Genomic DNA, 60,948 nt, shown 5'->3' with positions numbered 1-60,948 from the left:
TTTTTGCAGGATGCACTCATTTGATCCATTTTTGATGGATTCTGCTTGCATTTTTTATTGGAAGTCTAAGATCCAAACGTGCTTCAATACGTAAAGTTCTGTACTTCTGGGTTATATGGTAATCCTAGCTTGTTAGTCTGTTTTGCATCGATGATTAATGTTCTTCTATGTCAACACCAAGGGAAAGATCAACTTTTGTCTCAACCAAATAGAAAACAACGAAACCATATACGGCTAGCACATATATCTGTATCACCAACATAGTCTAGAGATAACGTAAGCGAAAATAATAAACTAGCTGCCTCCATGCTGCAACCTTGACTCCCTCTATGTAGCTCCCAATTTGTCCGGCAAACAAGCAAAAAGAACTAAAGGCAAATCTTCCATGCAACCAAAATTTGGACGGCATTGGTGTCAATCCACGTGGCTAATGAGAAACCACCATTCAATGCCACATAAATTTTTGTGCTGATTGAATAGCAAGTTAAAATTACAAAACATTCGCACTAAAAATTATTTGTAGCCTGGGTGTGAGTCTCACTTGTTTTCATGTTTCTGTTTATTAACCTTAAGTTCTTGATTTATAAAATTTCTAACTTACCCCCTCTTCTTTATTAGTTTTGACAATAACTCCTGAATCTATTTGTTAAACCTAGTACCTCAGATATTTCACTTGGTTGAGTTTCAGAGATACTTCTCTTCGACCTTGTACAAAAGAATGATCTACAAAAGACTGATCCTCTTGTTACTCTCTAGTTAGCTAAAGGAAATTTAAATTTTTTTTTTTTTTTTTTTTGGGTGGTCTTCACAATGTCAAATGCCTAGAAAATTTTTATTGTACATTCATTTCAATAATCACTTCATGTGTCATGTTTACTGATTTTGTGATAATAAACATTTATTGTGGCATTTATATTAAGTCCCACAAATGTTAAACAGTTATTTGGTTCTGATCACCTCGCTTCTCTGTTCTAGATTTGTTATCGCCCTTCATGAGAAATGTTTTTGTCACTGGTTGCTCCTATTCAACATCATGCACCAGCATATAAGTCAATGGATGCTTTTTGCTGACTTGAAACGGCGGAAGTCTTTTACTACGGTAGAGATTGTAGTGCATGTAAAAGGAAGATGCAGCTTTTCTTCTCAGCCCTGGTCTTTGATGTGATAAGTTCATAACAAGTACTTTGATGATAAAGAAATATGAAAATCAATCTTATACATGCAGGGTTGGAAGGCATTATTTACCATCCTCTTCTGCCTTATCTGGCAAAGACGTAACAAGCTGATAGATGCAGAAGCTGGCGGGGATATGTCTACGGTGTTGGCAGGAGCAAATGCTATAATGGGTTGTTCAGCATTGACGGCAAAGCGACTCAGTGAAGCCAACACAGGAGGAGCAACAACTGGAGTGATCAATCGAGATGGCTTAGAGATGCATGGGAAACCGGTAGTCAGTGTGGATGGAGCCCACTCTCATGCTCAGAACAGGACAGCCTGTGGTGGAGTCTTGCTCGCCGATGACAATGCTATCATGGAAGGATCCTCATTCAGATTTGAAGGAGGCAACCATCAAGCAGCGGAACCCTGGGGATGTTTAATGGGGCTAAAACGTGCTTGGGAAGAACGCGTGAGGCTGATTGGATTGAGAACAGATTCAGTGGAAGCAGTAAGTCCGATAAAAAGCGAAGTGCCCGAGTCGCATGCAGATTGGAATATCATCCGAGAAATTCAAAGCGTGCTGCAGCGAGAATGGTCAGTTTCAGATAATTGCTAGAGATGATAACCAGTGGGCGGCTGCTCTTGCCAAGCGAGCGTTAAATGGGTCCTTTGACTTGCAGTGGTTTGGACCTGCCCGTGAGAGAGCTCCTTGACAATTGAGAAATCACCAATTTTTTTTGCTTTGCTAGTTTTGTTTTACGATATATCAAAAACAAAATCATTCTTATACATTGATAATTTTTTTTGTCCATTTTATATGCTGATGATCATCCATTATTGAAATTGTTTTATCAGGTTTATGTTAATTTGATGCTCATTCAGATAAACACCTGTAGTCTATTCAAGCATAATCATTGAGTTGCTCTTCTAATATTTAACTTTTGCTTATTAATAGGACTATCCGCTTTCTTATCGTGATCCCAACTCGCTGAAGACACTTGAATTTAATGTTTTGGACGGAATTGGAAGTTGTGATGATACTCTTAACAAAAGCTGTTATAGTGACCGTTGGTGATGTAGTTGTGATTATGTGAATCAATTTTCTGATGACAAAGGTTGTAGAAGGTATGCATATGACATTATTTATGCTTTTAGAGCTTGCTTATTTTATGAGATTGGTTTTGTTAATCTGTCTTTGCTTCTGGTTATACTATATCTTGTCCTTGATATAAGAACGGGTTAAAAATTCAATTTGGTTTTAAATATAAGATTTCAATTCATTTTATCTCTAATGTTTTTCATTTTACTTTTAAGTAATCTCTACTAGTGATTGCACATGTTAAAGAGTTTTTTTCAAGGGGTATTTCCACCGCACATGATTAACAATGGTATTTTGATAAAAACAATATCAATTTATTACAAATAACTAGTATAAGTAATTTTCTGAATATCTGCAAATTAGTTATCTAGTTCTTATATTAAAAACCGGAGGTGGTGTATGTTTTCAATCTTGTTATGGGGACATGGAGTGAAGGCCTCTTAACTAAATGAAAAGCCACACTAACTTGATAAATGCATGAGTCAGTCAGATAATAGAGTCTGAGCATTTATCGTGTGGTGAGCTAGTTTGTTTTCTCTCCCCTTTCAATTAAGTAATGCCTGCCCTTTTATAATTCTCCAATGATAAATAAAACTTATATTTCTTCAATGATGAATAGAACTTGTAGTCAATGCTTAGGTTGTATTACAAACTGTCCGAGATATGTGGTTTTTTCTATCCGCAAAAGTTTGAATGTTTGATCTTATTTAAGGGATAAGTTTTTTTCTACACAATCCAATCTTTGTTGGAAGTGTCGGGGTTAGAAATAATGAGATTTGGATTTCTTTCTCTCTCTCTCTCTTTTCCACTTGGATCATTTAGGTCCATTATGGACAGTTTAGATTAATATTACTAAGATGTCAAAATTTAGATAGATAAATAAATTTGGATGATCTAAATTTAATATAAACGATCCCAATTCAGAATAGGAGAGGAGGATAAAATTTCCTTGAGACAATATTTAGATCAAGTTTCTTATATCTATTATGTTAAGTTCTCCAATCACATATAGCCATGTGTCCTATGTTTAAAATATTATCAGTAAACTATAAACTTAGATAAAAAAAAAAAAAAAGAATATATAGTCATGTGTGATTAAAGAACTTGACATAATAGATATAAAAAATTAAATATTTTGTTAATTGTTGGCTCTTCATTACCGTTGTAGTTCTGATTTCCTTGTTTTCTATTTATAAAGTTTGAAGGAATCTAAAGAATTTGTAGATGCAATGGATGAAATAAACAGAGTTGTAACGTTGTCCATGGTGGATGTCGAAGCTGTTAGGATAACTTGTTTATAATAGAGTTCTTCATGACATAGGATTTCCAAACTATCTTTGCTTTATCTTTCTACGTTTTTTTTTTTGTGCGACCATTTGATATTCCGTACTATTGGGTCATATTGACAGATTCAAGGATTGTTAGGTCTCAATTCCCACATTTGTCCCCTTTTGGAAATTATATAGTTGTGGCAGCTCATGGGATTTCGTTTGTTTGTTAAGTCATTTAGAAATTGCAGCTTCCTAGTCATGTTTTGTTTAATATACTATCTTCATGTCTTTTTCAAAAAAAGAAAATTATTAGGACAGATACAAAGTTTGAGTTTACAATTGGAATTGAACATGCGACATCTTATTTATAAGAGAGTGTTTTTGCCGTTTAAGGTTATTGCCTGTTATTCTTACTTTGACTTGAAGGCAAACGAATATGCAATTACGTTGGTGTTTCTATCCAATTTTGCAGGCATAAAATGTTATGGCTTAAACATGATTTGTTTTATTGTTTAGTAATGCTTTTACTTTTTTTCGTTAAATATTATGTTTTCAAAAGCTTAACAAGTTTTTTTGGTGACAAAAGCTTAATAAGTTTTATATATGAAAGTTGTAATTATAAAATGTTCATCCACTTTTACCCATTCCAAACAAATTGATAGACTATTTTATTTTAATTACAACGTGCTTGTATGTCCATTTAATATCGACATGGTGGATGGAAAAGAACTTTGAACAGTTAAAAATTGACCCAAAAATGAATTGTGAAACAACTGAAATATGAAATTTTCATTACAAAAGTGTTCCCACGTGAAGTTAGACAAGCGTGCTTAACTGCAACTTGGCTTCTTACATGTCATAGACCAGCATATGCTATACATACACACCTATATAAATAAATATATATATATTTATGATTTATTTATAGACACACACAGAAGAAAAGTTATGGGACTGATTTTTTATTATATACATATTTCTTGCACTAGAAATAATGATTAATTAATGAATCATTATTCTTTCCCATCCTTATTATAAATACTTTTTTTAGATTTTATTTCTTTTTTGGCGTAAACTCAGAGTCTCCCCAAGTCCTTTAAACGGAAGACTAATCTCTCTGTTTTTTTTTTTTCAGATTTTATAATATAACATTTTTAAAGCATTATTTTTTTTACGCCTATTATCCCTAACTAACTATAAAATTTTCTAATTAATGAATCAAATTTTTCTAATGATAATTTTAATTTAGGATAATTTTGAGATTTTACTGGCAATAAATAACTTTAACTAACTTTTTCAATTTATTTAAAGTTATTAATTACAAATTATAAAAAGGACTTGAGGGCATAATTGATTACACATTTTTGCGTGCCACGCTTGGTGGGAGAACTTATCAGTTTAATTCTTTTATCAAAAATTTTGTCCAAAGTAATCAAAATACCATTGACACATGAGTTTGAGCCAGTGTGAATTGCATAGTCTCAAAACTATGAGTCCCATATTATTTATTAATAATAATAATTAAAGTAGACATGAAAAAGGCTTTTAATAGACTTGATTGGAGATTTGTTCAAGATGCTTTAGCCTGTCTGGGTATCGAAAACCATTTCATTCATCTTATCATGGCTTGTGTGCAAAATGTATGTTTTTTTTTTTAAAATACTCTTTTTAATTGTTCATGTTTAAAATTAAAAAAAATAAAAAAAATTGTGTAATTTAAATAAAGTTTTCGATTAGTTCCTTCATGTGGGAGTGGACGGGTTTTTTTTTTTGTTAAGCATAAATTCTTTTAGTAGCTCGAATCTTGATTCATTATATCGTGAGAAACTAGTCCTTCCACTAAATTTAACCCTCATTAATAGTGAACAGAGTATTTTAATTTGTTTCTTTCTCCTTGTATCTTCACGGACCTATATATATTTCCAGTTTCCACGCCATCAACTTGGCTTCAAATTGACAAACACGGAGAACAGAAGCCGCTTTATGATATGATATATATATATATATATAGAGAGAGAGAGAGAGAGGTGCTTAATTTATGAAAAAAGTTCTTACCTAGCTAATAACCTTTGTTTTCCTATTAAACAAAACAATAGGGCACCCGATTAATCTGATTTGTAGTTGGATCAACCTTCAATTAGGAAGAAGCTTTTCTGGTCATAAGATTCCAACTTGATACTTTATTCAATCCGCGTTCCATCTAATTTTGTTTTTACTTAATTTGTCCTGATTTGATTTGGGTTTTCATTTCATCTTTATATATATATATATATATATATGTCATGTTTCAAATTTTGAAGTATAATGATCACTTTTTTCATAATATAATACTATTGTTATACAAAGGGTATTAAATAAATGTAGTAAAGGTTTAAAATTGTGTGATATTAAATGGGGGAAAACTGAAAAAAAAAAGTAACGGAAAATCATAATCGGTAAAAGCTATACTGTTTATGTGAATCCTTCTAACGAGAAAGAATCACTTTGATGATAAATTGGTAAGACTAAAGTTGATCCTAAGTCACTTGATAAAGGATATAATATAATTATTAGCTTGAAAGTTAATATGAAAAATTTCTATTAAATCCAACTAAAATAATAAGATCTAAATTCAGGCCTATACCTTAATTACAGAGAGGTATTTTAATTTTTGAACAACATTAAAAAAATCCTCTATTAGGTTTACTGTTTGTTTAGGAGGGGAGCGTGTTAAAAATGTGAGTCTGAATTTAATTTTGTTATTTCAGTGAAATTTAATTGACCATTTTTTCAAAAATAATTCTAACATGATACATAGTTTGGACCAAAAAATTCTCACATGATACTCCTTTGGTCCTATTCATAGAACAGATCGAAAATTTTTTTTTTTGATTTTATTTATAGATACTAAGAGAAATTTTTACATAGACGTACAATTTTATCTTTTTTTGTTATTATATTAATTTTGTTTACTTGAGGTATAATGTATATCAAATGGAGATAAAGTTACAAATTCATTAAATTTTAAATAAGAGTTAATAAAGTTTAAGTTTTTTTTTTTGCCCGTGTGGAAATTTAAGATTAAAACTAGACGAGTACATTGATTTTATTTTTTTTCCTTCTTTAATAAGCGCTTTTCTTGTAAGGACAAGTAAATAGGGACGACCAACAAGCATTAATTATCATTCAATCCAATCATTAAATTTTATTTATTTTGTGCAGGACAATAGAAACTCATTTTCAAAGTCCACATAGATTTTTTAATCATTTCCGCAATCTTATCGTGTACGTGTAAGACGATACGGGGATGTTGACTATTCTCATGAGGATCTGACAGCTCAATTTGCTGTAACTTCGAAATGAAGGGGACTCAATTTTTTTAAAAAATGTCCAAGAATTAATTAATTGATTAATTTTTTTTAAATTCTTTCGTTTTTGGACGGCAAAAATAATTCAATTAATAGTTAATAGGATAGTAACTTATCATTTTCATTTGAACAAAAATATAAGTTTACAGTGAACAAAAAAGAAAGAAAGAAAGGTGAACTCCGCTAGAATTTTGTTATAATGCCACTAATCACATCATTATTAGAATTTGGTAGATAGATAAAAAGAAAAGTACATTTTTCACAATGTTCTTTTCTTTAATTTTTTTGAAATTAACTAAACTAGTAGACATAATTATATAATTATGTCAATATTCTATATGAGCATAGCCCTAATTTATTGCAATGATGTATCATATATAAATTTATATGTGAAAGTTCTCTAATATAATGCATCATAATAATAGTATATAACCTAATCAAGATTTTCAAAAGAAATAAGATATTATAGGTCGTATAATGTATAATATATCATGAACACTTATCAAAATTTGTATCATCCAAATAGAGGTGTGTATAATTCATCAAAAGTACATAAAAAAAAAATCATTATAAGAAGCATCGAAATAATATATATCGATATATATTATGTATAAGTTCTGAATTTTTCTTAAAATTTATGCAAATGAAAGAAAACATGGTCATTGTGTTTAAAATATGTTAAATTTAATGTCAAACAATGTCATGAGGTTTAAATTATTAAAGTCAAAAAATGTCATCGTCATTGGGATGAGTCATTTGATGAAAAATTTTCTATTCCCGTTTACCATAATTTTTCTTTATTACTCATTTGTTTACTTAGAAATTTACGTTGTTTAAGGGATAAATCGTGTTAAATACCCTTTTCGTTATAAATTTGCATGATGTAAATGCCAAATATTCATAGTTTGACTAATAGATTATTTATATTATTTGAATGATAAATTTAAAAACCTTTTTAATAATTAATTTATGAATTTGGTCTTCATTATGTCTTTTTTCTCAACTTTACCCTTTTTAAATGCATGAGAAATGAACTATACTAATAAAAGCAAGTAAATAATTTTAGTATGATCTTATGAGCATTTTATGAAAAAAAGACATTCATTATTCTCTTAAAAAAATCCACAAAATGCCTTATATACTCAAATATGAGACTTTCCAAAACATGCCCTTATAATTGAAACTGAGGTGCAATATTTTTATCTTTAGGGAACTTCGTACAAGATTTTTTTATTTAAAATGTTTTTGACCAATAAGGTCTGGTATAGTTAGAAGACATGTCTTTTGAGTATATGCTATATATGAGGGGTTGGATCAAGTCTTTGATGTCATGCTAAAGACTGGGTCATTTATCTTGAACAATTTTTTTATTTCTTTCAATTTGTATACGTTTCTGTGGCTAGTGGGCAAGATGTGAGATTTTTTTAAAGAAGTCAAACCCACCCCCAATTCGTCCCCCAAAAATTTGAATATGAAATGGAAGCCATTGACTTGGTAAATTGTATTAGTTAGCCTCCTTGAAATCACAAGCGTGAAGGGTCTATGATTGATCAAGTTCTGTTGTACGCCAAAGCTTAGTTCATATCTCATGATATTCATTTCCCTCTGAAGCTTTTGTCTTGTTTCAAGAACTATTGAGTTATGGACCAAAGAAACTCTGTGCTTCTTCTGCTATTGCTTCTGTTCCAAGTTCTGTTTGTAGCAACACAGAACTCCAATCGAGACTGTAAGTTCATTTCAACTTCCTAAGTATTTGAAATATATTCCAGGCTGTTAGTTTTCATTTTATGTGTGAAGAGCCTATTTCTCTCAAGGTTCTACTGATAATAATCAGAAAAGTTCATAACAGTATGATCTGGAAAATGGAAAACCTGAACCAAGGAAATAGAGTCTGTAAGTTGCTTATCAGATTGGGTCAGAGAGAACTGCAAGCTTAGTAATAATGATGTTGATCAGTTTAGGTCCAGAGAAGAAGTAAATTAAATCCAACAGATACAAAAATAAGCATAAGATATTTGTATATCTTATTTTGCCGTCTATCTAGCCACAAGATGCGTATCAGTGACTGGCCAAGGTCTCGCAATTACCCATTCAAAAACATTCTTCTTTGAATTTTTTGGTTTGAGAAACTGCAAAATTATAGTTAATCTTATAGGAAATGAGATTTTGAGTGAATCCATGTGATCTGTAATCTTCTGACATGAACCTTAGAGATTTATGCCCCAAACGTTTGTTTTGGATTGCTAAGTGTCACATTCTCACATTAAAATCTTGTACTTTCAAACATCAAACTCTAGTGAATTCTATTCTTTTACCTTCGAATAACAAAGTGCAGATTCATTTCTGAAGATTCTTTAATTCATTTTGTCTGGTGCAGTTACTGCTTTATCATCTCTCACTGAATTTTGGAAAACAAGCCACCAAGTTGGGTGGGCACAGATCCTTGTGGTGGTGGGAAGGCATCGAATGTAACAATTCGAGAGTGGCATCAATGTTAGCTCTAATCTCTATTTGTTACCATTATCAATTTTTTTGCCTTTTTCTTATTGTATTTATTTTTTAAATTCTAAACTTCCCTCCTTGATTCGACAGAAAACTGTTAAGCATGAACTTAAAAGGCAGGTTGACGGAGGCTATTGGGAGATTAACTGAATTAACGACTCTGTAAGTTTTCTCCCCTTAAATAAGTGAGACAGAGCTAATAAATCAGAATTCTGTATATATATGAATTTCTCACTGGGCTTCTTTCCTATGTTTACATATGAAGCTCAAAATCCTATATTATATTATATAGTTTGATCTAGACTAGATTACATCAGTAACTCTTAGTTCAATTGATTATATGATATTGTTTTTGTCTATATAGGGACCTCTCTTACAACAAAGGCATGGGTGGAAGAATTCCAGCTGAAATTGGGAATTTGAGTAAATTACAAATCCTGTAAGGATGACATTTAGCACCTAGAAGCAAATCATTCATAGTATAGCATAAAGTATTTATTGGTTTCCTGCTGGTTAATAATATACCACCCCTCATTCACCGATAATATGTTGCTTTTCTTATTGTTTTCCAGGTCATTGGTTGGTTGTGATTTCTCTGGTCCTATTCCTGAATCATTAGGAGATCTTAAGCGGCTGACCTTTTTGTAAGGATTCCATTTTAACAATTTTATTTTTGCCACCGCTGCTACTTTCTTAAGAAGCTCTACACATACACAAACGAGAAAAGAATAAGAGTTTATTCTTTTTTTTTTTTAACATACATCCTCAACCATAGTAAGGCTTTTTTTTTTAAAAACAAATTTAGATATTTTTCAACATGTTAGGAACTGATCGAAAACATTCTGAGTGATGGGCCTCATAGTGCCTGCAGCATGTGCTCCTTTCTTTGAAAGTGGAAGAAGTGTAAGACCTATCTATAACGATCAAATGACGACCAATGATGGTTACTCTTTTCTTTTTAGAAATTTAATTGTATTGCTTTACTGTATAACCATGTTGTGTTGCATATATTTTTGGTTCGGGAACTAAATGTCATGTTGATCTTTTCTCATTTGCAAAATCAAAATCAAAATCAAAATCAACATATTTATAAAATTATGGGAAGACTATTCATCAATTGTGAGCTATGGCTGATCACGAGCTATGTGCAAATGCGTGAAGTCCATATCTCATGTAGAAAATTCCCCTAAAATGTTGCTGATACAGCCAAGGGTTTTTCCAATTTAAGAGGATGATACTTGAAATTTAACATCTCTTTTAGATTGCCCTGGTATTTCTTTAGGCTGATACCTGGTAATTAATGTATGACTTACACTTACTGATTCTTATTCAGAGCTCTTAATCTTAATCGGTTGAGTGGAAATATTCCACGTACGTTGGGCAATCTATCCAATGTCAATTGGCTAGATATTGCAGACAACCAGATTGAAGGACCTATCCCTATCTCTGATGAAGAAGGACCTGGTCTTGACATGCTACTCAAAGCAGAGCACTTGTATGCCTTCTCTCTACATTAGTTTGATTTCATTAGTTTTTGTTGTCACATGGCCGCATTTTTTCTGGCTCAGCGAAGGACTTGATATGTCTCTATGTTCAACTTGTGCAGTCATTTTGGAAACAACCGCCTCTCAGGGGAAGTTCAAGCTAAGCTTTTAAGTTCAAAGATGATACTGAAACACCTGTAAGGTTCATTAAAACTAGAAAGCTCATATTATTTTTGTGATGTTGTTGACTTGGCAAATGTGGATGTAGGGATCCACACCTCCTACGATTTTCTTGGCTGAGTCTAAGGGTCTAGGAGTAACCTTACTATTATTTTAAGTGATTTTGTTTTTCAATAATGAACTGAGGATCATTTCATATGTTCTTTTGGTCAGGCTTCTTGACAACAATCACCTAGTTGGCAGCATTCCAGACACTACTGGATTGATAAAGACATTGACGGTGGTGTGAGTACCTTGTCACAGATATTATTATCCACAATCGATTAAATTTTCGTGACATTTTCGTTATTGAATGTTTTCTTTTGGTAACAGACGGTATGATCACAATCAAATGACTGGAGAAGTGCCTTCAAGTATCAAAAATCTCACAAAACTCACTGATCTGTAAGAATGCAGAAAAAATGGGTCAAATTTAACTTCAAAACTATCTGAAGAGGTTTTCTTTGTTTTTTTGTTAAGAGTCTTGTTAGTGAGAGAAGATATTGATCATATTTTTTCTTCAGGAATTTAGGCAACAATAAACTAAATGGCTCTATGCCCGATCTTACTGGATTAGATGCACTCGCCTCTGTGTAAGTAATAAAATAGTGATTACATTGGCTAAAATATTTATCCTATACTTGGGGAGTAACTAGCAATTCTTTTCCTTTTAATTAGATCTGCGAAATTACCTCACATGAAGAATATATGCTTATATTTATGCAATGTTATTCATATATCAAATGTTGTGCAGGGATTTGAGCAACAACTCTTTTAATCCTTCCAATATCCCTTCATGGGCCTCAAGCTTGCCATATTTAACTACACTGTAAGTTCTTATTATCTCCTTCATCCAAACACAACCACTATTTCTCCCTGTCCATCTTTTGAGTCACTTTCTGTGTGTGGCAGATTATTGGAAAGCACTGGACTGCAAGGGGAAATACCGGACTCCTTATTTAGCCAATCTAATTTAGAGACTGTGTAAGTAATCCTATCTAAGTGCATATGGATTTTGACATGTCCATATGCAGCGAATTCTTCCTCTCAAGTTTATGAAAACATTATGGTCATAAACTGATTTTTTTGAAATGTGGAAACAGGATATTGAGGAATAATAAGCTCAATGGTACCTTGGATGTCGGCAACAGCCTACCCAATTTGAATCTTATTGATTTACAGGATAATAGGATAGGTGACTTTGAACAGAAAAGTGGAGGAACCAGTTTTAATGTCGTGTAAGCTTCTTTCACCTAATTTTATTAGATTTTTTATACTATTTTCATGTCATTCTGACCCCTGGGGGAAGAGATTAAACTATTACCTTTTGACAAAAGGGAATTAACTGATTTGGTAAGAAGTGATAGCATGTCTCCTTAACTACTTTGGGTTATTTCTTTTGGCAGTATCATGGCGAGTGCGCCCTTAAAATTGCTTTTAGAGAAGAATTTGACTTTAGCAAAGTTCACAACTATTGAGTTCTATAATAATAAAAAGTGTTTCGAGTTTCTCTTCTCTAATAAAGTTATCTGATGTTTTTGCAGACTAGTTGGAAACCCCATTTGTCTTGAAACAGGAGCTACTTCGCAAAGTTACTGCAAAAGCTCGCAAACTAATATCACATATTCAACACCAGAAAATAACTGTATACCTCCTGTTTGTGGTTCAAACATGGTTTCCAGCCCAAACTGCAAATGTGCATTTCCCTATAGAGGAGTTCTGACTTCTAGAGCTCCTGGTTTCTCAAACTTTAGAAACACAAGTTATTTTAAGGATCTTGAGCATGGCCTGTTGACTACTTTCCAGTCCCATGACCTGCCCGTGGATTCTGTTTCTCTGACCAATGCATTCCAGAATTCTGTTACTTCTTATTTTAGTTTGGACGTAGAAGTCTTCCCATCTCAAATTGACCGTTTCAACAGAACTGGAGTTTTAAGCATTTCGTTCGTGCTTTCCAACCAGATCTATAAACCTCCAGAATTTTTCAGCCCTTACTATTTTTCTAGTAATAATACCTATGAATTCTATGCAGGTGATTCACTGTCCACTTTTTTTCTTTTTTTTTTTTAAAGACTAAGGAGGCGTTTAGCAAGCTGTAGATCACGGTATACCAAATGCCTCCTGATCACTCTATGATGTTCTTATTTGGGAAAATGATAGATAAAGAGTAGTGACAGATAAGACCTTTAAAAATTAAAATTCTTGTCAAGGACCGTAGAAACAAGGTACTACGGATTTCTAGTCAATTTCTAATGCCGCCTAAAATTACAATCAAAATTTTCCGATGTTATGAAACTACCCCCCCCCCCCCCAAAAAAGGGGGGGGGGGGAATAAACTAAAACATCCTTGAAATATTGGGATCATCAGGTTATAATTTTGGGTAGCATGAATGATAACATTAGGAAGCCTCAATAACAAACTATTTCTGTGATCCTTGAGAGGAATTTTAATTTTAAAGGCTTGGCTGTCATTTAAATAAGATACGGATCTTTGACTGTCATTTGTTCTTCCTAATTCTTGACTCTCACTATCGTTTTATTCTCATGTCAATCAGAAGAGCCTTCATCAAGTAAAACAAATGGGGGGGTTATAGCTGGTGCAGTAGCAGCTGGTGTCGTCGTCTTGGTCCTGTCCATCCTTGTAGTAATATTTGCAATCCGCCAGAAGAAAAGGGCAAAGGAATTTGATCCTTTTGGTATAATTTCTTTGTTCCAGGCAATGGGATATTATCTTTGTTTTCTTCACTTGTAAGGAATGTTTTCCTATCAGTTTTCTTATTGTTCCAATGCAATGCAAATGCAGCAAACTGGGATCAAAACAATAAAAGTGGCAATGCTCCTCAGCTAAAAGGAGCACGGTGGTTTTCTTTTGAAGAGCTCAAGAAACACACCAACAACTTCTCCGACGCCAATACTATTGGAGCTGGGGGCTATGGAAAGGTTTACATTGATCCTTTTCCTTTTGTAACCTTACACGCATTCTCATTATGTTCTCACTTTTTTCTCCTAAGAATCTTTCCTCTGGCACTAACTTTAGAAACATAAATGGAATTTTAACTGTGTTGCAAAATCTGATTAGTCCATTCATCATCCTTATAAGGTTTACCAAGCTGTTCTTCCCTCTGGGGAACTGGTTGCTGTCAAGCGTGCTTCGCAAGAATCTATGCAGGGTGCTGTTGAGTTCAAAACTGAGATTGAGCTGCTATCAAGGGTCCATCACAAGAATCTTGTTGGTCTTGTGGGTTTCTGTTATGACAAAGGTGAACAAATGCTGGTCTATGAGTATATTCCTAATGGCACTATGATGGACAGTCTTTCAGGTACCTGAAATTTCTCCTTCCTCATTTCTCTTGACTATTAACAAACAAGACTCCTTTTTCTGTACTTCTTTTAAAAATAATTAAAAAAACACCTGCAGAAGACCCAGTGTGGAGATTTTCCTTATTGAATTGTGAAAAGGACATTTACAGACTGATTTCAGCACTCTGCGTTAAATTATCAGTCGTTCATGATATCACTAATGGCCAATTTTATACCAATTTAAGCCTAGAAATTGATGTTTCAATGACATTGTAACATATTGAATTTTATGTGAAGACTGGATGAAAATCTCCTTATATTTTCCATGACATGAAATAGCAGTACATGGAATTCTTGGACTCCCTAAATGAGGATCCCTTGGAGTTCATAAAGTGCATTAATCTTTCATTTGTCTTTTGTTTAATAGAGGAAACTAACCTATTTGGTTCGTAAGCATGCACTTCTTGCAGATCTCTTTCAAAAGATTCGTAGTCGAATCTTTCCCTTATCGTTTTACTTTAATTATTTTTGAAGTTTGAGGGAAACCAGTTTAAAGGTCAATCTAACGAGAAACCCCTCAAAATGGCCCCTTGGGTGGAATGAAGACACATTTCTTGATGTTCCTTGTGACTTTGTCTATGCAGGAAAATCTGGAATCAGAATGAACTGGATAAGGAGGCTAAAAGTAGCTGTGGGAGCAGCCAGGGGGCTTTCCTATCTTCATGAACTCGCTGATCCGCCAATTATACACAGGGACATAAAATCAAGTAATATCCTTCTTGATGACCACTTAAATGCAAAAGTTGCTGATTTCGGTCTCTCCAAACTCAAGGATTGCGACAGGGCCCACATCACAACTCAAGTCAAAGGCACAATGGTTTGTATATAATTTTTTAAAATGAACATTACTTTCAATGGAATCTTTGATAGTTCATAAGGCACGCAAAACTAGCTTTCACTATGCTGCTATACGATCACAGTACTTTGCAAAATTGGGAGAAGCCTCATCAATAACCTTCTGTGAAAGGATAAAGCATTTTTTTTTGGCCTGAAAAGGATGAAGCATATTTAAGGAACACAGTTATAACTTTTACATTCATTTTCTTCACATTTTCACCCTACTTATGGTTAAGGCTTATTATGCATACTTATGTGGAATGCTCCTGCAGCAGAAATATTCACCTCTGCGTGCAAAACCCTGTTCCTTTCCATTATACTCTCTAAAATTTCTAAGGGGAACAGAAGACCTGGACTTACATTCTTCATTCTTGCAGGGGTATATGGATCCTGAATACTACATGACTCAGCAGTTAACAGAAAAGAGCGATGTATATAGCTTTGGAATTACAATGCTTGAGCTGGTAACAGCAAGGAAGCCAATTGAGCAAGGAAAATTCATTGTAAGAGAGGTTCAAAGGGTAATGGATAGATCAAAGGAGTTGTACAACCTTTATGCCATTATAGACCCAATAATAAAGCAAGAGGGAACCCCAAAAGGTTTAGAGAAGTTTGTGGACCTAGCACTGAGGTGTGTCAAAGATCAAGGGGAAGAGAGGCCAGCAATGGCTGAAGTTGTGAAAGAGATTGAGAATATAATGCAGCTTGCTGGTTTCAACCCCAATGCTGAATCAGCATCAACATCAGAAACCCATGAAAATGTTAGTGGTGGGAAGATCTACCATCCTTACGTTGATGAAGATTTCGCCTACACGAGCGTTTTTCCACCAGTAAAAGTGGAACCTCAATAGAAGTTTTGGCATTTGGTTTCTTTTTTCTTGTAAATCCTTTTCCTCTTCAGATGCTTTTAATTTGTTCTGGCTTGTCGTGTGAAAAATGTGAATTTAAGAAGAAATTCAGAATCACCTTGCAATTATTCAAATTTGTATTATGTCTTAGAATCTCATATAGGATCCTGAGAAATTCTTATTAATTGTGAAAAGTTACATGTGTTTGTTTTTTCCTATGCTTGAATTCACTGAGGGAAGAATCGGACAGATCAAATTTTTGTTCACCTAGTGAGATAACATTTCTTCTTGTATACTTTTGTCATGAGGGTGTTTTTGCAATTCTGGATGAATGTAATCTTTGGATTATTGAACACTATGCCAGCTTAATTAGTTAGCCTTGTCATTGGAAAAAAGGATGTGTACAAAATAATGGGTTAAGACGCAAATTAGCCCCGAAAGTTTTCACTTGGGAGCGTTGAGTACTTGAATTTTTTTTTTGGTTCAATATTGCTCTAGAAGTTTAAAATCATATAAATTTTGGCCCTACTGTTAAAAAAATCAATATTAACTGTTAAAATAGTGATATTGATCATTAATATCTTTAAGGATATGAGACACAATTACTATAAATTTAAACTTTCGGAGTAATATTGAATTCAAACAAATTTTCAGGTGAAAACTTTTGGAACAAATTTGCATCGTGATCCAAAAATAATTTGTATGAGAATACATTATCTTACTAATTCAACTTCATGTTCTTTAGCAACTGCAAGTAGTTACAATGAAGCTCATTTCAAGATCTCGAGATATGAATAAGCAATTATCTATGATAAAAAAGATGGTCAAATCACGTCAAGCATGCTCCCTATGTAAGGCTGGAGGAGACATGGATGACAATATATACAATGAAATCCTTCAATAAATGGAATGATATATATTCAATTGTCGCAATGGGATTCAGTAACCCAATCACGGTTGATGTAGCAGTGGTAGACTCGCTTTGATAGAGCGAAGGAAAGCTCTGTCAACTCTCCATTACAATAGAATACAAACATAAAGGACACATGACTGTAAGAAAAATTAAAAGGAAAAGAAAAAAAGAAAAACCTTGCCAATTTCTAACTAAATTCGAAAATTATAAGGAAGAGAAGTAAGAGAGCGGAGAGAATTTGGGAACTAAAAACCATGAAAAAGAGAGCTACATTGAACAAAGAGAAGGAAAATGGCTAAAGGGGATGTAGAGTCTCAAATCTGAAGAGGGGATTGAGGGTCGGAAGACGGTTTTTGACTGGCTTGCCTAATTTGGTTCCTCCGTCTTGAGAACCACGCTCATGCTATTTATTAAATGCATGACAGTTTAGTAAAATGACAAACACGTGGTAACAATATCAAAAAAGAAAAAAACTACATGATGAGCCTATTTCCCTCCATGATTTTTACGCTTTTGCAACATAAGCATAACGGAGGGCGCATTGACCCTTTCTTTTATTTACATAATTCCAGGAGCTAATCAGGAATTCTCTATATTTTAAGACTTTTTTTTGGGATTTTTCCTAAATTTAATGTGAAACAATGTCATGAGGTTTAAATTATTAAAGTCAAAAAATTTCATCGTCATTGGGATGAGTCATTTGATGAAAAATTTTCTATTCCCGTTTACCATAATTTTTCTTTATTACTCATTTGTTTTACTTAGAAATTTACGTTGTTTAAGGGATAAATAGTGTTAAATACCCTTTTCGTTATAAATTTGCATGATGTAAATGCCAAATATTTATAGTTTGACTAACAGATTATTTATATTATTTGAATGATAAATTTAAAACCTTTTTAATAATTAATTTATGAATTTGGTCTTCATTATGGTTTTTTTCCCTCAACTTTACCCTTTTTAAATGCATGAGAAATGAACCATGCTAATAAAAGCATGTAAATAATTTTAGTATACTCTTACGAGCATTTTATTAGAAAAGACATTCATTATTCTTTTAAAAATCCACAAAATGCCTTATATAGTCAAATATGAGACTTTCCAAAACGTGCCCTATAATTGAAATTGAGGTGCAATATTTTTATCTTTAGGGAACTTCGTGCAAGATTTTTTTATTTAAAATGTTTTTGACCAATAAGGTCTGGTATAGTTAGAAGACATGTCTTTCAAGTATATGCTATATATGAGAGGTTGGATCAAGTCTTTTATGTTATCTCGATCACTTTTGTTGAACAATTTTTTACGTTCTTTCAATTTTATTAAATCTCCAAAGTTGCCCTATGCCAAAACGCTTGAGGAAGTCACGTGATAAGCATATAAATTTATTTTATTATTCTAAATCTTTCTCATCTTTTGTGCATGTGTCTATTCCTCCATGAGTCCTGTCCATTATATAAGGGACAATCACTATAGACCAATCCCATCAGTGAAATATCATACCAATATTCAATGGCCCTTATTGTGCGGTCCTTTTTGTTCTTTTTGTTTGTTTGTTTTTCTTCTTTAACTCAATCAAATTTGTATACGTTTCTGTGGCTAGTGGGCGAGATGTGAGATTTTTTCAAGGAAGTCAAACCCACCCCCAATTCGTCCCCACAAAGAAATTTGAATATGAAATGGAAGCCACTGACTTGGTAAATTGTATTGGTTAGCCTCCTTGAAATCACAAGCGTGAAGGGTCTGTGATTGATCAAGTTCTGTTGTACGCCAAAGCTTAGGTCAAATCTCATGATATTCATTTCCATCTGAAGCTTTTGGTCTTATTTCAAGAACTATTGAGTTATGGACCAAAGAAACACTATGATTCTTCTGCTATTGCTTCTGTTCCAAGTTCTGTTTGTAGCAACACGGAACTCCAATCGAGACTGTAAGTTCATTTCAACTTCCTAAGTATTTGAAATATATTCTAGTTGTTAGGTTTCATTTTATGTGTGAAGAGCTTATTTGTTAACAGAGAATCAGAATAGAAGGAATTTCATTCAACCACCGTAAATGGTGTAGTACAGTCACTATATGATCACTCTCTTCGCATTGGTCACGTGTAACGACTGATGCATAACTAACTATATGATGATCTCAGCATGTAATTACAATACAACCCTCCCAATTATTATTTACTCTATAGTCTGTCAATAAATCCTATATATCAAATACGTCCCCCCCCCAAAGAAAAGATGCTTGTCCATAGGGACGGTAGAAATAGGAGGTGCTGCTGTCGAAAAATTAGGGAATTGCTGTTGAATGGTGGCAAGGTCCTCCCAAGTGGCATCCTCAGCTTGAGAGAACTTCCAACGAACCAGAACCTAAGTGATGGGCAAGTTGTGACGTTTAATGATCTTACAGCTAAGGATTTCCTTTGGTTCCAATAAAAACTAACCATCTGTATCTGCAGGAGGCAGAGGACGAGGTGCAATAGCAGATGGACCAGTGTGCTTCTTAAGTAATGAGACGTGGAATACAGGATGAATCCGCGTGTCTGGAGGCAATTCCAACTCGTATGCCACCGCCCCAACACGCTTCAAAACTCTAAAAGGACTAAAGTACCAGGCAGCTAACTTATGGAGAGCAGAATTATTAAACAGATTTTTCCTGAACAGGTAGAGTTTTAAGTAAACCATGTCACCAACCTTAAAGCTCCGGTCACTATGGTGTTTGTTGGCTTGCTGAACCATACGGCGTTAGGCCTTCAGCAAGTGGTGCTTAAGTCACTACAGAACAAGCTCGCGAGTCAGACAAGTGCGGTGCACCACATCATTAGGAGAATCACCCGTGATATATGGCAGATAAGTAGGAGGAGAAACCCCATAAACAGCCCCAAAAGGAGTCATGCCAATAGCAGAGTGGTAATTGGTGTTATACCATAATTCAGCTAGTGGCAACCACTTAAGCCACTGCTTGGGAAAATCCCTGCTCATACAATGCAAGTAGCACTCTAGGCAGCGATTAAGAACTTTGGTCTGTCTATCTGATTGGGGGTGATAGGCAGAGGAGTAATGTAGATGAACCCCATAAAGCCTAAACAGTTCTCACCAAAACTTCCCACAAAAAATAGGATCCCTATAAGTCACAATAGACTTAGAAAAACCATGTAACTTGACAACATTTTATCCATGAAAACATGAGCAACTTCTATTGCAGTAAAAGGATGTTTGAGAGCGGCAAAGTGTGCAGCCTTAGATAGTCAATCCACTACCACAAAAATGGTGTTGTTGTTGTAGGATTTAGACAGAACGCTAATAAAATCCATAGAAAGTTCAGACCATACATTTTCAGGAACAGGAAGAGGCTATAATAACCCAGGAGAAGCCACCAGCTCCGGTTTAACCTGTTGACAGGTCACACATTCCCTCACATAATTCCGAACATCTCTCTCTATGCGCTTCCAGTAAAACACAGAGGAAAGACGCTTAAAAGTGGGCTGCATACCTGAATGGCCACTCACTTTACCATCATAAAAATAAGAAAGCAAGTCTGCCTGTAACCCACGATCTGCTCCCACCACTAATTTCCCTTTCCTTTTGAGTAATTGATGGACCCAAGTATACTTTGAATGAGACAAAGGGTTAACCTCCAAATCTTTGATAATTTTCTGTAATGCATCACCAAGAAACCAAGAGTTACAAACTCCGTCATACAAAAGCGACACTGGAACCGTTAATGCAAGGCAAGACCCCTCGCCCTTCCTTGAAAGAGCATCAGCCACCATATTGTCACACCCCTTTTTGTAAACAATGTCAAAATGAAGGCCCTATAGTTTATCCAGCCACTTGAGCTGAGTTTGATTTACATTCCTCTACTCCAGAAGATGTTTCAGAGGTAGATGATCTGTTCGAATGATGAATTTGCGGCCTAAAGATAAGAGTGCCACTGTTTGACTACAAAAACAATAGCAAGAAGTTCTTGTTCGTAGGTTGACAAATGTCGCTTGGAGGCTGCCAAGGTTTTGCTAGCAAAAGCAATAGGATGGCCATTTTGGGAAAGAACATCACCCAGACCTGAACCCGACGCATCAGTGTCAATGATAAAGGGATCGTTAAAATTTGGCAAAGCAAGGAGATAACATGGCTCGCTTCAATGTATGAAAAGCAGAATTGGCCTCAGTAGACTAGATGAAGGACTTGTCTTTCTTTAATAAATTAGTAAGGGGTCTACAAATAGCACCATAATTGTGAACAAAACATCAATAGTAACTAGTGAGGCCTTAAAAACTCTGTAATTCGCGAAGAGTGGAAGGAACAGGCCAGGCTATAATGGCTTCCAATTTCTTAGGGTCATCCTGGACGCCACGAATAGATATGGTATGACCCAAGTAATCGATTTGTGTAGTAGCAAAAACACATTTGGAAGCTTTTGCAAACAACTGATGTGCCCACAATGTAGATAAAGTAGTTTTCAAGTGCTGCAAATGCAAATGCCAATCCTTACTGTAAACTAAGATATCATCAAAAAACACCAAAATGAACTTACAAAGGAAGGCTTTGAAAATGGAGTTCATCAATCCATAAAAGGTGGCCGGTGCATTGATAAGGCCAAAAGGCATAACCGGAAGCTCATATAAGCCCTCATGAGTCCGGAAAGCCGTCTTATGGATATCATCTTCTTTCATTCGAATCTGATGATAATTGGCCTCGAAATCCAATTTTGAGAAATAGGTAGCACCTATGAGCTCATCAATTAGCTCCTCAATCACTAGAATGGGGAACTTGTTTTTAATGGTGGCCTCATTAAGCTTTCGGTAGTTCCCACAAAACTATCATGATCTATCTTTTTCTGTACCAAAACCACTAGTGCTGCAAATGAGATGTGACTCTCTTGAATAACACCATGGGAAAGCATTTGGTGAACCTACTGCTCGATCTCAGCCTTTTGGAATGAACCATAAAGGTGAGGTTTGCAACGAATGGGCTTATCCTCATTGAGAGGTATAGCATGGTTGAAGCTCCTGGAAATGGGGAGGCAGGTGGGTTCAGCAAAAACATTAGAAAAAGCAATCAGTATAGCTTTTAATTCCTGTTGATGCTCGTCAGTCAATTGACCATGATGGTGTATAGAGAGCTGAACATACTGAGGAGTATTAAGGAGATAGATGTGTGGAGCCACTTGTAATTCTTTAATCGAAGAAATTTCCCCCGCGACCGAGAAACAGGGGAAGCATTGAGACCTCACAATTCAACTGTTTGACCATGAGCTCTGAACTCAAATAGCTGTAGTTCAATATCCATTGAAAAATGGCCCATAGTTCAGAGCCACTGGGTGCCTAGGATTAGGGGTGAGCAAAACCGAACCGTAAACGAAAATCGAACCGAACTGAATTTAATATTGATTTTTCGGTTCAGTTATTTTGGTTTTCATTTACATATTCGGTTTTTATTTTTTGAACAATTCGGTTTCGATGTTCAATTCGGCTAGTAGAAAAAATTTTCGGTTATAACCCAAAAACCGAAATAAATATATTATATATTTATATATAATAAATATTATTATAATAAATATATATGTGGGTTTATGTGAACTCTTTAAATATATTTATATTCAATAAATATGGTTATAATAAATATTATTATAATAAATTACATTGAATAATGAAATATTTATTAATTAATGGTTATAATTGTTTTTTTAATTTAAAATTATTTTTTATATTTATATATTTTAGTTCATTGGTTAACTGAATCGAAATATTTCATTTAATTCAGTTTCGGTTAGTTCGGTTAATTGGTTTCAGTTCGGTATTTAAAATTTGCTCTATTCGGTTATTTGGTTAATTCGGTTATCACCGATAACTGAATTGAAAAACTGAATACTCACCCCTAATTAGGATCGCGTCATACCTGCTAATAGGGGTAGAAATAGGTCAGATGGCTTGTCAAGGGCCTGTGGCCTGGCCTATTTAGATATCAGAATAGGTTCAAGCCGGTAAAAAATCCTGTTTATTTTATTAGGCTAGGCTCAGGCCTGATAATAAGTCTATTAGGCTTGTCAGGCGGCCTAGGCCTGTTATCTTTTCTCTTTTTTGAGATTAAAATTGTAAATGGACATGAGTGAATCTACTATTCTGGTTGGTTAATTAAGAAAACTCCACTCACATAAACATGTTATTCAGAGCTCAGTGCATGCTTCATTTCATTTTCATTCTCTATAATAAAAATAATTGGTATATATATAATGACACATATTTGAACAGAGAAAGAAAACATAAGTGCATTAAAAAAATAAAAACATCATTCATTTATTTGATCTATGCTTTTCATTTTAATCTTATATAGAATATATATATATATATATATAGAATTGACTTATTATGTTTTAGATTGTATATATGTGTACTCAATCTAATTCTTATTATAATAGTTGCTTAATTAATTTAAATAAATAAATAAATCATAATAAATGTATACATATTTTTTTTAAAACAATCATATGTAACAATAGGATCAAATATCACTTTGTTAGTAAGTTGGTTTGAACAAATGATAAATTTAAAATATAAAGAGGATTAAGGATGTTTCATATTTTAAACTAGGGGTGTGCAAAAACCCAGTGGTCCGGTTCAGTCCAGTCCAACCCGAAGTGGTCTTGTCTGGTCCAATCCAGTCCAAATTAACTATATAATGGAATTAGACTAGACTGGACCAGACTAGTTGGTAAGGCTGGACTGGGTTTCGGACCAAGTGATCATATCACTTAGACTGGTCCAGTCCAGTCTAGGTGAATTTTTTATTTTTTAATAATTTGTAATTTAGATGGTGCCTTTAATTGTTTTTAATGTTTTTAGATATTTTTATGTATTTATGATGAAGTCTTAATATTTTAGTATGAGTTTCATATGATTATAGGTATTTTTTATTGTTTTAATTGTACTTATCATGTTGAAATCTTGTTTCTCATAAAGAAAAAATTAAAAAAAAGGAAATTAGACAACTAGACTGCCTGGACCAGTCCACCAGTTTGGTAGACCAAGTCCAGTCCAACCCGACCTCAGGTCATCACTGGACTAGACCAGACCACAGACTATCAAACCCAGTCTGACCAAAAAATCAGACTAGACTTCGGGTTGGGCTCTGGTCTGGTCCAGTCCGTCCATTGTGTAGCCCTATTTTAAACTAGATCTAGTCATCAACTAATTTTTATACTAAAGATGAGATGAGGTGATATTTTTATACCAAAGTGAAATTATGTTTTCTAATAATTTTTCATATTTGATTTTTTTTTTAGCCTAAGGGGACACGTTTTACAAATTATGGTAATTTGATAATTTCATATTTTCTATTTATATTTTAGATAAATTTGATAATTTCATATATTGATTTATGTGTGTTTGAAATTTGTTAAAAAAAACAGATCCTCTTAACAAGTCACAGGCCAGGCCAGGCTCAGGCCAAACAAAAGACATTTTACAGGCCGCAGGCCAGGTTTAAACCAACAAGCCTTACCAGAGACCGGGCTTGTTAGGTTTGGCCTGGTCTAGTTTGGCCTGACCTGTTTCCAACCTACCCGCTGATTCGCATGACTATGAAATCATTGGCAAAAGAAAACCCACCCATCTCCTATGCTAGATCAGGACAATGGCGTGTGATGCATACCTGACGAGTGTCAGCCATCGTGAGCTGAATACTCGAGTGCTCTTGTACCTTCAAGTTCAACCTCTTAGCAACCGAAGCATTGATTACATTATGAGTGCTACCTGTGTCAATGAGGAAGATGATTTTCTAGTTCTGGACGCGTCCCAATAACTTCAGGGTAACCGTATCCTTGCGACCTTCAATGGGGTTAATGTGACCAACGGAATCTGATGGCATGACATCCAGAGCATCTTCAAATTGGTCGTCCTCCTTGTCAATTACCAAAGAGAAAAGTTGCGACTGTCGGCACTTTTGGGAGCTGGTGTATTTTTCGTCGCACTAGTAGTAGAGGCCCTTTTACGTCGATCATCCATCTCATGTTTGGTCAGCTGGTGAGTGGGCTTTGATGCCCCAGGAGAAGTAATAAAGGTAGCAGGGGAGGTGCCTGTGGGGACTGAAGGTTTGGGCGTAGTGATTGAGCCCTTAGGATGATCCATAGACCCAATGGTGCCTGTTGAGCTGACTGAGGATCCAATAGAAACAGTAGAGCGGGACCTAGAGTCCATATTGCGACTGGAAGGGAAATCGGATGTGGAATAGCCCCTGCGATCACGGCCATGAGCATTATCGTGGAGGGCACGAACTGTATGCTCATGCATTCTTGCCGAACACATGGCCATCGCTAATGTTGATGTCACAAAATTCAAGGCAAGTTGTTGGATATCGCTGCGTAGCTCTCCAATGAATATATTAATAGCTACTTCCTCTGGAATATCCACCTCGGGTAACAGTTCATTAAACACTCTCTCGTAGTCAGAAACCGACCCATCCCCTTGCTGCAACCTCTTGAGAGCAATAAGAGGCTTCTCATCATGGATTTCAATAAACTTCACCTCCATTTGCCTGAAATATTCCTCCCAAGTAACATTTGAGAAACTGCAGTGATGCATAAAAGTCTGGTGCCAAGGCAAGGCATGTTCCTCCAAGTGAATACTGAGGAGCCTAATGCGATGCTTTGGCGGAGTCGCATCAACATCAAAAAATTGGCAGCGTCTGTAGGACCACCCGCGGAATTCACTGCCATCAAATTTAGGAAAATCTACTTGACTCTGTTTGGTGTGGGTGGTGTACAACGACGGTTGATGGTCCATCTCATGAAACGAACCAAAAACTAGCATGCAAAGAGTTTGCAGATTGGAAGCTCCCTTGCCAGAACCCGAAGTCTGGCGTCGGCCATTGTTCCCAGGAAGAGCAAAGAACTTAGCTGTGAGTTCCTTTAGATAACCTTCAAAAGACAACATAGACTGACAAAGGTCGGCAAGACAGTTTTTGACGGCATTGAAATGAGCTTGGTGGCCCTGAAATTGATGCTTAAGCTCCCCAAGTCTGTCAAAGGATCGTGTATCCGGTGCCATGGCAAGCTAGACAGGGGCTCTGATACCAGAATGTTAACAGAGAATCAGAATAGAAGGAATTTCATTCAACAACCATAAATGGTGTAGTACAGCCACTATATGATCACTCTCTTCACACTGTTCACATGTAACGACTTACGCATAACTAACTATATGATGATCTCAGCATGTAATTACAATAGAGCCCTCCCAAGTATTATTTACTATATAGTCTGTTAATAAATCCCATATGTCACTATTTCTCTCAAAGTTCTATTGGTAATAATCAGAAAAGCTCATAACAGTATGATTTGGAAAATGGAAAACCTGAACCAAAGGAAACAGTCTGTAAGTTGCTTGTCAGATTGCTTCAGAGAGAATTGCAAGCTTAAAGTCTCATGATGTTGATCAGTTTAGGTCCAGAGAAGAAGTAAATTGAATCCCACAGATACAAAAATAAGCATAGATGTTTGCATATCTTGTTTTGCTGTTTATCCAGCCACAATTATGTATCGGTGACTGGCCAAGGTCTCCTAATTACCCATTCAAAAACATTCTTCTTTGAATTTTTTGGTTTGAGAAATTGCAAAATTATAGTTAATATTATAGCAAATGAGATTTTGATTGAATCCATGTGATCTGTAATCTTCTGACATGAACCTCAGAGATTTATGCCCAAAACGTTTGCTAATGTAATTGGATTGCTAACTGTCACATTCTATCTTTCCAACATCGAACTCTAGTGAATTCTATTCTTTTACCCTTTGAATAACAAATTGCAGATTCATCTGTTAAGATTCTTTGTCTCGTGCAGTTACTGCTTTATCATCTCCCACTGAATTTTGGGAAAACAAGCCACCAAGTTGGGTGGGCACAGATCCTTGTGGTGGTTGGGAAGGCATCGAATGTAGCAATTCAAGAGTGACATCAATGTTAGCTCTTAATTTCCATTTGTTAAGATTATCAATTTGTTGCCTTTTTCTTATTCTATTTATTTTTTAAATTCTAAAGTTCCCTCCTTGATTCCACAAAAAACTGTCAAGCATGAACTTAAAAGGCAGCTTGACGGAGGCTATTGGGAGATTAACTGAATTAAAGACTCTGTAAGTTTTCTCCCCTTAAATAAGTGAGACAGAGCTAATAAATCAGAATTCTGTATATATATGAATTTTTCACTGGGCTTCTTTCCTATGTTTACATATGAAAGTTCAAGATCCTATATTATATTATATAGTTTGATCTAGACAGGATTACATCAGCAATTCTTAGTTCAATTGATTATATTATATTATATTATATTATATTATATTATTTTTGTCTATATAGGGATCTCTCTTGCAACAAAGGCATGGGTGGAAGAATTCCAGCTGAAATTGGGAATTTGAGTAAATTACAAATCCTGTAACGATGACATTTAGTACCTAGAAGCAAATCATTCATAGTATAGCATAAAGTTTTTATTGGTTTCCTGCTGACTAATAATATACCCCCCCATTCACTGATAATATGTTGCTTTTCTTATTGTTTTCCAGGTCATTGGTTGGTTGTGATTTCTCTGGTCCTATTCCTCAACCATTAGGAGATCTTAAGCAGCTGACCTTTTTGTAAGGATTTAATTTTAACAATGTTATTTTTGCCAGTGCTGCTACTTTCTTAAGAAGCTCTACACATACACAAACAAGAGAAAAGAATGAGTTTTTTTTTTTTTTTTTTTTAAAAAAATACATCTTCAACCATAATAAGAGTTTCTTTTTAAACAAATTTAGATATTTTCAACATTTTAGGAACTGATCGAAAATATTCTGAGTGATGGACCTCATAGTGTCTGCAGCATGTGTTCCTTTCTTTGAAAGTGGAAAAAGTGTAAGACCTATCTATAACAATCAAATGACTACCAATGATGGCTACTCTTTTCTTTTCAGGAATTTAGATTGTATTGCTTTACTGAGTAACCATGTTGTGTTGCATATATTTTTGATTCTGTAATGTGTCATGTTGATCTTTTCTCATTTGCAAAATCAAAATCAAAATCAATATATTTATAAAATTATAGGAAGACTATTCATAAATTGTGAACTGTGGCTCATCTCGAGCTATGTGCATCTCATTTAAAAAATCCCCCCAAAATGTTGCTGATACAGCCAAGGGTTTTTCCAATTTAAGAGGATGATGCTTGAAATTTAACATCTCTTTTAGATTGCCCTGGTGTTTCTTTAGGCTGATACCTGGTAATTAATGTATGACTTACACTTACTGATTCTTATTCAGAGCTCTTAATCTTAATCGGCTGAGTGGAAATATTCCACGTACGTTGGGCAATCTATCCAATGTCAATTGGCTAGATATTGCAGACAACCAGATTGAAGGACATATCCCTATCTCTGATGAAGAAGGACCTGGTCTTGACATGCTACTCAAAGCAGAGCACTTGTATGCCTTCTCCCTAAATTAGTTTGATGTCATTAGTTTTTGTAGTCACATGGCTGCATTTTTCCTGGTTCAGCGAAGGACTTGATATGCCTCCATGTTCAACTTGTGCAGTCATTTTGAAAACAACCGCCTCTCAGGGGAAGTTCAAGCTCAGCTTTTAAGTTCAAAGATGATACTGAAACACCTGTAAGGTTCATTAAAACTAGAAAGTTCATATTTTTGTGATGTTGTGGGCTCGGCAAATGTGGATGTAGGAGTAACCTTACGATTATTTCAAGTGATTTTGTTTTTCAATAATGAACTGAGGATCATTTCATATGTTCTTTTGGTGAGGCTTCTTCACAACAATCACCTAGTTGGCAGCATTCCAGACACTACTGGATTGATAAAGACATTGACGGTGGTGTGAGTACCTTGTCACAGATATTATTATCCACAATCGATTAGATTTTCGCGACATTTTCTTTATTGAATGTTTTCTTTTGGCAACAGACGGTATGGTCACAATCAAATGACTGGAGAAGTGCCTTCAAGTATCAGAAATCTCACAAAACTCACTGTTCTGTAAGAATGCAGAAAAAATGGTTCAAATTTAACTTCATAACTATCTGAAGATGTTTTCTTTGTTTTTTCCCTCAAGAATCTTGTTAGTGAGAGAAGATATTGATTATATTTTTTCTCCAGGAATTTAGGCAACAATAAACTAAATGGCTCTATGCCTGATCTTACTGGATTAGATGCATTCGCCTCTGCGTAAGTAACAAAATACTGATTATATTGGCCAAAGTATTTATCCTATACTTGAGAATTAACTGCAAATTTTTTCCTTTTAATTAGATCTGCAAAATTACCTCATATGAAGAATATAGGCTTATATTTATGCAATGTTATTTACATATCAAATTATCTGCAAGGATTTGAGCAACAACTCTTTTAATCCTTCCAATATCCCTTCATGGGCCTCAAGCTTGCCATATTTAACTACACTGTAAGTTCTTATTATCTCCTTCCTCCAAACACAACCACTATTTCTCCCTGTCCATCTTTTGAGTCAGTTATTGTGTGTGGCAGATTATTGGAAAATACTGGACTGCAAGGGGAAATACCGGACTCCTTATTTAGCCAGTCTAATTTAGAGGCTGTGCAAGTCCATCTGCGGCTAATCTGTCTTCAAGTGTATGAAAACATTATGGTCATAAACTGATTGTTTTGAAACGTGGAAACAGGGTATTGAGGAATAATAAGCTCAATGGTACCTTGGATGTCGGCAACAACCAACCCAATATGAATCTTGTTGATCTGGAGAATAACAACATAGGTGAATTTGATCAGGAAAGTGGAGGAATCAGTTTTAAAGTCTTGTAAGCTTCTTTCAGCTAATTTTATTAGATTTTTTATGCTATTTTCATGTCAATGCGACCTTGGGGGAAGAGACTAAGGGTGTGTTTGGATTAGCGGTGGAAAAGTAACTTTTTTTTCAATCTGACTTTTACAGAAGTCAGATTGGATAAAAATTAGATAGTGTAATGTGATTTATGTTTGGATTGAGTTTTGTAAAAAAGTCAGTTTGAAAAGCTAAAACTTGTTTGGATGATTAATGAAAAAGTAAGTTTGGATGTAAAATGACTGAAAATGATATAAATTTTATTATTGCAACAAATAAATGTGGATAACATAGTCATTTTCTATGCAAATGGCACTTCTTTTGAGGCAAGAGAGAGAGTATTCCATTTTCATAAAGCTCATTTTTTTCCACCCCACCATGATGCATCCCACAAGCAACAAAAAATGACTTCTACGAAAAACTACTTATTTTCATAAAGCTCATTTTTTTCCATCGTGATTCCAAACAAAAAATTGTAACCAGAAGCTAATTTGGCTGGTGAGAAGTCAATTTGGAATCACAAAACGTGATCCCAAACACACTCTAAAGCTATTACCTTTTGACTAAAGGGAATTAACTGATTTGGTAAGAAGGGATAGCATGTCTCCTTAACAACTTTGGGTTATTTCTTTTGGCAGCATCATGGGCGAGTGCGCCCTTAAAATTGCTTTAAGAGAAGAAGAATTTGACTTTAGCAAACTATTCAGTTCTATAATAATAAAACAGGGTTTCGAGTTTCACTTCTCCAATAAAGTTATCTGATGTTTTTGCAGACTAATTGGCAACCCCATTTGTCTTGAAACAGGAGCCAATTCGCAAAGTTACTGCAAAAGCTCGCAAACTAATATCACATATTCAATGCCAGAAAATAACTGTATATCTCGTGTTTGTGTTTCTAACATGGTTTCCAGCCCAAACTGCAAATGTGCATTTCCCTATAGAAGAGTTCTGACTTCTAGATCTCCTGGTTTCTCAAACTTTGGAAACACAAGTTACGTTAAGGATCTTGAGCTTGGCCTGTTGACTACTTTCCAGTCCCATGACCTGCCAGTGGATTCAGTTTCTCTGACCAACGCATTCCAGAATTCTGTTACTTCTGACTTTAGTTTGGACGTAGAAATCTTCCCATCTCAAAGTGACCGTTTCAACAGAACTGGAGTTTTAAGCATTTCGTTCGTGCTTTCCAACCAGATCCACAAACCTCCAGAATTTTTCGGCCCTTACTCTTTTTCTAGTAGTGATAGCTATGAATTCTACGCAGGTGATTCACTATCGACTTAAAAAAAACAAAAGCCTAAGGAGGCGTTTGGCAAGGTGTAGATCACTGTATTCCAAATGCCTCCTGCTAATTCTGAATACTCTTTCTACTCTCTATGATGTTCTTATTTGGGAAAGTGATAGATGAAGAGTAATGACAGGTAAGACCCTTAAAAATTAAAATTCTTGTCAAGGACCGTAGAAACAAGCTATTACGGATTTCTTAAAGTCATTTCTCATGCTGCCTAAAATTAGAATCAAAATTCTTGACAGGTCAGCAATGGCTGAAGTTGTTAAAGAGATTGAGAATATAATGCAACTTGCTGGTTTCAACCCCAACGCTGAATCAGCAACAACATCAGCAACCCATGAAAATGTTAGTGGTGGGAAGATCTACCATCCTTATGTTGATGAAGATTTCGCTTACACGAGCGTTTATCCACCGGTAAAAGTGGAACCTCATTAGCAGCTTTGGCATTTGTGGTGTTCCCCCCCGGGTAAATCCTTTTTCTCTTCAGACGCTTTTAATTTGTTCTGGTTTGGTGTGTGAAAAATGTGAATTTAAGAAGAAATTCAGAATCACCTTGCAATTATAATTCAAATTTGTATTATGCTTTAGAATCGCATGTAGGCTCCTCAGAAATTCTTTTTAATTGTGAAAAGTTACGTGTATTTGTTTTTTTCCTATGCTTGAATTCATTGAGAGAAGAATCGGACAGAACAAATTTTTGTTCACCTAGTGAGATAACATTTCTTCTTGTATGCTTTTGTCACGAGGGTGTTTTTGCAGTTCTGGATGACTGTAATCTTGGATTATTGAAAAGATGCCAGCTTAATTAGTTAGCCTTGTCATTGGAAAAAAGGATGGATAAAAAATATTGGGTTAAGGTGCAAATTAGCCACGAAAGTATTCACTTAGAAGCGCTGGGTACTCAGAAGTTTTTTTGAGTTCAATATTGTTCCAAAGGTTTAAAATTATATAAATTTTGCCCCTACTACTAAAAATTAACATTAACTACTAAAATAGTGATATTGATCATTAACATTTTTAAGGATATGGGACACAATTGCTACAAATTTAAACTTTTGGGGTAATATTGAATTCAAACAAATTTTTAGGTGCCTAATGCTCCCGATTAAAACTTTTGGGACAAATTTGCTTCGCAACCCAAAAATAATTTGAATAAGAATACATTATTTTACTAATTCAACTTCCTGTTCTTTAACGGCTGCATGTAGTTACAATGAAGCTCATCTCAAGATCTTGAGATATGAATAAGCAATTATCTATGATTGAAAAAAGATGGTCAAATCACGACAGGCATCCTCCCTGTATAAGGCTGGAGGAGAGCAGGATGACAATATATACAATAAAATCGTTTAATAGTATAATGGAATGATGTATATTCAATTGTCACAATGGGATTCACTAACCCAAGCACGGTTAATGTAGCAGCAGTAGACTCGCTTTGATAGAGCGAAGGAAAGCTCTCTCAAATCTCCATTACAATAGAATACAAACATAAAGGACTTATGAATCTAGGAAAGTATAAACACAAAAAGAAAACAAAACTTTTCCATTTCTAGAATAATTCGAAATTCTAAGGAAGGGAAGTAAGAGAGGAGAGAGGATTTGGGAACAGAAATCATGAAAAAGAGAGGCATATTGAACAAAGAGGTGAAGGCAAATACTCCTCTGGTCCTAAATATAAGACCTATTTTGTAATGTAAATTACATTACAAAAAAGGTCTTATATTTAGAACTAAAGGAGTAACTAAAAAGAGATGTAGAGTATCAAATCTGAAGAGGAGATTTAGGAACTGGTTTTAGTGCTCATCACTTTGATGAGCACTATAAGCTCATCAGATCTAGACGGTCTATATATTGATTTGAACAGTCCAAATTTAAAATCTTTAATTAATTATTTTTTGTTAGATTTTTGGACTTGGATCCGCCCTTGATGGGCCGGATTATTTGACCGGGTATAAAGAGAATATATCAGTCAAATATCCAAACGATATTGTGATATGTTTGACTTGGTCAAACACCCTGAATCATATCCAATCGGTTACGATATAAATCTAATTAATTTATATTAAATTAATTAATTTATATTGTGTAGATTAAATATATATTAAGTATATATATATTTAGAATTAATTGTGATTGATTCTGGATTTAAATTCAAATATCATGATATTATGAGATAAGGATATATTATATCTTATCTCTGATTTTATCTGATGGGCTCAGTGGATATTTTTATACTACCCAAAATATCCCTGACAAAAGCTATAAATAGAGGCTTCCCCCCATCAGTTCAAATCACTCCAGTAGTAGAGCTTTCCTACTATCTCTCTCTCTCTTATTTTCTTTCTTGCAAAAGAGGTGCTCTGTTGTGCACTTAAAAGCTCAGACTTTTATAGTCTAGCTTAAGCGTGAGCTAAGAAGATCCGACTGACCCAACCCGAGATCCGACCCGGTATGTTTTCAATCTATTGTGTTATTTATCTTACATTGGTATCAGAGCCGAGATGTTCTTGAGGCTCTCAATATATGTGTGCATATATATAATACACGCTCATTTTTTCCGCTGCATCATGAATATGCCGTATGCAATTCGAACTCTACATGCTTGTGTTTTAAACTCAGATACACACTCCGTTTATATAAGTGAAGTTCGAAAACATTACCTATTATTTCGTAAGGTTCAAAAACGTGACCGAAGTCTTCTTTCTAAAGCTTCCAACGTCGGCCGTTCGAACCATTTTTTTGGGTCTTTAAAAATGATGTTTTTTAAAGAAAATGAACCCATAGAGTTGTAGAGCATGAAAATACGAGTTCATAGACACCTAAAATGCATAAAACGGAGCTCGGAAGAGGAAGATATCACTGTTTGAAAATGGCAGGTCGCGACGGACCCGCCGGAGCTCCAGCCGGATCTGGAGCGACCTGGCTGGAGGTCAGGGACGACCTGACCAGCCCAAAACGGCATCGTTTTGGGCTGGCCAGGACGCGGCGTTTCACTTGAAGTGAAACGCTACGTTTCGGGTCTGTGGACCCGGATCCTCCCTGCCTATCGACTCGACCCAAAATTTTTTTAAAAAAAATTTTAAAAAAAAAAAGGATTTTTTTTTCGGATTTTTTGGACGCGCCATGTGGGCGTGTGGAGTCCACCTAGGGACCCTTTGGTCATAAAAAGCACATATATAGACTCCTTAAGACGTGAGGAATCAGATGGAATAGGTCAGGTAACGGCGAAAGGCCGGATAGGCGACGCGTGTTGACACGCGCCGGTCCCGAGAGTGGGCGAGCCTACCCTTTATTTTTTTTAAAAAAATTTAATGTTTATTGGGGCGCGTGAGGGCGCGTGAGGGGCTATTTTTGAGCCCTGTTTGACCTGAAATATTTCTAAAATCATGAGCAATAAATTGATATATTATGTGCCTATTTTTTATGACCTTTTGGGTAGGAAAAATAGCAAAGAAATGTTTTGAATATTTATTTTTATTTTTCTTAACTTGTTCTTTTGGGTTTAGGAAATGGCCAACTCAAACTCAAATTCTAACTCCTCTTTTGGGAAAATATCCAACTTATTCTCCTCTTTCTGATGATCCGAAATCTTCAAATTATTATGCTGCCGAAAGTACAAATAAAAGAAAAGCGCCTCAATCACAAGTAAACTCTAATATACCTGAGGGGAGTAGTGGTGAAAGGAAATGTGTTCCTGACCAATAAGAGAAAGAAGTCTGCATACCCAAGGACACAAACTTAATAGAACAGATAGCAAAAAAGCATGCTGATGAATACAAGCATCAAAATTGACTTATTATGCTAAACAAATGTTGTCAATGAGCAAGATGCACTCTTTTTCTGGGATTTATTTGAGAGGGAGTTTTCAGGAGGAAAACTCCAATTAGGGATATGTTTCAAGGAAAGTCAGAGGTAAGAAAGGTAGAGACTAACCAGGAGTAATGGGATGGGAGCCAACCTAGTTGTCTCCTGATCATGAAATGGTGAGACTCTTATCCGGACGACCTATAACCTACTTGAATAAAGTGTGTGTATTGCATACCGTACTAAATGCATTGTTGTCTATGTGATAGCACGATGTCTCAAAGAGGAATCAAGTCCATTATAGCTGACCTCGTAGGAGGTGACAAGCTGAAGAGACAATTACAGCATATGGCGTCGTAAGATATCGTATGTCCTCGAAGAACAAGAAGTCACTGATGTGTTGACTACTTTTCTTCCAGAGCCTGAGGCGAATGCATCGAAGGGACCAGGACGCTACGCGGCCTGGAAAAGAAGGGACACTATCGCCAGAATTACCATGCTGAGTGCCATGACTGACGATGTGTTGGTGCAATTCGAAACACACCCTTCCACCTCTGCCATGTGGGCAGCACTGAAATCCGAATTTGACGGTACCTCTGCTGCGAGGCTTAGGAGACTCACCGTCAAACTTGATAATTTCAAGCTGGGTCCTAACACTCCCATAAGGCATCACCTAAGGGCAATGCAGAACTTAATCAGGGAGCTTAAGGAAGCCGGAGGCGCCTTATCTGATAAGCAACAGATTCAAGCTGTCATGAGATCTCTCCCAGCAAGTTGGGATACCATGAGCACACCATTACTCATAATGAGAGTATAAAAAACCTTTGCTGATGTAGCTCGCCACCATCCAACTGGAGGCTGATTGGATAGAAACTGTGAAGCCTGTTAGTAAGGCATATTTAACTGAAGGAAAGGGAGGGGCAACCTCCCAAAACCAGTCCAAGAGAAGCAAAGGCTCTCAAAATAAGAAAGGCGGCCCTAAAGTAAAGAAGGGAAAGAGTTCCTTCAGAAAGGCAAAAACCTGCAAGAAGCGAACATAGCAACCATCAATGCTATGCTTGCCAACAAAGGGCATTATGCCAAGGACTGCCCTGAGCAGAAAAGGTATTGGATTCAGATTCAATACATTTCTCTTATATTTCTAGCACTTGCGTTTATTGCTGAAACTAATCCTGTTTGGGTTATAGACTCAGGGGCCACAGACCACGTGAGCAAAGATCGTGGAACTTACAGAATTTCACATCGGTTACCAGCAAGAAGTAGATGGCTTTATGTTTGGGAACAACGCGAGAGTAGAAGTCAAAGGGATCGGTTACTTGTGAGCTGACCTGCATGAGGAGGAAGACCCTAGTCCTGCAAAATGTCCTCTACGCTCCGGAAATCCCGACGAAATCTTGTGTCTTTTATTTCCTTAGTTAGATTTCGTTTCAATGTCTCTTTTTTCATGATTTCACAGTAGACATTTCGTATGGGACCATTTTTCAGTTTCTGGTTATGTTTCGGATGGTTTCTTCTTTGTTTTAGAAAATTTCAATGATAATTTTTCTAGTTCTTGCTATGCACTTTCTTCCGAATGTCAATTACGTATAATATGGCACCTAGATTAGGACATATGGTTAAGAACGCAATGACCAAACTGGCAAAAGAGGGTTTGCTAGGAAACGATGTCCAAAAAGAAATGTCTCTGTGTGAACATTGCCTTGCTAGCAAAGAGCACAAGGAAATCTGAGGCATTAGAGTGCTTTAGAAAATATCTCAATCTAGTGGAAAAATCAGCTAGGTTCAAGAATCAAGCCTTAAGAACTGACTGAGGCCCGAGAATACCTCTCTGATCAGTTCAAGGAGCTCTGTGAAGAAAGGGGTATTGTTAGGCAACTAACAATCCCTGGCACTCCTCAATAGAACGGAGTTGCTGAAAGGAGAAATAGAACTCTCCTCGATATGGTTAGATCAATGATGGCACAAGCTGAGCTTCCAATCTCATATTGGGAGATGCTCTTTAACTGCCCCATTCATACTTAACCGAGTGCCTTCTAAATCAGTCACTACAACCCCTTATGAATCATGGACAAACCACAAACCGATCTAAGCATCCTAAGACCATGGGGGTCAACGGCCTATATTCGTATTTCTTCCCATAAATATGACAAGCTAGAACCAAGGGGCAAAAAGTGTGTATCTCATAAGATACTCTAAGAACTCTAAGGGTATGTCTTCATTTGTGAAAATGATGACGGCTCAGTGACTGAGATAGAGTCAAGGGACGCACATTCATAGAACCGAATATCCTTAGCAGAGGGAGTATTGATCGAACAAGCCGTCTTTATGAGGATGATGGCAATGAGGTACACAAGTGTTCCTCAGTCTACTGATCTGAGTGGGAGGGTTGAGCCATTTTCACAAACAAGGTTTAACCCAGTCACAGGAGTCACAGGAAGTAAGTCCTACAACAACCCCACTTAGGAGAAGTAACAGAGACAAAACTCCTAAGAGACGCTTCTCAATTGAAGGAGCAACCTTCATCGTTAGTCCAGAAAACGATGAAGGAGACCCCGTAAGTGTTAAAGAAGCACTAACAGGACCTGCTAAGGAAAAATGGCAGAAGGCCTTACAAGAGGAAATGGATTCCATGGAATCCAACCAAGTATGGGAATTAGTTGATCTACCACCTGGCCGAAAGGCAATTGGGAGCAAGTGAGTTCTCAAGTACAACGTAAGGCTGATGGATCAATTGATAAACCAAAAGCAAGGTTAGTTGCCAAAGGGTATACACAATGGGAAGGAGTGGATTACGCAGACACCTTCTCACCTTGTACGTTTCAACTCGATACGACTGATACTGGCTTTAGTAGCAAGTTTAGACTTAGAGTTACATCATATGGATGTAAAAACCGCTTTCTTGAATGGAGAACTAGATGAGGAAATCTATATAGAACAGCCTGAGGGCTTCATATAGAAAGGGAACAAACAAAAGGTTTGTAAACTCTTGAGATCCATTTATGGACTCAAGCAATCATCTAGGCAGTGGTACTTAAGGTTCCACAAAGCTATAAGCTCCTATGACTTTGAAATGATCGAGGAAGATCACTGCATTTATATCAAGTGGTTTGGAGACAACCTTGTCATTCTATCCCTCTATGTCGACGACATACTACTAGCTGGTAGCAATCTGAAACTAATAAAGATGATCAAAGAGTGGTTATCCTTGAACTTCGAGATGAAAGACATGGGCGAAGCAGAATATATCTTAGGTGTTAAGATAAGAAGAGATCGTTCTAGAAAATTGCTGTCATTGTCACAAAAGACATACATAGCAAAGATTCTTGAGCGTTTCAATATGAGAGACTGCAAGCCTATGGATACCCCTGTGGTTAAGGGACATAACCTAAGTGAGGAAATGCACCCTACAAAACAATGCGATATAGAGCGCATGAAGAGAGTCCCATACTCAAGTGCCGTAGGCAGCCTAATGTACGCCATGTTGTGTACCAGGCCAGACATATGCTTCGCAGTCGGACTTGTGAGTTGATTCCAATCCAATCCAGGAGTCAAACACTGGGAAGCTGTAAAGAGGATTATGAGATATCTAAAAGGAACCATGGACTATGAGCTATGCTATCAAGGAAATGGCCTCCGTGCGGAGGGTTATTCCGATGCTGATTGGGCAGGAGACCTGGACGAGCGACACTCGACGTCAGGCTATGCTTTCCTTCTGAATAAGGGAGCAATCTCCTGGAGCAGCAAGAAACAAACGTGTGTGTCTCTTTCATCCATGGAAGCAGAATATGTAGCTTGTTCTGCAGCTGTCCAAGAAGCTGTGTGGCTCAAAAGATTCTTAGTACGATTGGGAATCCATGGTGGGAGTGAGGGACCAACTCTGATTCACTGCGATAGTCAAGCAGCAATAGCCTATGCCAAGGACCCTAAGTACCACAATCGTACTAAGCATATAGACATAAAATATCACTTTGTAAGGGATATGATCGCTAAGAAACAAGTGACAGTTCAATACTTGTCCACTTATAAGATGTTGGCAGATCCCCTAACCAAGCCTATAGCTAGAGATCCTTTCGTCAAGCATGTAAAGGCCTTGGGCATGCGTAGAGTATGATGTATTGAACCCCTTTTTCTTTTTGATCCTTTTTTGTTCAAATACGCAAGTACAAGGCATGTTGTACTGAACCTTTTTCCTCTTACTTAGTAATTCAATGCATTTTATCTAGTTCAAAGAAATTTTTCTTGTATATTTGTGTATTTATACATGCATAGGCACAAGGTATGCAATACAAATATGTCGTACAGGTCACAAGGTTGGCTCACTCACACGAGCAACCGCCTCGCTATGTTCTCATGGGATATAGAAGGTTTGACAACAGATGATCACCATGAGATGGTAGAGAAGAATCACTGCACAAATGTCACCTCAGCTAGACTGAGATGAGACCCATAAAAGTTTGGGCCGAATCATGGATAATGTGTCATCCATGAGACCTGTAGCCAGACAAGGAACTCTTCACTAGTAAGACGTCATATATAGTTGTGATGAAAGAGCTCCTGGTTCAAATGTTGGAGTGCATTTAGAACTTAAGTTTGTACGGTGCTATTAAAACCAAAAACGACATACTCCACTTAGTGGATTGAGCACTGTAGCATGCAATTCATACTGCATGAGCTCACTCAAATCCGCAACAAGGGACGTAGATGGAAGATCCCTGATCCATTACGGTGTGAGTCCCAGAAAGGAAATAAAACCTTTCATAATGCCCTTAAGACTTAGACAACATCACAAGGTTTTGGTTTAGTGGCAGCTACTCTAGCCTAAACCCCATGGTCAAGAATGATGCGATCTAACGGGTCAAGACTGAGAAAGCGACTATGCCAAATCTAAATGATGAATAGTCAGAAGGAAGATTTATCCTGAAATACACATCTACGTTGGTGTCTGTGACATGTCCCTTGCAGGTTGAACAAAACAACTAAGCAAGTGTGGATACCATACGTATGAGAAGGCAATCTGAGTAAACAAAATAACTCGAGAGGGATTAGATATGCCACAAGTAAAGTGTATGGATAAAACTAGGGCATTCGAGGCAACAAGCATACAATTTGCAGGTACACCAAGGGTGTTCTTGTGTGCTGGTCCTGCATAAAGGATTCTAGTGCATAGGTGCCCGAATCGATGACATCATGCCCATGCGGTCACGGCAGACACCTAGTATGAAGCAATGAAAGATTTAGCTATCGCACGATGGGCAGCCCATCAAGTGCAAGTGGGAGATGTTAGATTTTTGGGCTTGGATCCGCCCTTGATGGGCCGGATTATTTGACCGGGTATAAAGAGAATATATCAGTCAATATCCAAGTGATATTGTGATATGTTTGACTTGGTCAAACATCCTGAATCATATCCAATCGGTTACGATATAAATCTAATTAATTTATATTAAATTAATTAATTTATATTGTGTAGATTAAATATATATTAAGTATATATATTTAGAATTAATTGTGATTGATTCTGGATTTAAATTCAAATATCATGATATTATGAGATAAGGATATATTATATCTTATCTCTGATTTTATCTGATGGGCTCAGTGGATATTTTTATACTACCCAAAATATCCCTGACAAAAGCTATAAATAGAGGCTTCCCCCCATCAGTTCAAATCACTCAAGTAGTAGAGCTTTCCTACTCTCTCTCTCTCTCTCTCTTATTTTCTTTCTTGCAAAAGAGGTGCTCTGCTGTGCACTTAAAAGCTCAGACTTTTATAGTCTAGCTTAAGCGTGAGCTAAGAAGATCCGACCGACCCGACCCGGTATGTTTTCAATCTATTGTGTTATTTATCTTACATTTTTAAATAGAGAAATTATTTTTTTAAATAATGATAGTTAAGAAATTATCTTTATTTTAGATTCTATACATATCAAAATAATTATTTTAAACAAATAAAAATAAATAAGAAATCAAATTTAAATCATTCAAATGAGATATGAAGGATCCACATTTGATGAGCTTAAAGTACTCATCAAAATAATAAACACCGAAACTGGTTCCGGGATTTAGGGTCAGAGGATGATTTTTTGCTGGTTTGCTTAATTTGGTTTTTCTGTCTTGAGAACCATGCTCATGCTATTTATTACATGCATGAATTCACTACTGCACACAAAACAACAACCGAAACTTCTAACAATTATCTTGAAACCAGAAGTGTTCGAGAATATTCCTAAGAACACTATCAGTGGTTTTCTAATATCAATACGTAGACTCTCTAGAAATTTGTTTCTTTTACATGGAAAGTGGCTTTACATGGTGAGAATTTTTTTGAACCATATGGCCTGATTGTAGTTTAGTAAAATGACCAACATATGGTGACAATATTGCAAGGAAAAAAAAAAAAAAAGCCACGAGCCTATTTCCTTCCTTGGTTTTTAAATTTCTTCAAGAGAGGCATAACGGAGCGCACTTGTTTTAAGAGGAGACAATTAATTGCGTTTGTTACAAGTATATATTAATGATGGATTACAACATTCACACAAACACAATTATATTGCTCAGTAAATTTTAGCAAAGTCATTATTTCAGTAGATTTTCATTTAGTAAATCCTTCAATATTTCCACCTAATTAAGGATTTGAATTCTTTTTCAAAATAATACAATTGACTCATCCTTCTCTTTAAGAAAATCATTTAATTTATTTGTTTTCTAAATAGCTATAGCGACTAAATTTGAGAAAACGAATTTAGCAACATATCCAATGAACTTTAAATGATGGACATCCGATAAAAAAGAGCAAAAGAACATTAACGGAAGTAATAGCTGCAAGTCAAAAACTTATCGCTCAAGCGACTTTTTTTCATTTTTAAAATAAAATATTTAAATCAAAAGCTGGGTGTCTACAATAATAGAAATATGTAACGAGTTTGAAAAATGAAAAAAAATAAATAAATAAAAGTCTCTCGCTGGAAAGATTTCGTGATGCCTGTGGGATAACGTTTTTAACATTTATATTCCAAAAAATAAGATGATGAAGAAGAAAAGCGGTATTAAATGTAGCTTAAAAAAATATGGATAAAATAGAGAGTCATGTTCAAAATATTAAAGTCTTTCTTGTTGTTTTTCATTTTCAGGTATGCCCTCTTTTGGAATATGTAGCTGAAGGCATTTGCTCTAAATACTCATACCCATCAAATATTACTGTACGCTCTCATGGAGCATAGAACATGAACCATGAATACGTTGAAGACATAGACGTCTTTCTCAAAATCATTATGAAAAGTCCATTTTAACCGACGTTAAAGGGCTTTTCTGCAATAATGTTACTTACGACTAGAAGATGGTGTTATAAATCTTTTGTCCCTAGCTCTTGTGGAGTTCTTTCAGGGAATTGATATGGCCACACGAGCACTAGTTCCATGGCAGGTTTCATTGGACATTCCTGTGACTCATGTGAGTAAGGACTCTAATCCTCTTGTCATTAACAACAACGATTATTCTCCAAGCAATGATCAAGTTATCCACTCTAAATGTGTACAAGCGGCTCTTTCTCAAATTGTGATCGACAAAAATCCGCTTGACCACCGCTCCGCCACACGCAAGCTGTGCCTCCAAAGGTTGTTCCACTCTGTAACAAGCCACTTTAACAGTACATTGTCTGTTGGAAAAGTTTCGCATAAATTTATCATAATCAAGTTGCTCACTCTTGTCATAGTTTTCTCTTTCAGTATCTCACTTGCTGGAAAAGGTTTTCCATATATTTGTTTTCATCAAGTTGCTTGTCTAACTTGCTTGAAAGGAATTTTGAATCAAAGTATCATCTTGTGTCCACCATTCCCTCAAATTAGGAAGCCTTAAATGTTGCCTTAGTTGTTTATTTAGCATTCCTGTGATTAAATATTTGAAATTGTGTGCTAAACATATAGATAGCAGGATAGGCGTTACTCATATTAGTCAATTGTCACACTCTTGCTAGCTAGCTAAGCATTTGTAGATAACAATAAAACAAGGCAAAAAGAATGAGAAGCGACTACATAAGCATGAAATTGGAGAGGCTATGTTACTTGGAGTCAGAGAGTTTAATTATTAAGAGGGAAGATTCAAGTATTTTCCTATCATTTAAAATTTTCCTTTCATATAATTAATCAAGTGGTTTAAGGCAAAAAGGAGGCTATATTCATTTCTCCCATAACCAATAGTCCAATCCATTAGCGACAACTATTCTTATAACAAGTTGGCTGCGAAAAATATTTATAGCTATGAATCTAACACTATAAGTTGTCAATGTCATATATAAATCAATTCAAATTAGGAGAAACAAAATCAAGCTGACAATGGAAAAACAATCTAATTCATGTTATAAACAGCAAATTCGTACACGCATAATTAAAGAACAAAGATTATATAAAGTAACAAGACACGTTATTACAACCACAACGCACATACTAAAACATTTAATTTATTGACTAAAAGAAACAAAATTACAAAAGGAAACATATTATGACAGTGTCAATCATCAGCCCAATTTCTGTACATTCTCTTCAGCTTTGCAACTTTAAGTACAAAGGTCACATATATTTCATCCGCTACATATTCCACTCTTCGGAAGCAAGCATATCTCCAGCTTTTCTTTAGCACTAAAGTTCCAATGGAAGCCCAAAAGCCAACTGCAAAACCAAGTGCTACTACAAAGTAAAACCACACCTTGTCAGAATCATTTTTCTCTTCGGAGCCTTCTCTTTCAGGAACTTGATCATCGCCAGGACACTTATTCAGAAGTGGGATTCCACAAAGATAAGGGTTGCCAGCATAAATATTATATCCCTCTATAAATGTCAAACACTGGTTCCCTACTGGAATAGTTCCTGAGAGATTATTGTATGACAAGTTTACGTAGCTTAAAAATGACATAGTACAGAAAGTACCAGGAATTTGGCCAAAAAAGTTATTAAAAGAGATATCAAGGGATTCAAGTGATTTAAGGTTTCCTATTCTTTGAGGAATCTCTCCTTTCAAATGATTGTGTGAGAGATTTAAGCCAACCAATCCTGTGAGTTGAGTCATTATTCCTTCAGGAACATATCCTACCAGTTTGTTATCAGACAAATCCATATTCACCACAAACTTCAGGTTTTTGACATAACTAAGAACTGTCCCCTTCAAAACTTGCTCAACTTCCTTAGTAAGCCACTCATCAATGAAGTTAATTTTAAGAATGTTAAAATCAAATTTCATCTTGGCTACATTGGACATGGAGGATTTGGTCATTCCTCTAAGATTGCCAATGCAATCAGGTATCGAACCTGTTAAGTTGTTACTTGCAAGGTCCAAGATTTGGAGTGATGTGAGTTGGCAAATCTGTGAAGGAATGCTGCCATTCAAGTTATTTTGTCGCAGTCTAAGAATTTTCACTGATGGAAAAGTTTTCCTAGTCCATGGTGGTATACTTCCGACAAATTGATTATCACCAACATCCAAAATTAGCAATTTTTTTAAATGTCCTAGAGAGAGTGGAAGCTCCCCTTGAAGGCTGTTATTGTTCAAATGCAGCCAGAACAACGAGGAAAGCTTACCAAATGTGCTTGGGAAACCGCCTGATAATTTGTTGGATGACAAGTTTATTTCATCCCATTGTTGATTGTCCCCCCAACAATCTGGAATTTCTCCAGACAATTCATTCTTTGAGAGATCAAGTTGATACAAGGTGCCAATTTGGCACAATGAGTTTGGTATTGAACCATTTATGAGGTTATTTCCAAGAAGCAAACACTCCAAGCTAGGCATTCTATCAGCAATGTTTTCAGGCAATGATCCGGTGATTTGGTTACCATAGAGATTCAAGATTTTGAGTTGTTCAAATGAAGGCCAATCTTTCATTGTAGAAATTTCTCCCTTCAAGTTATTTGAAGAAAGATCTAGTTGAATTAGCTTCACAAGTTGGCTAAAAGTCTTTGGGATGCTTCCATGTAAATCATTTTTGGCAAGAACAAGGTGGTTCAAATTTACAAGCTGACCAAGACTTTGTGGAATGATGCCTTTGATATGATTATTTGAAAGATCAAGTACTTTCAAATCCACAAGTTGTGCGAGACTATTTGGAATAGACCCTTCCAATTGATTGCCAGAGAGACGCAAGTAAGTTAGATTCACAAGTTGTCCAAGACTACTCGGAATTGATCCATTTAAGCGATTGTTAACAAGATCAAGTCTTGTCAAGCGTGACAATTTTCGCACAGATAAGGGAATGGAACCATAGAATGAGGTTATTGATATGTGAATCTCTCTTAGATTTTCAAGTTTCCCCAACCAAAAAGGCAAACTGTCTTCAAACTTGTTATAGCTCAAATCAAGTTGCTCTAGATCATACTTAATGCAACCAGATAACCCATAACTTCCAAATGACTCTCCTTGGAACTTATTCATTGAGAAATCTAAAGCTCTCAGACGACACATGTTCCTGAGAATCAATGATAGAGAAGATTCTAAAGAAGTGAGATTATTTGATGCCAGAGATAGGCTGTGAAGGTTGTTTAACTCGCCTAACCATGATGGAACAGAACCTGTAAGATTGTTTGAAGAAAGATCAAGCACTCTTAAGGAAGATGAGTTTTGAAGAGCTAGAGGAAACGGACCAAAAAGTGCATTTTGAGCAACATTTAGTTCCTCAAGGCCATCAAATTTACTCAACCACATTGGCAATGAACTGATAGTGTTGAAAGAAAGGTCAAGGACTCCAATAGAAGTCATGTTTTGAACAACATCTAGACTTTGACTATCTATTGCATTATCAGTAAGGTACAACACTTGAACCCTTGGAATGTAGGAGAAATTAAGAGAGCGGCGAAGAGGGATCAATGTGTGAATTCCACAGTAAACTAAAGATAACTGTGATAAAGAAGGAAGCTTGTAAAGTACCTGGAATAGATCATGTGCTTTTCCAAGGTCAATACCATTCATGTCAAGTTCTTGTAGCGATCGAAGCCCAGAAAGCCAATTCATGTCATTGACTTGGAAATCATTGGAGCTGAGATCGAGATGGATTAGGCTGGTGAGATTACTGAGATTATAAGGAATCTTCCCACTAAAATTAGCATTGGAAAGAGAGAGATATCTTAGATTATGCATAGAAGCGAAGAAGAAGGGAATTGGAGAGGCATGAAATTGGTTTTGACTCAAGTCCAAGTAACTTAGGCGTTCTAGTTGCAGAAGAGACGGATCAACGTGTGAAGCTTCAAGAACGAGTTGGCTGAAGTCACAAGAACGGCGGCATGGATTTAGATCAAGCTTGATAACATGGCCAGTAAGATTGTCACAAGCCACTCCATTCCAATTGCAACAATCATTATTGGAATTATTCCAAGAAGAAAGCCTATTTGATGGATCAACAATGGTAGCTTTGAAATCTAGAAGAGCTTGCTTCTCTCGTTCTAAGCATTTTTCACTCGAAGTTTTACACAAGCATAAATGTGCAAATTCGGACAATAATAAGAAGATAGCAAAATGGACACACAAAGATTTACCCATATTCTGCCTGTGATTTGTGGCTTTTTCTTTGACACAGAAAACTCATATATATACACTCATGATCACACAAAATCATATACTCCTCCGGTCCTAATTATAAGACCCATTGACTTATTTGAGGAGATTAAGTTAAGTTGGTTATTTATAATAAATAAGTGTTGTCATTCCTAAAATATCCTTGCTAATTAAGTATATTGGCTAAAACTATCATTATTAGAAGGATTATCTTGGAAAAAAATGTATAAATATAAGAGACAAAATGGATTGGGTCTTATAATTAGGACCAAATAAAAAGTCAAATTGGGTCTTATAATAAGGACCGGAGGAGTATTTTACTTGTGATTGTGGGGTTAACTCATACCACAATTTTTGCCTCTCATGTCCTGTTCGGTGGATACAAGATAATTGTATTTTTCATATAAATCAAACGGTCAATTAGGGGGACGATGGAAATAAACAATGATAATTTATTTATTTATCGTAATCCAAAAGGATCATACTTTGACTAACTGAGGTTTCTACCAAATACATGGCTTGCTTATATCAGCAGTGGAACGTAAAGATATTACTTATATATACAGAGAGCGTCTTGAGGTTCGTTCCAAGAAGTTTATAGCACTGCATATATTTCTTATTATTTAATCTAGGACTCACTATTTAATACCCTTTTGTTTGAAGCAACATTTAGAATGACCATGTCAAACTCAATAATTTAACAAACTCGTCAACATTCAATTGGCTTATATGGCCGGCCCATTGGAAAAAAAATAAAAAACCAACAGGAGAACAGAAAAATGAACGCTCAATGATCTACCCGTGAATTGCCTATGATTTAAATAATGTGTTTTGATGCCTCTCATACTTGTCATATTGGAATGGCATACATCATTTCTCCTTGTCTTGATCGATGGATACAAGATTACTGTTCATGCAAAATAATATACTACCTCTTGTCTTAAATATAAGATCTATTATCTTTGATTTTCAATGTAGGATCTAATTGACTAATTTGAAGAGATTAAGAATATTATTAAATTACTTAATTATAACACACATGTTACATGATTTCTCTAAAATACTTATTTGTACATGTATCATTAGATTATATATCAATTTATAAGTGAGGCAAATTAATTTGAAGAAAAACCATAAATATAAGTACTTTAAAGTAATTTAATAACTTCTTTAATTTTTCCAAATTAATCAACCGAGTTTTATATTAAGAAATTGAAGTAGTAATTTGTAGTATAAATTAGATGTTATATTTAAGACTGAAGGTAGTAACTGATTAGGTGGACGATTAATGTTGGTCTGTTTTTATGGATCTAGAAGGATCATATTTTTTGAAAAACCAAGGTTTCGTACAAATTAAATACATGTCTTGCTTATTAGCATTGGCCAGCTAATAAGTACCCTTAAAATAACATAAAAATATCACTCATACAAAGAGCATCATGCATGAGAGGCACGTTCCAATAATTCAAGAACTGCATATTTCTTATAATTTGGAAGAGCGGAAGCATTTAATAACCTTTTTGTTTGAAGAAACATGTTCAATGACTAAGTCAAACTCAATAACTTAACACACTCGCCAACATTCAAGTTCTCCATGTTGACCTGGCCAAATCAATAATTTGACACAGTAATGAATATCAATTTCTCCGTGTCCAGCCCCACCAAAAGGAAAGACCTATTTTAAATGTGTTATTTTTAATATTAACTTGAGTTTGTAGAAATGTCGTGGCACTGCTTGGAGAACATATCTTTTAGACATAGATATCCATCAAAATGTCACAAATGAATAAAGTAAAATGATGCTCCCACACCATATGAAATTGCCTAGCTAGGCGTGCATTACTAATCAACAATATACTTTAAACATTTCAATATAGCTATTTCTGCAGTGCAGGAGAAATAGAAATTTCGTATGGTTACATCAAGAAACATTTGGAAGAAATTAAAAGCTTGTTTTTTGTGAATATTTTTATTTTTATTCTTTTAAAACCTTTTGTCCTATTTGGTCAAAAAGAAAAACTTGGTCCTAAACTTGGTAAGGTTGTCTGGTTTTACTATGCTAGTTCCTTGTATACTTTAATTTCTAACTTAGATTTAAACTTTTTACAATATAACTCGTACTATAATCAGTTGCAACCCTAAATTTTTTTTTAAAATTTCATAAGCCATGCATTAAATAAAAGTATAGTATTTTATTTCAAAATCACTATTCCTTTCCTTTTTCATTTTTTTTAATTTTAGTTAAGTATTTGGTGCTTTGATTTTTTTTTTTTTTTATGAGTAAAGCACAACGTCATCACATTGGATGGTTCATCATTACATCAAAAACTAGACCTTCCTTTATACAATTCGAAAGAGCAGAGAAGATTGTCAACCCCTAGGCACACAAGATCTCAGTGGTTCATTATTATAAAAAGTATCTTTTATGGCAATTAAAAAAGACTTTTCAGGATAGTTTTTGAGGTGCTGTGCATACTATGGATGTAAAAAGAACATGTTTTCACAATAGTTAGTAACCACGGTGAAAAATTAACTTTTCATAGTAGTTTCTAGGACATAACCACAGTGAAAAGTGTAAAATAAATACTTTTTATTTTCCTATCTTTCATGATGGTTTTATATTGTAGAAGTTTTTTTCATATAAATTTGTTTTAATTTGTATACAACCTCCCCGCAGTACCAAAGCAAACAGACTGATTCCAGCTAGTACAACAAACCAGAAGAATGCAAAACTAATTCAAATCTAAAACACACTTTTCTTTAAACTGAAATTTAACTAAAATTCAATGAATTCAATGCTAGAACTCAACTCTAACTAAAGTTTTCAATCCTTATTCAAAGATAACTAAAACTCAAAGATAACTAAAGTTTTCAATCCTTATTCAACTAAACCTAGTGATCAACAACTTAACCAATCCATAGTTAAACTAAACCTAATAAACAATGAATCAAAATACCTATATTCTCAACTAAACCTAATTTAACTATTAGTACCAAAATTTTGAACTTCAAAATGTTTATCAACTCATATTCTCAAGTAGTGTTGTTGACAAAGCATCCTCTATTGAGCTAATTTCATTGGGTTCACATGCCACAATATCTTGGAATGCTTGTAAATTAAAAAGAACAAGGTCATTAGTCAACTGGATCACAATTGACGAATTACAATATAACTTTTATTTACCTCATCTAATTTCTCAGTAACCCTTGACTCAATGATGTCATTCATATAGCAGATCATGTAATATCTACATTCAACACTCCTGGATTGACAATGGTACTAATGAAATGAAAAATAGAATTGAATATTTAACTTTGACTATCTGGAAAATTTAAAAGTATAAAACTTTGCTCAGAATAACATACTTGTGGGAGAATCCTTATTGGTGATAGCTTTTTCTTCTCAGTCACTACTCACTACAGTGAAACTTTGAAAAACCCTATAAATAATTTAAAAAAAAATGATATTATAGCATGTTTTTGTAAATTTTGTATGTAATAAATTTCTAACCATAAACTCACGTCTCATTGACATCCTTGGTTGACTCTTTTGGCACTCCATAGAGGGAATCGAATCAATAGACATGATTATCATAGGGGACAAGAACAAGAGTCTAATGATAACTACAAAATACAAATCACATTAATTATAATTCTATATATATAATGTGTGGGTCCTAAATACAATAGTATACTTACCCTTTAACATAAAGTGCAAAATGTATTTTCTTCTTGGTTTGGGTCATTATGGTTATCATGTAGATTGACCTCACTTTTGAGCTGTTTGATGTTCCTTGCACTTTTTGAGGACACATGAATTTGTATGTGCCCTAATTTCTTTTTTTTTTTTGCGCCTATGCGGCTAAAATGTCTATTGTTCAAATAAGAAAAGGTCAAGACATGCATAAGTATAACATAAAATAAGAAAATGATATTATAACTTACAAAATGGCTAGATGCATAAAGACTGCATCTAGCTCCTCAAAGTTAAGGAGCTGAACGAGGTCCTTCTTGTTGATAGTGAAGTTATATGTTAGCTCTAAACCCATAATCTTCAGCAGCATTTTGAAACTATGTGGCTATTCCATTTCTTGCATCATGGAATGAAGCAACACCAAACTTCCAAATTTATTCACAATGTCAACATTAAGGGACTTGAGGATAGAAACTGTGTTTTTCGCCACCTTCTTAGATAGCATTAGCCTCACAAGCGCACCAAGATACTTGAACCTAGTCATGCATTAGCATATCCTCAACCTTAGCCAACAATCCTTTATGTTAGGTAACCACATCACCATGTTTGATTAGGTGATCCTCAAGCTTCAAGCAATCTGATTCGACAGCCACGCATCTTAGACCCATGCCCCAAGCTATCTTTAAGCCCCACACTATGCCCCCAACTTCAACACTGAAGCAATCACCATTTCCTAGGTTATAGGAGAAACCACCCAACACCTCCCCATTGTGGTTTCTTATGATTTTGCCACATCCCAAGATTCCACTACAATTTGAATGCACCCCATCTACATTTATATCCTTGTATCCTACTCCTGGGGAACTCCACTTCCCAATTGGATCCCTATAGCTACAAGTGTTCGTGCTTACTATAACATTCCAAATTTTAAATATTAAAATTTAATATGTAAGGCTACAAATTGAGTGATTATGAGCAATCTTTGATAATATAGTTTTGTTTGAATGTGGCTTAGAAATACTGAAGAAAATTATTGAAAATGCTAGGATGGAAGTTGAGAAAGAAAAATTACTAAGTAAAATTAACGAATAGATATTTAGAATCCTTTTTCTTTATCATACTTGTAGTTTTCTTAAACAGTCTTGGGATTTTGGTTTTTCAATGGGCAAATGATCATATTCTTGAGTGATTCTTTTTGTATCAGAAAGTATACTGCTCAATCTTTCCAACAAGTCCTAATTTTTAAGTTTTGAAAACTTATGAAATTAATTATGAATTTTTAAATTCAGGATACATTCATCGTGTTTTTAGCCATAGTGAAGGGCCTAGAAACTAATATAAAATGCAATTTTTAACCTAAAAAAACATTAGAAGAGGTGGAGGATGTGGGTCGCTTGGTTTTGCTCTACTAGATTTTGATCCTAAGGCCCTAGGTCTGAAATTCTAACAATTCCAGACCTCCTAATGAGTAAGATTACCACCTAATTATTATTCTCTACTTCCTCTAATATGCTTTTCTCTTGAAATTCCTAAGATCTAAGTGGGGAATTGGGGGTTTTCTACCTAGTATATAAATCAATAATTGATTATTTGAATGATATAAGTTAGTGTTTTAAAGATAATCTATGGTAAAGAAACTTAGGAATTAAATCTAAATCATGATATATCTGTTCTTATTCCAAACCTTAGAAAAGTTGTATGAGCTAGAATTCTAAGTAACAATTTAAGAACCTTAACGGAGGAGTTATTTGTTGAAATTTAGTATGTAACTTACCCAAAGGTACTGTAGTAATGTATATGTTTTGTTTGTAGATTTGAAATTTGGCTTGATTACCCCAAGTTTAGGATCTAGATTTGTGACTCGTAAGCACTTACTAGACACTAGGTAACATGGATTCTTACTTGTTTCTCCTACTAGTTCTTCTATGAGTTAAAATAAATCAAACCCTCTATGATATATTTTGAACAATCTAGACTATGAAAAGTGAGCAGGGAATCTAGGAACTGTCTTTTGAACATTCAAAACTTGCCTAGTGGATATAAAGCAGGAATTAAATGAGTAATAAAAGATAATGAACTGTGAATGTCGTATGTTTATTCGAATTGATGTACTTGGTTTATATCTTCACAATATTTACTAGTTGTTATGCATTAGTATTGTGCTAAGTGTTTGTTTTAATTATTAGTCCCACATGGTACCTCACAAGTGTGCAAGTAAGGTAGGTAGGAGTTTATATTACTGAGACAGTAGTCTCACTTTGTTGCTTTTACTGTTTCTAGGTAAGAGCAACAAAGTAGCTGTGACAAGGAATGAACTGGAGGTGTGGGATCACTTTCATTGATGACCACGCTCTGAACCCTATTTATGTTTATTTATGGGTTATTTTCCACCTAGGATATCTTTATGCATTTTTAGATTCTCCATGTTGAAATTATATGCATATATATCCTGAATTATAAATTTCTTATTGGGAGCCCTGAGGTCGCAAATCCACGATTGGATATTATTGAGGATTGTTTTAAGATAAGTTGAATCTAGTTTTGTTATATTATTTGTTATAAATTGTGTCAATCAGGTATGTGGAAGATTTTTTATAACAATGTTAGGGGTAAAATTCTTTTCTAAAATTGTTATGCTCAAGAGGCAAGTAGGACTTTTTATATTCATGATATGTTGTACTGTTGACTAATTACCTTAACCTTTTATATTATGGTTATGTGACAATGGAAAAGAAAATTTGGAAAGAATTTTTATGACTCATTTTCTTTAATTATCATAGTAATAGTGTTGGTATTTTTCAATTGTTTTAAGTTTGACAAGTTTCTAGTTAGGGTGTTACATTTGTAAAGCCCTATTTCATGCAAGCACTCTTGTGCTACAATATCATCTACCCTATTTCATTTATGGTTGAATGCCAAGGTGTTTCGAGCAAACTGCAACTAGCAGCCTACCAAAGTAAACCATATGTTCCATTTAATATCCCTAACCTCAACATTCAATTGCAAGTTCCACTCGATCCACCTTCTTAATTCATGAGTAGCAAAAAATGTAGTCACCCATTCTCGTGGAACAAGTCTCTCCCACGCTACTGTCACCAACATCCAATCTTGTATCTGTATCTAGCAAGTGGTTCTGCAAAAAAATCCAAACAAAAAACATACAATGTTGTGGTATATAAAGAAGTTGTATGGCACTACTAGAAAAAAGACTTTAAACGTCGCAAAATAGCGGCGATTAAGCAGAAAAACAACGTGGAAAAAAAGGCGGTGGCATTTTTGTAAATAAGTTGAACAGGTTGTTATTTTCCACGGCAGTTTTCTTAAAAACCGCTGTGAAAAGTTCATCCTTTAGCCCTACGCCGCTTCGTGGTCCGTCATTTTCTTTCTCGTTTCATCAGTGCGCCGTGGTCCCCCTCTGTCCCACCACCAAAAAACTGCCATTCCCGCCACTACCCCACCGTTTAAACTCCTCCATTGAGCTTGTGGTGCCTTGCCGTCATCCCCCACCGTCCGTCGTAGTTCGAATGCACCTCATTTCACAACATTCTTTCTCTGCCATGATCCCCCTCTGTCCCACCACCGAAAAACTGCCATTACCGGCCATTCCCCCCACTATCCCACCGTTTAAACTCCTCTATTGAGCTTGTGGTGCCTTGCCGTCGTCCGCTGCCGTCCACCGCCGTTCGAACGCCCCTCATTTCGCATTTGAATCTTCTCTGCTCTGTGAGTATCCTCTTCTTTCATTCTTTTCAATTTTTCTTGGTTTGTTGAATGTTTTGGCCATGAAAATCTATTGTATTTGAAATGGGTTTGTTAGTTTTACATTGTTCATTTTGCGTTTTTTATGTGGTTGAACTGTTGATTGGTGGGCATTGGATGTGAGAAAACCTTAATTCCTTCTTATATACTGTATTAGAAACATGTTTAAATGTTTGGAGTTGATTAGTTGTGAAGTTTTTAAATTTTTTAATAATTTTTTGATATTTATTTCGAATTTTTGGCAATTTTTTTGTAATAAATATAAGAATTTAGTAATAAATAATCTATTTGTTATTTTGTGTTTTTTTTTCTTCGTTATGAATTTTAATTGATAGTAAAGTGTTGTTTAAATAATCTGTAAAACAATGGATCGTAGTTGGATGAAAGCTAAGAGAATTAGCAAGGAATATGAGGATGGGGTTGAAAAGTTTCTTGAGTTTTCTCAGAGAAATGCCCCTAGTAAAAAAGATGGATTGTACTATTGTCCTTGTGTCAAATGTTTAAACAATAGTTGACAGAGTATTTCTGAGATAAAAAAGCATCTTATCTCTGATGGGATAAATTTGAGGTATACAAATTGGATATGGCATGGAGAAATTAGAAAGACTACACTGTCTACAAATGAGAAGGTTGTGAATGAAGACTTTGGTGATAGAATTTCGGATATGTTTCGTGATATAAGGTCTGAATCCTCTTCACAGTTCTCTTCCACCTTTGAAGCTTTGTGTAGTGATGCAGAGACACCTTTATACCCGAGGTGCAAAGATGATTACACAAGGTTAATAACCGTATTGAAACTGATGAATTTGAAGGCAAGAAATGGTTGGACCGATGCTAGTTTTACGAAATTGCTTGAATTTTGAGTGATATTCTTCCCAAAGGGAATTCACTTCCGAAACGAATGTATGAGGCAAAAAAGATTTTGTGTCCGATGGGTTTGGAATATGAGAAGATACATGCGTGTTCTAATGATTGCATATTATTCAGAAATGATTATGAAGGGTTGAATAAGTGCCCTAAATGTGGGACTTCATGATACAAAATGAAGAAAGATGATGGTGATTATAATGAGATGACCAAAAGTTCTCCTTTGAAGGTTCTGTGGTATCTTCCAATAATACCACGATTTAAGCGTCTATTTGCTAATGCCACAGATGCAAAGAACTTGAGATGGCATTTCGATGAGAAAATATGTGATGGAAAGCTTCGTCACCCGGCAGATTCTCCTCAATGGAAAACAATAGATCAAAAGTTTCTTCAATTTGGTGGCGAGCCAAGAAACCTTCGGCTAGGGCTTTGTACAGACGGAATTAACCTATATGGTAATCTTAGTAGCACATACAGTGCTTGGCCAGTGCTCCTCGTAATTTACAACTTGCCTCCTTGGTTATGTATGAAAAGAAAGTATATCATGCTATCTTTGATGATCTCAGGGCCAAAACAACTGGGAAACAATATCGATGTGTATTTGGCACCTTTGATTAAGGATATGAAGAAATTATGGGAGGAAGGTGTTGATGTGTTTGATGTATATAAACAAGAGACCTTCAATTTACGTGCCATGATCTTCACCACAATAAATAACTTTCCAGCATATGGAAATTTATCAGGATACAGTGTTAAGGGGCATAAAGCATGCCCAATATGCGAAGAAGGCACCCACTATATGCAACTTAAACATGGCAGGAAGACAGTATACCTTGGTCACAGAAGGTTTCTTAGTTGGTATCACCCTTATCGTAGATTGAAAAAGGCATTTAATGGCTCACAAGAATATGAAATGGCTCCAAGACCATTAACTGGAGAAGAAGTTTATCAGCGAGTGGAGGGAATTAATGTGGTCTTTGGTAAGAAGAAGAAGACTGCCGATGAGAGGAATATATGGAAAAAAAGATCTATCTTTTTTTATTTTCCATATTGGCAAAGTCTTGATATGAGGCATAGTCTTGATGTGATGCATGTGGAGAAGAATGTATGTGAGAGCCTTGTTGGTACACTTTTGCATATAAGTGGAAAGACTAAAGATGGAATCAATACAAGACGAGACTTAGTCGAAATTGGAACAAGAAATATTCTTCACCCACAAGAAAGAGATGGTAAGAGGGCTTATTTACATCCAGCTGCCCACACATTATCAAAAGAAGAGAAAAGAAGTTTATGTGGTTTTGTCAATAGTATTAAGGTGCCACAAGGTTATTCTTCTAATTTAAGCAAACTTGTTTCAATGCAAGATTTGAAGATAACGGGAATGAAGTCTCATGATTGTCATGTGTTGATGCAACAATTACTTCCACTTGCTATTCGAGGCATTATGAAAACCAATGTGAGAAATACTATTACAAGACTTTGTATGTTTTTTAGTGCCATTTGCAGCAAAGTCATTGATCCTGCTGAGTTGGATGAATTAGAAAATGAAGGTTATGTGATCCTCTCTCAATTGGAAATGCATTTTCCGCCATCATTTTTTGATATTATAGTCCACTTGATAGCTTATCTTGTGCGAGAGATAAGACTTTGTGGCCCTGTATGTTTAAGATGGATGTACCCTTTTGAGAGATACATGAAAATCCTAAAAAGGTACTCTAAGAATCCTTATCGGCCTGAGGCATCAATTGTTGAGAGATATGTAGCTGAGGAGGCAGTTGAGTTTTGTAACGTATATCTTGATAGCGTAAAGGCAGTTGGTCTTCCTCAATCTCGACATGATCAGGGGAGAAGAAGCAAGGGAACACGGGGTGTCATAGTAAGGTCTATGTCAAGAGAAGTTGTAATGCAGGCACATTTATACATTTTAAACAACATGGATGAAGTTTTGCCTTACTTGAATGCTCACAAGAATATGCTGAGGAACTTGAATCCAAGAAAGAGTGATATGCAACTAGCTAATGAACATAATAAGTCATTTGCAGAATGGTTCAAGTGAGAAGTGTTAAAAGATGGCAATCCTTTTGAGACAATACAGAGGCTAGCTGCATGACCTTCTTTTAAGATTTTGTGTTGGGGTGGATATGATATAAATGGTTATTCTTTTTATACAAAAACCCAAGACGATAAGAGTACTATGCAAAATAGTGGGGTGATGGTAGTAGCGGAAGCCATGCATTTTGCTAGTTCTAAAGACAGAAACCCAATGTTAGCGGCAATGTCCTATTATGGAATAATAGAAGAGATATGGGAGGTTAGTTATACCAAGTTTAAAGTTCCCGTCTTCAAATATAAGTGGGTTAATAGTAATGCTGTACAAGTGGATGAAGAATTTGGATTTGTTTTGGTCGATCTTGAGAGGTTTGGATATGGAGACGAGCCATTTATTTTGGCAAGTCAAGCAAAACAAGTATTCTTCGTTCCCGATCTAGCAAAAAAGAAATTGTCTATCATGCTTCAAGGTAAAAGGTAAGGAGTTGGTAGAGATGATGGTGACTTAGAGCTTAATCTTGATGAAACCCTGCCTTTTATAGCTAGTTGACCTAAAACAGTTGAATTAGATTTGGTAGATGATGACTATGCTGTTAGAGATGATCATTGTGAAAGAATTTGGGAGGATAATCGTTGTAAGGCTTAAATGAATTATTTGATATTTTTTTTGCTAAATATACTTAATAATATAATGTTTTATATTAACTTGATGTTTCTTATTCTTACATTTATTAATTCGTTGTTCTTTAAATAGGAAATAGACGAATCTGGTCAACAGGGTTCTGGTGAGGACAGCTCTTTTACTAGCCGGAAAAAGGGTAGAGGGCCAACCCGTATGAGGCATTGAGCTTTACGTGATGAGAGCACACAGCCTATGAGGATTACAGTGGAGTTTGATGATGATCTGAAGCCTATAGGAAAGGCTGGGGTTTAATTTACTAGTTATGTGGGTTATGTCGTATGCAGTAAGATTGGCATTGACATTCCTAGCTGGAAGAAGGTGGACAAAGATTTGAAGAAAAACATTTGGGAGGATATATTGATATATTGTGCATTGTTTTCTCTACTTGTTTCAATTATAGTTGCTTATTTACTTTATAACTCTATGCTATTATTGTATTGCAGCTGACATTTGATATTCCTGCCACTGAGCAAATGAGAGACTGTCTGTTTAAGCAACTTGATGAATAGTGGAGGGATTTTAAGGCCACGCTTACAAAACATTATATTCGTGGAAAAAGAAAGGGTGAGCATCCTAAGGAACGATATTCGTTTATTAGTGACGAGGCATGGGAGAATTTTGTGAAGCAACGTGAAGACCCTGCATTTCAGGTTTGGTTTTTTCAAACTTAATTTTTAATCAGGTCATATTTTATTTAACTAAACTAACTTTGTCGAATTTGTTTCATTGTCTTAGGCATTGAGTCAGAAGAATAAACAAATATCTGAGCAGAATGTATACCCACATACCATGTCTCGTGCAGGGTATGGTGGGTTGGAAAGAAGTATGATGGAGGAATGGATGAAGAATGCACAGATGGCTGCTGCTTCAAATCCTACTAGCTACATTCCACCCATTGAGCATCCTTCTCGCCAAGAAAAATGGAAGGCGGCGAGGATTAAAAAGGGTCAATACATTACTCCACAGTCTGTTGCTGTTGCTGAGAGGATTGTAAGTAATATTTAAGAATTATGCGTCATTAATTGTTTTTTTTTCAATTATCTTAAATTGAATTTGTTGCTTTAATAATACAGGATACACTTAAGGAGCAATTATCTTAAGGTACATTCATCCCTCAAGGACGGATGGATATCTTGGCCACTGCTATTGGAAAGGCTGATCATCCCAGCAGAGTCAGAGGGACCCCTAAAGGGATTCGTATTAAAGAATTTTTTGGCTCTGCTTCACGAAGAAGCACTAGATCATCCTCTGCTAACATGGTATCTAAAGAGGTGCTCAACCAACGACTACAGGAAGAAACAGAGAGAGTTCGAGCTGAACTAAGTCAACAACACATGGCAGAGATGCAAAAGATACGTGACGAATTCGATGCCAAGTTTCAATAGACTCTGATGATGATGGGTACGAGCGGATTCCAGATGCCCTGAGTATCTGAACCTTCCCAGGTAATAATCACACATCTTTTTAAATCTTTTAAAGATTCATTTGATCCATTTAAACTTATATAATGTTCCTTAACTAATTTCATATTATGTTTCAGGGTTCACCTGTGATAAAAAGCGGAAAGGGCAGTAATAATCAGACACAGCAACTGACAATGTCTGACCCTGACCCTAGCCCTGACCCTGTCGAAAACAATAGGATGTCGTGTTCTCTCTATGTGGATTATGAAAATTCACCTGTTCATGTTGCTAGTGGTCGAGCATTCATGGGTACAACGATTCACAGCAACAAAATTCTGAGCAATCAAGCAAGGGTGACAGTGGAGAGAATTGTTCATGGTCAGGGGGTACACCAGTGCCCAATTCTATTGATGAGGTTCGACTCTTGGCCCAAGCTAAAGGACATTTCATTTTGTGGCCAAAGAGACTTATTGCAAAGCTAATGGTGAAGAAGGCGGCAGCGAAGAAGGCCACAACGAGCGCATCATCAGATCCTATACTCTTGCCTCTTCTTGGTGATGTTGCACTTATGTATTTCAGTTTGGAGGTTCTTCATTCCATGGTGCCAAACATGGATAAGCCTGTGACTTTCAAGATGCCGTTGGGGATTGTGGGTTCAAATATAGCATATGACTTCACCATTGACAAGAGGAACCTTGTTCAGTTCCTCAACTTTGAGGAGCTTGATATAGTCTTTATGCAGCTCGCTATTTTGTAAGTTACAATATTATTTTCTTATTACATATTATACTTCATGCATGTCCTAATGTTTTTTATTTGAACAATAGGCACTTTAATCAAATCTGTCGAAACGGAGGACTTGAAGGAACATATGGCTTTATGTGTCCTCAAAGGGTGCAGAAAGAATTTAATACTGTGGAAGCAAGGTCAATATACATTATGACCACAATGACTCAGACCAGAAAGCCAATATATTTTGCACCTTACGTGGAAGGGTAAGTGTATTATTGTATTTGAGATATACAAGTTGTATGTGTTGGGTTATAATTAACATGGTTTGTCTTTTGCAGTTATCATTGCACTCTAATTGTTTGTGCCCCTTTTGATAACAAAGTTTACTAGTCCGATTCACTCTGTGAAAGTCCATCTGAAGAAACCAAAGATGTTATCGACACGTTAGTTTATGTTTATATATATTTATTACTTGTGAAGTTTATAAAAACATGCTCTAATATCATTTTCTTTTATACTATTGACAGGGCTTTTCATAGTTTTAATGTTGTGGCGATTAAACAAAATAGACAAGCACCAAGATGGATTCTTCCAAAGGTATATGTTGTTTTGAACTAACTTTTAAACATTTTTGGATGAATTAAAGTTAATGTTTATAATCAATAATGTCTAATATTCAATTTTATATCTTATTTTTTTAGTACTGTTGTCAACAAGGACATGTTGAATGTGGATATTATGTCATCCGCTACATAAATGACATAATTGAGACAGGAACGACTGAGAAATTAGACGAGGTAAAGATGAGTTATGTTGCATGATGTTCTTCAATTCATTTCACATTTTTGACTAAGTTTATTATGTTATTTTTTATTAACAGATATTTCAAAATAATACGCCATATCTCATGGATGACATCAACTTGATGAGGGACACTTTGTCAACAACATTGGTACAAACTATTGAGATTTAGCTTTCAAATAGTTAGGTCATTTCTCAAAAAATTCAGTGTTAGATGTTTTCTCCTGGTTCCCTCTTATATATACATGTTCATGATTTCTATTGTACAAAGAAGTAGTTACTTCTATTTCAGAATTGCTGGTCTTAGCCAATACGTGTTCTTTGGTCTTAACCTCTTAGTTCTATTAGCCGGTTTCCCTATTTTCGCATTGTGTAAAAGAAATTTCAATGCTGTATTTATATTAACTAGCTAATTGATCTCGTTCTGCGTATTCTGCATTTATTTGGAACTGTAAACTGTA

At 35.5% G+C, this 60,948-nt stretch overlaps 3 protein-coding genes across 3 annotated transcripts; 2 read left to right on the top strand and 1 right to left on the bottom strand.

The window, feature by feature from the left end:
- The first annotated feature begins 8,505 nt into the window (after nucleotides 1–8,505).
- On the top strand, nucleotides 8,506–16,473 carry LOC114724315 (probable leucine-rich repeat receptor-like protein kinase At5g49770). Its single transcript, XM_028910646.1, is given in 21 exon segments — nucleotides 8,506–8,601; nucleotides 9,253–9,282; nucleotides 9,285–9,323; nucleotides 9,326–9,368; nucleotides 9,468–9,539; nucleotides 9,742–9,816; nucleotides 9,950–10,021; nucleotides 10,711–10,872; nucleotides 10,984–11,058; nucleotides 11,255–11,326; nucleotides 11,414–11,485; nucleotides 11,605–11,673; nucleotides 11,835–11,909; nucleotides 11,993–12,064; nucleotides 12,184–12,318; nucleotides 12,625–13,112; nucleotides 13,636–13,776; nucleotides 13,884–14,020; nucleotides 14,181–14,400; nucleotides 15,025–15,257; nucleotides 15,655–16,473. Coding segments are annotated over 21 exon segments (2,841 nt in total). The 5' UTR covers nucleotides 8,506–8,516; the 3' UTR covers nucleotides 16,129–16,473.
- A 10,235-nt stretch (nucleotides 16,474–26,708) lies between these two features.
- On the top strand, nucleotides 26,709–28,674 carry LOC114724361 (probable leucine-rich repeat receptor-like protein kinase At5g49770). The gene is made up of 7 exons (XM_028910700.1): nucleotides 26,709–26,736; nucleotides 26,869–26,984; nucleotides 27,084–27,157; nucleotides 27,381–27,455; nucleotides 27,587–27,658; nucleotides 28,323–28,484; nucleotides 28,596–28,674. Exons 1-7 carry the CDS (start codon nucleotides 26,709–26,711, stop codon nucleotides 28,672–28,674), a joined length of 606 nt encoding a protein of 201 aa, XP_028766533.1.
- Nucleotides 28,675–43,354: 14,680 nt separating this feature from the next.
- Nucleotides 43,355–46,485, bottom strand: LOC114724360 (receptor-like protein EIX2). The gene has a single exon (XM_028910699.1). The coding sequence runs from the start codon at nucleotides 46,483–46,485 to the stop codon at nucleotides 43,471–43,473; it is 3,015 nt and encodes a 1,004-aa protein (XP_028766532.1). The 3' UTR covers nucleotides 43,355–43,470.
- Between the last annotated feature and the right edge of the window lie 14,463 nt (nucleotides 46,486–60,948).

This window comes from Neltuma alba, unplaced genomic scaffold (assembly GCF_004799145.2).
Source record: "Neltuma alba isolate B1F8T4 unplaced genomic scaffold, ASM479914v2 tig00012185_pilon, whole genome shotgun sequence".
NCBI lineage: Eukaryota > Viridiplantae > Streptophyta > Magnoliopsida > Fabales > Fabaceae > Neltuma > Neltuma alba.
The sequence above is the reverse complement of the archived record's forward strand: the minus strand, read 5'-3'. Positions and strand labels throughout refer to the sequence as shown.

What these genes read in the sequence shown, in the direction of transcription:
- LOC114724361 (XM_028910700.1), top strand. Translation starts at nt 26,709, where the DNA reads ATGAACCTCAGAGATTTATGCCCAAAAC. An exon ending in CAGAGATTTATGCCCAAAAC is followed by an intron (nt 26,737 to 26,868) that starts GTTTGCTAATGT and finishes TGTCTCGTGCAG; the next exon opens with TTACTGCTTTATCATCTCCC. An exon ending in CTACTCAAAGCAGAGCACTT is followed by an intron (nt 28,485 to 28,595) that starts GTATGCCTTCTC and finishes CAACTTGTGCAG; the next exon opens with TCATTTTGAAAACAACCGCC.
- LOC114724360 (XM_028910699.1), bottom strand. Translation starts at nt 46,485, where the DNA reads ATGGGTAAATCTTTGTGTGTCCATTTTGCTATCTTCTTATTATTGTCC.